At 37.9% G+C, this 72,089-nt stretch overlaps 3 protein-coding genes across 3 annotated transcripts; 2 read left to right on the plus strand and 1 right to left on the minus strand.

The window, feature by feature from the left end:
• Positions 1-649: 649 nt before the first annotated feature.
• LOC103719650 (uncharacterized) lies at positions 650-3,916 on the plus strand. Its single transcript, XM_008808991.6, has 6 exons — positions 650-1,119; positions 1,268-1,359; positions 1,458-1,600; positions 1,723-1,772; positions 2,657-2,731; positions 2,852-3,916. The coding sequence occupies exons 1-6, from the start codon at positions 875-877 to the stop codon at positions 3,279-3,281; spliced, it is 1,035 nt and encodes a 344-aa protein (XP_008807213.3). The 5' UTR covers positions 650-874; the 3' UTR covers positions 3,282-3,916.
• Positions 3,917-14,387: 10,471 nt separating this feature from the next.
• On the plus strand, positions 14,388-24,829 carry LOC103719642 (multidrug resistance protein). The gene is made up of 6 exons (XM_008808981.6): positions 14,388-14,896; positions 17,249-17,386; positions 20,010-20,096; positions 20,224-20,271; positions 24,124-24,266; positions 24,615-24,829. The coding sequence occupies exons 1-6, from the start codon at positions 14,618-14,620 to the stop codon at positions 24,625-24,627; spliced, it is 708 nt and encodes a 235-aa protein (XP_008807203.3). The 5' UTR covers positions 14,388-14,617; the 3' UTR covers positions 24,628-24,829.
• Positions 24,830-26,595: 1,766 nt separating this feature from the next.
• Positions 26,596-44,273, minus strand: LOC103719641 (tryptamine 5-hydroxylase-like). The gene is made up of 3 exons (XM_008808980.5): positions 43,520-44,273; positions 42,266-42,526; positions 26,596-27,328 (listed from the first exon to the last, which is right to left on the minus strand). Exons 1-3 carry the CDS (start codon positions 44,270-44,272, stop codon positions 26,681-26,683), a joined length of 1,662 nt encoding a protein of 553 aa, XP_008807202.4. The 5' UTR covers position 44,273; the 3' UTR covers positions 26,596-26,680.
• Between the last annotated feature and the right edge of the window lie 27,816 nt (positions 44,274-72,089).

The following is a 72,089-nucleotide window of genomic DNA, read 5'->3' on the forward strand; positions in this document are numbered from 1 at the left end:
CAAATATATATTTGTAGCTGCGAGCCAACTTTATTAATTGCCCACCATTTTGCTGGGCAAAAAAGTAAACCAAGTTCCTGCAAATATGCAATTAGAAAAAAAGGTGATCCAATTAATTAGCCACTAAGTTGCAAGATGGGAAATATAAATATCAGTATATGTATATATATTTAAAATTGAGTTAATTTGATTGAATCCTAAATATTTTTATACTTGGGATTATTTTGTTCTGAATAAAAAATTTAATCAATATTGAAATATGAACTAATTTATTTTTCAATTTGAATTATCCAACTCTTATGATACTCATTGTGAAAAGAGAAATCAAATTTTTTTGAACTTTTCTCATGATATATCATATAGAATAAAATAAAAGACTTTAATTTTTATTTTAATCAAATGGAAGTGGATTTATTTTTACAAAAATAATGATGGAAATGTAAAGTATCCTAGCATAAATCTAACTGTTATTAATTACTTGAACGCATATGAATAAAAAAAATAAACTATTAATATAAAAGTAAAAAATGTCGAAGATCACTGTCTTAGATTTCAGATTTCGAATCCAATCAGATTTGAAAATGGATGCGGTTGGATTATATCTTACCTCGCTGACTTCGCCTGTATTTGACTGTAACTTTTGCCATCCATCCCAACTCAAATGAATTATTTTACTCTTTTTTTATGACTTTCCAATCTCGCAATCATGGCAGATACAGCTTCCAGTCCAAATTTATCAGGTCCCAAATTATAGCCGTTGGAGGCAAATTGATGCCCATTTCAAAATTTCGACCGTTGCTCTTCCTCGAGTTACAGAGAGAGGGGAGGGTTTTCGTGTACTCCCACTAAGCCCTGGGCAAGAAGAAGAGCAAGAATGGCGGCTGAAGAAGACAACAGCCCAAACAATCCACAAAACCCACCCAGAAGATCTCCCCGGGCGACGATGAAAGAGAGCATTCTTAGCCCTGGCTTCCGGTCGGCCGCCGCCATGGCCGGCTGGGACGAGGAAGCCCTCCTGCTCGCCAGTCTCGTCGTCGAAGACACACCCGTGAGAGAATCCAGACGCAGGAAGCGCCCCAGTCCGCAGTACAAGACCCCTCCACCCACCAACTCCAACAGGTAGTAGAACAAGGAGGACGAATACCCATCCCGATCACACGTCCTCTGTCCTTTTCCATTTCTTTCCATCTTTCTTCTTGATTCTTTTGTTCACTTCTGACTTCTTTAAGGTGATAGAAGTCCTAATAAGTCCCTTTTAATGTTGCAGGAAGCGAAGATCTCGTAGGCAATCTCCCAATGCAATCCCCCCTGTTGTTCTTTGTCTCGATGATGATGAAGAACAGACTGTTGCAAAAAAAGGTATTCTTTCTTCAATTCCATCATTTTCCTTTTGTTTCATGCGATTTGAGTCTTCTTCATATTGGGTTTTTGATTCATGTTTGGTGTTTCATCTGCAGATCCTGGCGCTAAAAGGAAAGATCCGGAGATTGTTGTTGCTGCCGAAGAGAAGAAGACAGAGGGAGAAGGAGCTCCGGCTGAAAAGGCCTCGAGCAAAGGCCTTCCCTGCATGGATCGGCTGAGGGAAGAGCTCTCTTGTGCTGTGAGGAGCTATTCCACTACCTATTCTCTTGATTTGGTTTCTGGAATGATCTTTGTTAGAGTTTCCTTAGATTTTTTTTAAATATATATATATATACAAACGTGGTCTCTGTACATTTGCAGATTTGTTTGGACATTTGCTTTGAACCGAGTACAACTCCTTGTGGGCACAGGTAACACCCAAGCTCTAAATTTTTGTTGTTTTCCATTATCTTAATGAATTAGATTAGACTTTTGTCTAATCTCTCTATTTTTTTAAAAAAAAAACTACAAGCTGTAAAATAACTAGTTAATCCAACATTTTTGCTCTAAGGTATACATATATCAGCTTTCAATTGGATTTTATGTAACAACCCAGGACCTCACCCAAAATGGCTAGCCGAAAGGTATTATTTGGGTTCCTTGATCCTGTATAAGTACCCAAGATCTACCCAGCGAATAACCGATGTGGGACTAAACACACGCCCGCACGGATCCTCACATACTCCCCCCGTTCAAGCCCTGACGTCCTCGTCAGGCTAAGGGTTCAAATCCATTCAAATCTAATCATTAACACCACGATCGGTCCGTGGTCAACCCCAATGGATCCGTGCTGCAGTGTCCCCTAGTCCACATAAGTTATGGGCCGGGTCCACTCTGATACCATTAGTAACAACCCAGGACCTCACCCAAAATGGCTAGCCGGAAGGTATTATTTGGGTTCCTTGATCCTGTATAAGTACCCAAGATCTACCCAGCGAATAACCGATGTGGGACTAAACACACGCCCGCACGGATCCTCACATTTTAGGAGGAAAGAAACTGGTGAATTACTGTTACTATTCTCTAAAGTTGCATATCAATAAGGATACATTACCTTTTTTCCTTGACTGGTTCTATAAATCCTGAAAGAGCCTCTAGAATTGTGATTTTAGGAGCCATAAAAGCGTTAAAAGGCCCTCTTAAGGTGTTACCTTATGAAGAGCTTTAACATGGCTTAAAGCATTAGTTTTAATTCCTTGATTTTCCAATCATTGCTCCATCATATTAGTTCTTATATAGTTTTTATGTTTTGCAGCTTTTGTATAAAATGTTTGAAATGTGCTGCTGCTAAATGCGGAAAACGCTGTCCAAAATGCAGACAACTGATCAGGTGATCTTCACCTTCAGTAATAAGTTCTTACAGTTGACATACTATATTTGAGTAACTTTTATTTGCTAGAAAGAGAGGAAGGTCATGGGATCAAATGCAAACTTTTGATTTTGATTGCAGCAATGGGAGATCTTGCACGGTGAATACGGTACTTTGGAACACCATCCAACTCCTATTTCCTGAGGAAGTTGAGGCAAGGAAGAACTCAATTTCTGCGACCTCACGCAGCAGTACTGTCCAAAGTCCTGAAAAAAGCAGCAGTAGTAATATTAGAAATAGCCATGCAAGTAGTAACACTAGAAGCAGTCATCCAAGAAGCTCAACCCGGGTTTCTCAAGTGATGGATAGGGAAAGAATCATCAGACGAAGAGCCATCCCGAGCCAGTCTGAAGATGCTGCATTGGCTCTTAGACTGCAGAGGGAAGAATTTATGGTAGCCTTTCATGACAACCGTGAGCAGCAGAGGAGTACACTTCATTCTGCTCGAGCAAATTTGAGAGCTATGGCCTCCAGAGCTGTTCATTTTCGCACTAGGGGCTCGTCCACATAGCTTCACCAATATTTCTGTTCTTAATTTCCAAATTAAGGATGGACTAGGTCGCTGCACTACGATCTGAACAATGTTATTATCAGCACAATGCTTAAACCGTGGTTTGCTGCAATATATAGAGCAGTCCATTTGGTCTTCTTTCTTATATGTTACTAACATCAGTACCATGCTCTGTGGTCTGTGCTAATTAAAAAATGTTAGTTAAGTTGTTAAGGTGTTTGAGAAATTCATTATATTCTTGTCACTGCCTTATTATGAAATGTATCATGGAAAGGAATGAGTGTTTGTAACTGTTATATCTTTCTGTATATCAAGGTTTTGCAGCCTTGTTTCTCCACTTCTTGTAGAAGACTGCTTCATTTACAATAGAAGATCTTGCTTGCCAAAACTCTCTCCCTGGTATATCTATCAATTATCATGGAATTACAGTAGAAGGTACTGTGAGTATGTTACACCATTTCAACTGGAATCTTTTTCTTCTTTTTTTGAGTAAAATTTCGACTGGAAACTGCTTTAATGGTGCACAAGAGTTCTGCTCTTCACCTTGTGGCCTACTCGCATTATAAAATAGACTGCCTTCATCTTTTTTTTTTTCTTTCAAAGGGAAATAGACAAACTCCATAGTAGTTATAGAACCAGGGGAACAGTAGGGGTATAATATCTATGTTTTGTAGATATGATGACTAGAATTATAATGCTCTCTCCAAATAGACAAGAGCTTCTCTGCTTGGAATATGCATGTGCTGAGTTTTCAGCTATAAAATTTGAGAGGATGTTGTTTGAACTGACAAATTCTCCAGAGTGATTTGCTGATAGACACTAACATGCTTTATGTTGAAAGATCAACCATTGTGCAATAATGATGACCATATAATTTCCATACATGACTTTGTGTCTGTAGCCTTCTTCATAATATTCATTAGGTGGTTAAAAGCATGCATTTTAATTTTATATGTACCGCATGTTAGAATAATTTCAAAATATGAGCTTACACTGATTGCGTATTTTTGTTTTATAAAACGGGTTAGACGTATGGCTCAGAATGGTACTATGGTTAAGCCCAATATGATATGTGATCATTTTCGTTTATGGGTTTTGTGCACCTTGGATGTATAGGATTGAGTCCTATTTAATGTGGTAATTTTGGTATGTAGGCCAGGAAACCCAATTAGGGTTTTGGAGCCTTTAATGGGAAGGCTCCTCTATGTTTCCTATATATAGGCTAGGTCCCCCTCTCCTCTCCATATGGTTGATAGCTTGCCCCATTGACGGCTATCTTTTGTGAGGAGCAAGGAAGGGAAGATCCAGCCGCTATTATTCCAGGTGATTAAAGAACGTATTCAATATGTCTTCCGCAGGTATATTTCTCAAACTTGAATACAGTAATTATGTGATTGTAAATCTTAGCATGTTATTATTTTTACAATTAACAATTGGTATCAGAGCCTCCATGCTAGGATTAGAATCCTTCATATACAATTATTTTTTTTTTATCTGGATTTATGGATTTTATACATTGGTGAATGGATCTTCTGCATAAATCGGTCTTCCATTGATAATCAAATATCTGGTTTGATTTTATTTTAGTTTTGAATGAAATATGATTGTATATGATTTTCGGATTAAAAAAAAAAAAGGTTTTCACTGTTCATCTTCTTCCTTTTCTTTCCCGTGAGCTCTTCTTCCATGAAACAAAAAAAAAAAAAAAAGGAAGGGGAACACCGAACAGCGGCGGCCAGAGGAAAAAAAAAAAAGTGATTTAGGGTTTTTCCTTTTGATTGGGCTTGGTCCTACTAAGCCTAACCTGAATAGGTCCATAATTGCAAGTTGGGCCCTTTTATTTAGTCAGCCCATGTTTATTTCATTTTGCATTTTAATGGACCAGAATGGGCCCATGGTTGCAGGTTGGGCTCTTTTATAAACCAGCCCAATTTTATTTAATGGACCATAATGGGTTTTGGGCCCGGCCTAAGAGTTAGTAACCCATTTAATTATTGTTTTAAATACTGAATAATTTGAATTCAGCCCTCATGCATATTAATTATTAACTTCTTAAATTTTGGACATTTCTTGCTGTCATATATGCCTTGAATTTTGTGATTAACATTTTTTATTTAAATCACATGTGATTTTGATTATGATTATAGCATGTTTAATGGTTATGATTTTGTCACATAACTATTATTTTGTGATTAAAATTTTTTGGGCATAAAAACAATCCTTATTTTCCCATTAAGAGAATATTTTGAAATTGAAGTGGGTGGTAGCCACCAAAGTAGCACATTCACTGATATTTATCTGATTTTCTCAAAAAAAAAAAAGAGGGTAGCATTGCATTTTTCTAGATTATTGCATGCAATATCTTGCCCGAAGGTGTTATTGTGTATGATGATTTAGAAAAATGACATGAAGTGATTAACGGGATTGCATTAGCCTAGAATCATTCTTCTGCCCAAAGGCGATGGTGTTTCGAAAGCTGATGTGACTTTGTTAATTGGCTTCATGATATGTCTTAAGAGTACCTTATAGTGTGTTGTATTGTTAGCCCAAAGGTGACTTTACAATGATGCACCAAGGCTCTTACCGTAATTAGACTTATATGTTTTTCAAGTTGATTACGGACTATCTAATTAATAGCCCAAGTTGATTAGATAGATATGTTATCATCCATTGATTGCATGCATCATATTTGGATGATATTAAATAAAATATGTTGTTTTCGCAGTTTTGAATGCCTCTTCCTATCAAGCCAAATGTTTGCCGTTGAAACCTTGACTGGAAATAATTATGTGAGATGGAAACGAAGCATAGAAATAGCACTGGGTTTTCTTGGGTTTAGATTTTGCTTTAGAGAAGCAGCACCGAGCTACGACCTCTCTGATGCACTAGTAATTTCAGCACCTCTTCACTAATCTGCAGATCCTCTCAAGTCATGAGCTAGGCTTCGGTTTCAATTTTGATAGTCAAGTAATGGTTTAAGTTTTATGTAGGCAAACAGATAGATCCCAAGCTCATCTACTAGGTTTTATTGGGGAATTCTGAAAGTGTCGATAAGCATTAGGCTTTTCTAGGCAGAAGTTAATGAGGGTTTTCAAGTTAAAAAAAAAAAAACAAACAAATGATGATGGGTTTCTGGAATCAAACAACAGTTGAACTAATATGGAAAACAAACCGCCCGCTGATCACAGATCCATACTTAGCAGCAATGGATGGAGTGATGTGAGCAACAGACCAACTTGCTGATAAAAAATCTGCACTTAGTAGTAGACTGGTAACGGTTAGTAAGCTGAGGACTCTATAAGAGCTGAGTATTGAGACAGCATGTTTATAGACAATTAAGAGATTGATTTGAGCATCGGAAAGGGACTATAGGGGCTGCTTTAAAAGCAGACCGAGCCAGTATAATCAAATCTGAGCTAAGTTGGACCAGAAACCCTTATTCAGGCTGGTGGCTACTTCTGATAGTTGAGGCTATATGCATGTAGAACTTGAAGCAGATTTAGACTGGTTGGGTGCAGAAAAAGGGAAAAGAATAGAAAATATTTTGAAGAAAGAAGACTTGCTCCAGACTCCCCATCTTGGTCAAGCCTTTTACTGAAACAATAAAGCCCCTAAGTTGGTTCAAACTTGAAATTAATTTTAAGGAATCAAAACATTAGAGAAAGTAATATATGCATGTAGAACTTGAAGCAGATTTAGGCTGGTTGGGTGCAGAAAAAGGGAAAAGAATAGAAAATATTTTGAAGAAAGAAGACTTGCTCCAGACTCCCCATCTTGGTCAAGCCTTTTACTGAAACAATAAAGCCCCTAAGTTGGTTCAAACTTGAAATTAATTTTAAGGAATCAAAACATTAGAGAAAGTAATATGTGACCTTTCATAACCAATACAAAGGTCAACTCATCTCAATATTTTTGTCAAGATTCATCCAACATCTTTAATATGTCCTGAAATCATGGCAGACTCCATGAGGACTACTACAGCTAATTGATATGTCCTAAATATGTGGCGGACTCCACAGGTCTTACTACAGTTTATTGGCATGCCCTATCTCCTTTGGCAACCATGACATTCAATATGAACCTGCTAGCATGGTCGTTTTATGGTCCAATTTCATGATATAGTCACCTGCAATAAGGCCTGTACTATACCTACTATTAATGGCAAAATGCAATTTCCCCAATTGCTTGGAACGAAAGATCTGGTCATCGAGCCTTTGTTGGTTTTGATGCAACTGACATATTTTAAGCCATCAATAAACATCCATTTTCTGTGTTGTGGCATAAGCATTTATAGCACATTTCAAAGGAGCGAATGGAAAGATTGATGAAAGCTGACATTCTGCCCTCTCTGAATTTTTCAGATATTTACACTTACGTAGATTGTATTAGAAAAAAAAAACTGACTGAAACTATAAGGAAGATATACACTAGGAGCGATGGTTCTTTTGGATCTTTTCATATCGATATTAGTGGACCGTTACTTTCTACTATATGTGGGAACAAATATTTCAAAATCTTCATTGATGATTTCTCGCATTATAGTTATGTTTACTTGAGTAATGATAAATCTCTCGCTCTTGAGAAATTTAAAATATTTAAAATGGAAATAGAAAAGCAATGTGGGAAGAGTATTAAAATTGTAAAATCTGACCGTTGTGGTGAATACTATGGTAAGTATGATGAGTCCGGTCAGAACATGGGTGATTTTGCGAGATTTTTACAAGAATGTGGGATAGTTCCTTAATACATAATGCCAGAAATGGCTGAGCAAAATGGCATTTCTGAAAAGCATGATCAGACTCTGAAGGATAAGGTTAGCAGTATGATTAGTAAAACAAATTTGCCAGAATTCTTATGGGGTGAAGCATTAAAATCTGTCATATACATTTTGAAAAAGGTTCCTGGTAAAGCTGTTGAGAAAACTTCTTTTGAATTGTAGACAAGACGTGAACCCAATTTAGCCCATTTTAGAGTTTGAGGCTGCCCAGTTGAGGTTAGGATTTATAATCCTACTGAAAAAAAATTAGACTCCAAATCTACACCAGAATTTATAGATCAAAGGGCTATAAGTTCTATAGTCCTAATCATGGCACCAGAATTATTGAGTCCATTATGGAAAAATTTCTTTCTTGTACTTGGTACTAGTGGGAGTTCTGTATTAAGGAAAACTTTTACAGAACCGAGTCAAGTTGTGGTTTCAATTTTTTTTGTACAAGAAAGAGTTATTTTTCAACTGATTGCCACAGTTCATGAAGAACGTGGGCATCAAGAAGAGCCTCACGTTCCTCCTTCAACAGTGGTTGAGTTAGTTTTTTGAACCACAGGTTAGGAGACCACAAAAAGAAAGAATGTCTGCCCTGCCTAATGACTATATTGTCTATTTACTAGCGAGTGATTTTAATATTAGGCATAACATTGATTCCGTCCCTTTTAAAGAAGCATTAACAAGACCTGACTCAGATAAATAACTGAATGCCATAGAAGATAAAATGTTTTCTATGAAGAGAAATAGAGTTTGAAAACTTGTTGAGCTTCTACCATATGTTAACACCATAGGTTGCAAATGGGTTTACAAATCCAAGTTAGACTTAAAAGGAAAATTTGGTGTGTAAGTTGAACAAATCTATATATGGGCTCAAGCAAACATCCCGACAATGATATTTGAAATTTGATTAAGTTGTGACTTCTCTTGGTTTTGTTGAAAATACAGTGGACCAATGCATTTATCTCAAGATCAGTGGGAGAAAATTTATTTTTCTTGTTTTGTATGTGGATGATATTTTACTTGCTAGTAGTGACTTAGGGTTACTTCATGAGACAAGGAAAATATCATTGCTAATTTTAAAATGAAAGATCTTGGGGAAGCTTCTTTTATACTGTAAATTGAGATATAGCGTGATAGAGATCATGGCTTGTTGGGACTTTCGCAAAAGACATACATACGACGCATCCTAGAGAGGTTCAAAATGCAAAACTGTGCACCTGGTGATGTACCTATAGTAAAAGGGGATAAGTTTAGCAAAGCCCAGTGTCCAAGAAATGAACTTGAAAGAGAATCTTTGAAAAACATACCCTATGCAAGAGCTGTAAGGAGCCTGATGTATGCTAAGTTTGCACTAGAGCAGACATAGCCTATGCAGTGAGTGTCCTTAGTAGATTTTAATCGAATCTAGGATAAGAGCATTAGAAAGCAGCTAAGAAAGTTTTGAGATTATTGAAAACGACTGAAGGTTATATGCTTACCTTTCAGCATATAGATCATCTTGAGATGGTAGGCTACTCAGATTCTGATTTTGTCGGATGTCAAGATAATCTGAAGTCAACTTCAGGTTATATTTTTATGATGGCTGGTGGTGCTATTTCTTGGAAAAGTATTAAGCAAACTCTAGTGGCTTCTTCTACCATGCAGGCTGAATTTGTGGCATGTTATGGAGCTACAGTTCAAGCCATTTGGTTGAGCAATTTTATTTCAGGACTGAAAGTTATTGATTCCATCTCGAGACCAATTACTATCTATTGTGATAATAGTGTAGCAGTATTCTTTTCAAAGAATAACAAGAGTTCATGTGGCTCTAAGCATATAGATATCAAGTACTTGGTGGTCAGAGATAAAGTTAAAGAAGGGCAGACGAAAAAAAAATAGAGCATATAAATACAAAAACAATGATTGCAGACCCATTGATTAAGGGACTCGCAACGAAAGTCTTTAAGACAAATATTGCTAATATGGACATTGTGGAAACCTTTGATGTTTTTGGTTAGTGGGAGTTATTTATGTAAAAGAACTATATTTTGGCTTGATCCTTTTTACAGGGTATGTAGGCAACCCATATGCTTCGGGTACAACCTCTTTCAATTATAAAAATATTTATCTTCCTATTTATAATTCTGTATTTTGTGCACAGAAATTATAATTATGTTTGAGCATGCATTGCACATATGTCTTTTATTATGATATCATTTTGATCTCGAGATATAATGCATAAAGACATGATGTGAGTCTCTTTTGAGACATGTGACTTCTTTTGAAGTATTTATGAGGACCAATATGAATTAGCACACCTTTGATCACATTTTGGTGCTAAGTTCATACTACATACTACCACATTGGTTGGAGGATGGGGATCCATGTCGATAAGGATGTTAGCATTTGTAGCTGTGGAGTGGTCTTACATCGATTAAATGGTGTAACGACTTCCATGTTCAATATTGATGTTCTTGTTGGACCGGATCATGTATCCAAGGTGATTATCATTTGAGCTATATATGTGGCCACTTTTGTAGTCTAACCTGAGAGTCGTTTTCAAAACAAAGTTTTTTAAATTAATATGACAATCCGTGTTCGCCCAAGTGGGAGAATGTTAGAATAATTTCAAAATATGAGCTTACACTGATTGCGTATTTTTGTTTTATAAAACGGGTTAGACGTATGGCTCAGAATGGTACTATGGTTAAGCCCAATATGATATGTGATCATTTTCGTTTATGGGCTTTGTGCACCTTGGATGTATAGGATTGAGTCCTATTTAATGTGGTAATTTTGGTATGTAGGCCAGAAAACCCAATTAGGGTTTTGGAGCGTTTAATGGGAAGGCTCCTCTATGTTTCCTATATATAGGCTAGGTCCCCCTCTCCTCTCCATATGGTTGATAGCTTGCCCCATTGACGGCTATCTTTTGTGAGGAGCAAGGAAGGAAGATCCAGCCGCTATTATTCCAGGTGATTAAAGAACGTATTCAATATGTCTTCCGCATGTATATCTCTCAAACTTGAATACAGTAATTATGTGATTCTAAATCTTAGCATGTTATTATTTTTACAATTAACACCGCAAGCAAATGATGTCCACAGTGCTCTCAAACATCCTGGGCTCCTACATTCTATTGAAAGGCCGCATTTGACATTAACATGGAAGAATCTTTCTGCCATACATTGTGCTATTTTCAGACATCATCTATATTAAGTAAGCTGGTTTCACTTGATAATTCATCCACTGCTTGTTTTCTAGATAGCCCACCCTCCTCTTCCTCATGGTCTATGCTATTCTTATGTTATACATTGGCTGCTGGACATACATGAATAAATCTCAAGATAGTGTCTCAAGCTTTATTCAACTATGTCTAATAGGCAGGGACACATACTTGGATGATGTACCCTCAAAGGTGCATTATATCACCCTCTTGTGAATCTTTGATTGCACATGTGAATAATGATAATGGATAATTTATCTGAATTCATTGTGGAATGAAATCATTAAATTGAAAATATGATACACACACATACATGCATATATATCCATTGGAACTACTAATACATGACACAAAAGTAGAGTTGCTATATATACATGTACATGTATATTGGTCTGTAATCAATATTTAATTGTTGGCATATGTATTTCACAATAGCAGTAATTTAGCTTTACTTGAGCAAGTTATATATGTTCGTTAAGAACTTTTAATCTATCTTTTTTGTTGGTGTGTGTGTGGGGAGGGGGGTGGGGGAAGAGAAACCCTCTCTCTTCTCTCTTCACGAATGGGGAAGTCCATCTTCCTTGTCTCCTTTCTCCATTCTCTCTCATCGGTAGCAGGTGGCAGTCGCGGTGGCCCAGCCTCTCACTCGACAAAGGCCATAGGCGGCTGAAACTCCAGCCAAAATTAGTGGTCGACAGTGGAAAAGCTCGATGGAAGAAGATTAAAATAGGGGTGCCCTATTTTGGATGAATTTCGGTAGTTGCCAGCTCAAATCAAAGTGAACGAAGGTCAAAACACCAGAGAAGAAAGGGAAGAAGATGAAGGAATCTTAACTCGGTCCTGCGAGGCGTTCCAACAACTCTTCCTGGCGGAAATTGGAGGAAGAACTTGGAAAGAAGAACTTGAAATTGCGGTGATTTCTTGCCTATTCTTTGATGGATCTCAAAGGAAGAGGATGAGTGGTCTTAAATAGGCGAGATTTGGTCTTTGGATCGCCTTAAAACTTCAGATATTTTGGCGTGACCGTGATCGGGGTGTTTGGAGTCCTCTTTTCCAATCGAATGCTAATGGCCTGGCAAATTTAGGCTGGCCCATTAGCCCCAAAAAGTAGGCTATTGCAACTTTATTACTAGCTTTTAATAGAATATTTTGGCAATCGTAATTTCTCATCTCCTATTATTAAGTAGTTTGATTCATATCATTAGGTCTTGTATACTCTCTTGGGATTACCACAAAGAGCATGTGATTGTGCCATGAACCCAACCAGAGTAGTGGGTTTAGGACGTTATAATAAGTAAAGCAAAGGGCCAACTTGGAATATCCAAGTGCCCAATCTATTCTTCAAACCGTCAATTTCTCCACTTCCATTGCAATTCGGTTTAGTTATTTATATGCTAATAGCTCTCTTTTTTTTTTTTTTTTTTTTGCTAAAGAAAAAGGGGTAGGGGGGAGGAAGGGACAAGTCCACCCCCGCGTAGCAGCCCCACTGGGCCCCCGCCCCACCAGGAGAATGTTCGATGCGGGCAGAAATGACTGTGTGTTGGGCACGCCGACCGGTTTTACTCATACCCTCCCCACCCGTAGGCCCGGCTCAGCTACTCCTCTGAGCTCTGGCTCGAGTCCCACGTGTAAGTACGTCACACCCGGCACCACCCTGGCTACTAGCGTTTCAAGAGCGGTCCTACACCACAAGTCCAAGCAGTGGCCAAAGTAGTGAGCTCCGGTCCACAATTTAATCGTCGCCGCAGCGATTCGAATTTGGAACCTTGTGGTTAGAATTGCTGCCCAGTACCACTAGGCTACCACCTTGTGGCATGCTAATAGCTCTCTTCAGATTGGGCGGTGGTCCACCTACTCTTACTCACCTTCAGAAATTATATCCTATGTTTGGTGTACCAGCTTAGGAACATCGAGCCAATCCATTTCTACCATGTGGCCATTCTGGCCACCTCAGCATGAGGGAAGAAAACCCCTCTCGTGAGCAAATGGAACCCTAGCTACCCCCCTCTTCCAAGAGGATGAAAACACGCCGCCTGCATCCTGATCTTGACCCTACCCTCCCACTCGACTTGATTCATGAGCTTGGCGGTGAGGGAGACGCAACGAGCATCGTCCTTGGTGATGGAGCTAGGCCAAGAGGAGTTGCGGTTGGAGAGGAAACCACGAAGGTCGGTGGGTGAGGAGCTATTTGTTGGAGTTGTGAGAGCTGGCGATATTGGTTTTGGAGGAGGAGGAGGTGGAGGTAAAGGCGAGGAGGAGAGTCCTTACCATTGACAACCCCAACGAGAGGTGGGCTGGAAAGAGTTGCCCCTTGTACAATAGCTGCATCAGTGCGTTGGTGCTTCTTTCTTTTTTATTCCTAACAATAAGGTGGCCATAATGGCTACATAGCAAAAATGGATTGGTCCAATGTACCGTTGAACTAGTACTCCAGATGTAGGATATAATTTCTCTACTCGTCCATCCCAAAATCACACGTTAGGAGAGTGCCAGTCTCAAGTGCAGAGGGCTAAAGCCAGGAGGGCTCTGGGGAGGTCACCAATGGTGACGAGGTGACTTGGGGTGGGAGGCTAGTGGCCGATGGCGAGAGTCTGAAAGGACATGGCTGGTGGAGAAACCACATAAAAGGAAGAATAGGAGGGTGGGGAGGGATAGAAAGGAAGAAAGTAGTGCATAACTAAATGATAAGAACGAGCTGTAGCAGCCTTGCTGTGATTTAAACTTTTCTATCCTAGCTCTCTCTATAGTATTCTTTTAACTTTCTTATCTTATCCTCGAGAGAGTGAGAGTGAGAGGGAGGGATTGAAAAAAAAAAAGTAAAAAAAAAAACTCTTTTAAATTTTTGAAAGTAGAAAAACTTCTTTAAAATTAAATTCTATATTTGAATAAAATTACAAGCATGCTATCGAGTGACCTTTGACAGCTAAAATATTTTTTTCTTACTTTATTATTTATTAGCTGGTTAAAAATTTTTAGGTATCAAATCAGTCCTCAAAATTTACGGTCATGCTCTTTTTTTTTTTTTTTTTTGAGTGAAGCTGTTAAAATCTCTTGCAGCTATGGCACGTGGCAAGAGATAAATGGTCTATCTGTGAGAAACAAAAATATATTTTTTTCATATCCACAAACAAAAAATGTCCACATTTTATTTCCTCGCCCAGGTATAAACACGTCCGTGAGTACTCCCTCGCAGCTGATCTGTAGAGAATCCAAATTTGCTATCGAGGCCCAGCGATTGGATCAGAGAGAGAGAGCTGAAAAAAGATAAACAACAGAGGGCTGAGAGCGTGACCGGTCTCCAGACTGTAAGCTTTATCTTCTCCAACGAGCCGAGCTCTCTCTCCTTGTAGAGAGAGAGAGAGAGAGATGGAAGTGGCCATGTCCGTCCGAGGTCTGGCTCGCCTTCCGCTGTCCAATTCCAAAGTAATAGCCCACGAAAATGGCGTCTTTCTGGGGTCGCCTCTCCCTTTGCGAAATCCTACCAGCCGAAGGCAGTCCGAGAAGAAGCGGCAGCTGATGGTGGTGGAGGCCAAGGGGAAGAAAGGGATGATGGGCCGCCAGTTCCAGCGACCTCCCCCTCCGGCTCTCCCCAAGATCGAGGACGACGGCAACCCCCGATTCGTCATCTTCATCCGAACCACAAACGTCTCTCTCTCAATCCCTTCTCTTTTTCTTCATTCTCTCCTTTTATGGGCCCTTTTTTTTTTTTTTTTTATGATAAATTCACCTTGTTTTGGTCATTAGTTTCTTCTTTGGGGATTTTTCATGCTTAAACAGTCGTTTTGCGGTTCTTGGTGCCATCTTGAATGATTAAAAATGCGTTGTTATTTATGAATTCTTTGTTTCTTTGTGCCGTTATTTACTTATAAAAATTGTACTCATGGTTGTTTGTGATAATTACTTGATATGATTGCGATAGAATGGTTGGTTCAGTTATAGAAGACAGGGAACTAAATGTGGAGAATGTTGTCCCTGTATCTGGGCGAGTTTGTGATGAGTAAATAGAATGCCATTTTCATGATGATAGTTTTGTGGGATATGTGAAATAAGGGTGGTTCTAAAATGGTTTAGTAACTCATAAACATGTCAGTAAAAAAAAAATGATCAGCTGATGCGGAACTTTTCTCTTATTTCTTTGTTGTTCGGTCCATACGATGCCAGTCTGAGGGGAGGATTAAGGGGACTCACTGGTTGAGTATTTGAGTGACATTTTTGAGTGATATTTCTGAACTATGCTAGCGTTTTTGATGGTGAGGCTTTTTTTATGGGTGATGCTTGTTCAAGGTTGTTTGATGACTATGCATCATAAGAGGACCAATGGTTTTGTTATATATACAACTTGGCAGGAAACAGTGGCATTAGTATAAGCGGTTTGTTAATGAAAAGCCACGTTTTCTTGGACTTGATCAGCTAGCTAAGCATTGGAAGTACAGGATACGGACGAGTGAATGAGATGTCGCGTTTGGAGCTACAATAGCAATGGAAGGCCTCAGAGTGTGAGCCTGCTTGCTGCACTCCTCATGTGCCTTCTAAATGGCCTAGGCATTTGAAAAATAATTACACCACTAATGCAGTGTTGGAAGGATCAAAACATGGTAAAGAAGTGACTATAATCACAACCTCAATAATAGTAGTAGCAATAGACTTTGAACAAGAGATTGGTTGTAGACAAAACAGTTGTTATTTATGTGGCTCAAACTTGGCTGCAGGCACATTTACAACCAATGCATTTGTTGGTGATCCTCAAAGTATGGTCACTAATCAAGGTAGGATGGAGTGACATACAAGCCCATCTATATAACATAGTTCCCATCTATATAAAGTTGCTCACAAATATACTTTAGTTTGTAGAACTCCCTGATTGACTGGACATTCTGTTAAGAGGGCTGAAGATTATGCTTGGGGGCACAAAACCACTCCATTTAAATGTCAGAGAGACATGCCTATTGTTAAGAAGTTGGCAATGTGAGGAATGACAGCTGGAAATGGTTTTGTCAGGTGATCTGATCTCATCTTAAGTTGCACAAAGATGAGGCAAAAATGGAGCTCAATGACTTGGAGGTCAAAGATGAGTTGGCAGATGATGTGGGCTGCAACTCAAAGCCATCAAGTCAATCCCACATGATTTGTTTGTGAAATGTGCACAAGCAATGATGGATCATACCAAGGTACGCCATACTGTACCGAAGCGATATGGAGTGTACCGTACTAGTTCGGTAGTAGTATGTGGTACGGAAGGCGTACCAGCACTCAGTATGCCAAACTGGCTCCTATACCAAGCATACCGACATAGGGTGACGCCAGTACAGGACTCGGTACTGAAATGGCGTACTTGGATATACCATACAATTGTCTGCGCCAATGAGATTGAGATTCATGTTCTAAATTAAACATGCCTTCATGATTGTGGTAAGTAACCATGTATGCAAGAAGCTTCTAATTATATAAAAGGGCTAACCTTGGAAAGAATATGCTCAAAGACATCAACTGTTGAAGTGATAGTTCATGAAGGGGTCTCTCATGGAAGGAAAACTCTTAAAAGAAATGATGACATTTTAAAAAAGTGGAAGGCAAGGTTGCAACAAGCACCCCGTACACGATGAAGTTTCAAAGAGAAAACAAAACAGATTGATGACAAAAAGACTAACAAAATGGGCCAAAAATTTAAGAAATCATATCAAAAGTTACAGAATATCCAGATATTTCAAATGAAGGGTTGAATAGTTCTTGAGGAGGAAAATACAAGATTACTTGAGTATTAGTTAGCAGGTTGTAAATTTAGCAATGGATTTTTGTATGTAATATGCATGCATGGTAGAACTTTAATTAGATGCCTTATCCAGTTACTCTTATTGATTCCCTTCCCCCTTTCTACAGTCATTATGCACTTATATGACATTGTAAAATAAAGTCTGAATGTTTTCTATAAATTAACTATAACATCACACAGTTTTGATGTTCTATTATAAATTATGTATGAATTTGGTGATTTTGCAGGTGTATCTTTGGTACCCTCTTAGTCTAATAACAGGTGGCACAACTGCAAAGATTATGGTTGCTGCTAAAGATAACTTTCTTGGAAAATATATCTATAAAGATACTATTGCCAGAAACCTGGCAGCTGTGATTTACAGAGTAATGCTTTCTCTCGGTACTTTTAAAAGGTTTTGGCTTTTTTTGCTCCTCTATGGTTAGAAGCATGCTTTTATTGATTTTAGTCCATTTAATATATCTAGCATCTCTAGGGCTTGCAAAATTTGTTTGTAATTTTGTAGCAACTCCTAATTAGTCTGAGTAGGTTAGCAGGATTTTATTTACTTAAAGGGTAAAAGTTTGTTTTCTGTTGTAAGGACAACTTCTTATATGTTACCTTGAACTTTTTCTTAACATATATTTGTTTTAATGTTGGGATATTGATGTTGATCTTGCATACTTATTTGTTTATGTTTGTTACATCCATATTTGTATGTTTCTTCACATAAAAAAGTTAAACATGTTCTGAAGAAAAATTTATGATGACTAATGCACTGGAATCAAATCAGCAATGCCAAAAATGTTATGCATGGCATAATCTGCAGTAATGCTAGTGCCTTATTGCACAAGTCTCCGATGCAATGCTGCTGCACACTAATGCTAGACATGCCACTATGCCAGTGCAAGCCAAGAACTGGCACAGCAAGGCAAATTGCTTCTTGTGCTAGTGCTAAGCCGATATCTTACCGACATGAAAATATTTTAATCCTTGTTATCACCAATCTCCAGTAATCTTAGGACAAAAAGGAAAAATTAAAGCAATAATATTTAGAAAAAAGTCAAAAAATTTGAACCTTCATGACAACCCTTGTTTTTTTGTGTGGTGATTTATGGAACGAGCAAGGTTTTAATCTACTAGTTTTTTTAATCAAATATGGCAATTGAAACTGGCTATCATGAATATGATTTGTTACAACAGTAACCATCTAAAAGAAAGATTGCATGGTCATCTCATATCAGCATATGGGCATTTTCTTAAATGTCAATGGCATTATTAGAATTCTTGCCAAATCTTTTCTTCATCATTGCTTTGATTATTTTACCTTGCAAGAAGTTTTTATGAAATTTTCACTTCCACCCTTTCAGAAATCTACCTTAGAGTCAAACATAGTATGACTAATTTACTTCAAGAAGTTTATTACCATCAAAGATAAGCTTTTTCCATTTGTCTTAAAGCCAACCTACTCATATGACCTGTACAGCTGTTAGAGTGGGCGGAACTGTTCAGTTCTTAAAGAAGAGGAGAGATGCAGTAATATTCATTAAATGATGAGTGAATCAAACATTGACTGCAATGGATGAGGACTCTTAAAGTAGCCATTTGATCACAAAAGCTTAATCTGACATAGAATAGGTCAACAATGTATATCAGGCTCCACAACCCCTCCTTCTGGATCATGTATATAGAGGATAAAATAGTCAAGAAACAAGTAAAATGAATCAAGGCGACAACCATGTAAATTAGATAAATAGCTGACCTAGAGGGAATTGGATTTATGATCTCCAACAACATAAAATCTGATACTATGTTAACTAACCGCTTGATGCCAAAAGCTTAATTAGGGAATGAGTTCGATGATGTATATCAAAGTCAACACCACTCCTCTCATATGGTGCAGACAACAAATGTGGAGGGATAAACAAATCAAGACAACAACTCAAGCAATTTAAGGTGACAACTGGGCTATGTTACATGAACTTAGGTTTGTGTGCTGGGTGCAGGTGTGCATCAAAGTATTGGATCCTTTCAATGTCTAAGAATTTCTTTTACTGATCTGTGTCCATGTATCATGACAATTTCCATGCTTAAGTACCAGTTGCAGGTAGTTCGGGCTAAATTGAAGGGTCTGGGTAACGTAGCAACCAGGTTAATTAAATAAATAATTGCTCGATACAATCACAAATTATCTGAATGCGCAGAAAATCCTCACCTGTGCTGTCTTTTTTCCAATTAGGTTTTGTTTCTAGTTTTAGTGGGGAATGGAGGGAGATTTGATTGTTGTCCAAGCACAGAACAGCTAGTGCTTTGAACAATGAATTACTATCATTATCCAAGAGTGCTATGGATGATGATATTGTTGCAAGGTTCACAACATGAGTGGAAAGTCTTGAAGTTATTTGTGACCCTTCTGTCTGAAGTACTTTTTCTTACCTGGACAACACAAACATAATTTTGTAGCTATTCTGAATGCTGTGAGAGTTGCAAATCTGATTCCCATGATATTATTATGTATTTTTCTTCTTGAATTTAACGCTTCAATGATCTGTCTTACTTTTCTCCTGAAAAAATGTATAAGTACAAATATTGACCTATCTCAGTGGATCCTTATTTGTATTTATAAAGGTAAAGCTATCTTACTAGTTAAGCAACTGGTATTTTACATACAAAGATAGTGAGGACTAAAATACTCTGTCGTCTGATAAATAGGACTGGAGAAGATGTACGTACGGTAAAAAATTATCTGATACGGTGATGCTATATTGAAAATTTGGTGTGCCATGATTCATACATGATGATCAGAATGCCATGTCTCGTGAAATTATGCTATGATTATCCGCAAGAAAGACTGTTATAGAAAAAGAATTTCTTTTGCCGTTATTATTTATTATCCCATCTGGATGTGGAATGTTTCATTATTTTGTGCAGTAATTTGTAGAATTATTTTGTGTGCAGCCTCTTTTTTTCAAGTGCAACTAACTTTATCATCCATTGCAAATAAAACAGGATGAGAAGGAGATACAAAAGACAGCATTCAAGCAATATCGTGTGTTGCGCTCTGCTACTGCATTTAGATATGGCTACAAACTTGTTGTAATGTCTCCTTATTCCGACTAGATGAAATTTTGGTGTTGGTGGCCTCAGAGTGAACAGGACATTGTTACCCTTACTTTTACTATTACTATTCTACATTCTTCAGCTTATTTCTTGTCACATGCAGGAAAATAACAATTTGAGAGCTGCCCTTTCTACGAATGATGTTATTGAAGTATGTTTGTCATTTTTATTTTGTCTTAGTTCCTGCACTTTTTTATAAGAATTGTATATATATATATATATATATATATATATATATATATATATATATATATATATATATTTATATTTATATTAACTATATGCATTACAAATTTACTTTTGGTCTGTATGATAATCTGTGAACTGCAAATCCAATTTGCTCTCCCCTCCACAGAGAGTAAATGATGGAGCAAGTGTTCCTTCTATTCTCTATCAGGGCTAAGCTGGGTACACATTTATAAAGGTTATGATAAACAGATGGTGAGCATGCCATCCAAAGGGAATAATCCATAATTACAAAATACAATATATAGGTACATCTTACACTGTTACTCAAGCTCAAGGTCAGTCCTACATGTTGAGTCTGGAAAGTTGGGAAGAATGCTGAGCTTTGAACTTTAGTAAGAAGATCAACAGATTGAACCGCAGATGGAATATAGTGAAGAGGTGCTCGGTAAGCTGATGATGTTGAGCAAAGAAAGCATCTATTCAAAAGTGCTTGGTCACTCATGCTTAGTAGGATTGGAGGCAATTTGAAGAGCAATTATATGCTTAAGACACAGAGCTACAATTCTATTAAGAAGCTCAAATAAAGCTGAAACTAAGGTGAAAATAGAATTGTAAAAGTTTAATCTAGCGGCCTAAACCTAGCTCCTTAGAATCAAGGGATGAGAGCAGGAGCAAAATTTCATGTGAAAACTGATATGTTTTATGTTGCTCATGGCCAATGTTACTTGGACATGTGACATGGGTGTCAAGTGCCCAAGTGTTAAAAAGAATCAGACACAGGAATCTTCTAAAAATCAGACATGAGGATATGTCTGCATCTTATATACATATATCTTTATATGTATTGATGTATCATGTAGGCATATAATGAATAAAGAACCAGGTCCATGTTCCTTAAGTTCCAAAAATTTGATAGAATCGTTGGTAAGTATTATCTTAGAAATAAAAACTTTCTTTTTGAAGTGCCACAAGTGGACATATAATGATGATGGCTAAGGAGTGTCATGAAGTGTCCCAAGTGTCCGAGTGTCAGACATGTCAAAACACCCAACGTTTGAAGCGTCCAGATAACACTACTCATGTCTCAAAGTGGCATAAGGAGTAGAAATTAAAGTACAAGAGGTATATGGTTCTTGAAGGCATACTTTCAGTAATTCCTACTGCAATGTTCTGGTAAGGATGTCATGAAGATTAGTACATATGCCAATGATTCCCAAAGCCACTCAACGGAAATGCAAGCACATGCTATCAGTAATGAAGTAAGATGATATTTCTGAATTGTTTGTTTGTCATCATGTGTAGAAAGGTTTCTTTGGATTGGATAGTGCTTTCATGATGAATTAACTGAACATTTTATTAGTCTAGTCTTCTACCAAGGTAACAAAAAATATCCTCTTATTCTTGAAGTAGAAGACATGTGAGATTCAACATGTCAGACTGTATGAGCATTGGCTGAACTCAAGTGAAAAGTGGGATGGTTTGGACTATTTGATGGTCAAGAATTTGAAGAAAGAAAAACTTGTACATTTAAGGATAATGTCACCTTAATATACTTGTCAAATAGGGAGTTTGGTTGCTTATACATATTGATTCTTTAAACACTCCCCTACCTGCCAGTTGGATGTTTTTTGCTTTTATCATACTTGAATATGATACTAAATTGTCATACGATGCGTTCAGCTTTTGCCATATCAGTTTACCATCTGTTCTAAAAGATCCTTTTCCCTCATCACAACTCTACATATTGCATTGTAAATATTGCATCATGCAACTACAATTTCAAAGATTTAAAATGGTCTCATCAAGTTTGATGACAATATCAACTAGAACATTTGAGGTCATTGAGAGAGGGAAGAAAAAAGGTAAGAATTACTCCTTGGATCGGTATAGGAAAAGTGAGATATGGTAGCAAGAACAAAGGAGCAGCCAATGAAGCTTCGCAAATACAAAGAGGATGAATCTTGAAAGGTGGATGAACCTAGAAAAAATTGGTGGCTATTGCCTTGCATAGAAAAGGAGAAAGAAAAAGAGCCTGTTCTTTCATTCAATCATTTACAAGCAAGGAGAATCTGGAAACTCTGGGTGATTTAGCTCAAATAGGTTTGTTAGCTAGTTTTGACCTTTTAATGAGCTCAATTCGCTAGCATAAAATGATATATTTGACATAATTATTGTATTGGTAGGGATGCTAATGAGTGGTGAACGTATGCATAAATTGGCTCTGGCTCTTTACTTTTGGAGCTAGGTCAGCCTTGGTTGGTCAAATTGTATAAGCATAAATTGTATATGCATACGTTGGCCCCAGACGAGGCTTTATTAGATATATGTATAAGCATTATGGTTTGTCAAATTGCCCCGATCTATCTAGACTAGTGTGTACCTTATCGTCCTAGAATGGTTCCTAGGTTTGATTTGGTACATGAACCAAATCGGTCTATACCGGTCTGAATTGAGTAGAATTGCCCTACACTGCTAGGTACCAACACATACTGCTAGTTTTGGGCGGTACTATGGCTGGTGGTGAGAAAAGTGTTGGAAGCCGACATCCTTGCAAGGTGTATATTGTATTGTGTCAACCAAATCGTACCGAACTACTAATATACAAATAAGATTTCTGGTACTGGTTTTCCGAACCTTGATGAGCACAATGTCAATATTACGAAAATAAAACAATATTAAAGTTTTTAAATTCTGAAGTAAATCTATCATTTTAATTTATAAGCTTTTTGAGTATTTTTTTTACTATGATAAAACAGGCTTACTAATGTATGTAGCTTACTAATAGACATTCAACAAATATATGCTACTTAGCAATATGAGACACTATCGGGGACCCTATGTAGTTCACTTGTGCTAATCTATTAATGGAGCCATATTTGATCTCAATTAACAAGCCTTGCTAATTCAGCTGTTCAACGCCCCTAACTATGCATGAAGTATCCCTTCAAGTGGATATCTGGACACAGAATTCCAGCAGCAAAGTGGCCAAGACATAATTTGACAGTAGTCAGGAAAGTTATTTCTACCAGTAACCCAGCCTTTAAGTAACGATCAGTGAACAATGGGAAGCCCTGGTCGTTGAAGCCTGCCAACACTGCTAAAATTGGCTGTGCTACATCAGCCTAACAAGGCCTCTTTAATGACACCAATAAAGGCAATTGTGCAGGAGAATTCATGATTTGGGACAGTGAAATATTCGGGTAGTGGTACCATATTAAAGAAACAAAATGGAAGAAATGAATGCTCCGTTAATTTAGGACTATACCAAGATACATAAGGTATGATACTGTAAGTAGTAAGGAATAATATGTGAAAGTATAGAATTAGTCAGGCAGTGTATTTGGTTGCTTGATATAACCATCAATTCCTAAATGTATTTGTATTCGTATTGTTTGGGGATGTAGTTAAAGTACAATCATGTGGAGTATCTTCAGCTGTAAACTCACGACTGCCTTCTTTTTTCCATTGGACGAGTTTAGGCATAAAAAATTTGCCTTTTAGGAACACTCTTGAAAATTTATATGCAACCACTTTTTTCATTATTTACTGAAAAATGCAGAATTTAGCTCTGTGACAATGAAATTTAAGTTACATGCCGCATGTGCTGAATTGTAGTTTACCATTCTCTGAATATTTGTTCTAATAGAGTCAACATGTGGGTGCATTGATTGTGTGACTACACAGTTTGCTTATACATCAATTTTTCTTGGATTAAATTTGTATTTTCAATTTAATTTGCATTTTATGCTTTTCATTTCCCCAGATATTATTAAGATATGTAGGACGATTTCCAATAAAGCTATTTCCTTTTCAGCTTCCAACACAGGAAGAGCTTAAAACTGTTCTTGATAAGGTGAAGGACTTTTTTGGCGATGCTGCCAGTGGTGCCAAAGAATCATTTGGGAAGCTTACTACATTGAATTCACTGACAAATGAAGAAAAGGAGTCGAGATCTGAGTGAGTTTCAGTGCAAATTGAAAGAAATGCTCTCTTTTTTCTTGAAAAGACAAGCAAATTAGTTTGATTACTTTTTTTCTGTTGGAAAACCTAGTAACTGCCAGCATATAGTGCATGGTACTCTTGCCTATGGGTAGACTGCTACCATGCTGAGAATTGAGAAACCATAGTATTCTTACAATATTTTTTTACTACATTTAGCATTGTAAAAATGCTGATCATAAGCTCTTTCCAGTATGATCCTTTTGTAACCATGAGCAGTTTCATCCATCAGGCTTGCCATTTGCTTGGAGCATTAGAAGTATGTATAGAATGATCAGTAACATTCTTACTTTTGTGCTGTTGCAGGGTAAAGAGCTGATGTTATGGTCTTCTCAGTAGCAGGAATGCAGGAGAACCAAGGTCTCTGATTAAGTAGCTGTTTTAGATTTGTTAAGACTTACAAAATTGTCTGTATAGTACTTGCAGTAAGGAGGGGGGGGGGGGGGGGGGGGGGGACCGGAGAACTGTGTAAGCTTTTGTCTATTTCTTGATCTTCAAATGGAATTTGCAGATCTTTTCCATCTTTTGCTTTCTCATCAGAATGTTTATGGTGTGGCTTGTGTGGTTATGCTGCTAGAGAATTCAAAAAAATCTAGGTCTGATGGAAGTATAGCTGAGGAGTCATATGTTGATTCGTTGTATCATTTCTATTGAGCAGTTTGCTTGTATTTGTGACAAACACTGAATACCATAATATGATGGCTTGGGAATTACTGCCTTTCCTAGAAACTGAAAAAAAAAAACCCCTAGAGGACTATAATAGGAGTAGGAGCATTACGGCAAGCAAAATATATTGGAGAGTAGAATGGAGTCTTCATTATTCTTCAATTTCATGTCAACTATTCTATTTTTTCAAGCAGAAAAACTTTCTGAACATATGGTGGTTATTAATTGCCACTTATCTTCAAACCTGCAACATCTTAATTGGAGAGATGGATGCCAATCAGCTGACCTACCAGTTGGTGGTCTTTAAGGTAGAAAAATAAGTTTGTACTTTCTGTTGAAAGGAATCTTTTCATTCATAGCCGCAATAAGATGACTTAGATAGGGAAAATGGAGTAAAGTCTTTGAAACAATCATCTTTGCTAGCCGATAAGCTCAATAACCTTGAGTGCCAGGTATGCTCTTAAAATAAGGTGAGATTACTAACATTACAATCATTGTAGTCGGGGCTCATCCAATATAGAAAATCTGTCACTTCTAGTGGCACTTTTAGGTTAAGGTCCAATGGAAATCTTAGCAGTTTTAAAGGTTTAACTATATTTGAGTAGATATTTTATTGAGATTAGCTATTCAATTCATGCAACATGGCTATGATCTAAGTATATTTTGATAAACATGGCTTTGTTATAGACTTATAGTGCATACTTTAATAAATATAACTATGTTAAAATGGTGAAATCCAGTTGAGCAATGCATTGAGGTTCCTGGGTAAGGAAATTGATTAGGAGGCCGGGCAAGCAGCAGTTCTTTGGTTTGTGTGACTTTTTAGATAGTTGAATTATTTCTTTGGAAGGTTTATTAACTATTCTTAAAGCTTTACAAACTAATTAATACCCAGATTCTAATAAGCTGATATTTGCAATGACTGAACCAGACTTTGCAAGAAAGCAGGCAAAGTAAACCTGTCAGACTTCGCTTTTACAGAGACACAATAGCTGTGGAGGCTGTTCTGGTGGAGAGGCTTTCTTTGTTCTAAGACATAGCTGAATGAACTACATTGTAGGTTTTCTTCAAGTCTTCTCGCCGATGACAAGATTATATCCGGCGAAGCAAATTTTGCACAATAAAAGGAAAAGAATAAAACCAGTGATGTAAATTGTATTATTGATCATATGCATGAACATGCAAATATCCAGGGAACAATTTGCTTTCAAGTTAGAGGGTTGCAAAATTGCGATCTGGGCAAAAGCAGAGAAGACTGTTGTCCACCTCTCATCAGATGTAAGTTGCATGTATTATAACTGAGATAAGTTTTTTTTATTTTAAGGGAAACAGGAAGTAAATCAAAATTAAGAACATAAAAAGAATCATCATACAAAAGATCCTCTGAATTGCACCATAAAATATACTTTGAACTTCTATCCTTGAACACCCCTGTTTTGGTGCTAGAGTACCTGCTGGTCCTCTTTTATCAATTCGGTGTGATTAGTACCTTAAACTAATTATTGAAATATTCTGAAATTATAGTAGAAAACAATACCAGAGCTTCAAAGATTCTTAGATCCATGGAAAGAAAAATTTTCATAAACCAAAAAAGTATGCCTGAAGAATCTCGAACAACACATTTCCACAATAATCAAAGCAAAATCAAGATGCATTTAATAGTTAAAGTTTGAAGTATCCAAATGAAAGTAATTGAAATTTTACTATCAAGCTTCACTTTGTTCATCCTCCTTGAACTCATAACCTTGACTAGTTCTTGCAATTAGGATCAATGGTTCTCGCTTCCTCGTAGCAAGTCCAAAAATCTCACTCATGTCAACATCTTCAGCACCAACACCAGGTGGCAACTCCCAATCAAAATGATACAGAAGCTTAGAGAGTGCAGTTTCTATAGTGGCCAACCCAAAAGAATAACCAGGACAGCCTCTCCTCCCTCCTCCAAATGGCAACAGCTTGAAATCCTGCTGCCCCTTAAAGTCGATATCGATGTCGTCAAACCTTTCTGGGTTGAACCCCAGAGGATTCTGCCATGTCCGAGTGTCCCTCCCAATTGCATAAGTATTAATCAATACTCTTGTTTTGGCAGGGATTTCATAGCCATCAATGACACATGCCTTGATGGATTCTCGCGGAACTAGAAGAGGAGCTGGCGGGTGCAATCGCAGGGTCTCCTTTATTACAGCCCTCATGCAGTGAAATTGATCAATGTCACTCTCCTCTACAATTCCTTTGCTTCCTACAATCCCTCTCACCTCCTCTTGTGCTTTCTTCATTACTTGAGGGTGCCTGGCTAGCTCTGTCATCACCCATTCAAGAGTTGCTGAGGTTGTATCAGTTCCAGCAACAAACATATCCTGATTTGAAAGTTCAAGAGTGAAATAAGCTGCAGCTTTAAATTTGGATATTTGCCATTGTCACAAAATGAAATAAAGGAACTAGTTGATGGGAAGTGGCATCAATCTTATGATGGTAAATATAGACATCAAGTATTTTGCAAATTCTGCAGAAGAGAATGACTACTTGCTGTAAATACGATGTCTTACTGTTAGAGGTGAGCTTTTGATGCATATGAGTGAGCACACAAGAACTACATGAAGACTGGGGCATTGCAGATGCAACAAGCTTAAGCCAAGTCACAAAATCAGCATCATAATCCTAAATCAAGGTGGAAGAACACCTAGAACTGCTTATATGAAAGGCATCAGCTAATCACTTGGTCAAAGCTCTAGTCTTCATTTAATAGAAAATTAGTGAACTAAATTATTATAAAACTAGAATAGCATAATTCGGTTTAAGGTTCTTGAGGTCCAATTTCTCTAGATCACAGTAATTCATGTACGGTGCAATTATCATAACAGAATAAGACAATATTAAATCTTGATCTGAAACAATACCAAATCTTGGTTTGTTTTTGTGTATGTATGTATAAGACAAGTTTCTACAAGTTTTTCCTTCTACCACGTGGCATAAGAATATCGGGCAATTCACATGTGTGATTCATGATAAAAGCACCAATCTTTTTGGACTCCCCTGGTTCATGGAGAAAGAAAGAGAGAAAATATGGTCAACAAAAAAATAAATAAATATCTCATGTTTGGTTAGAGTTTTTAAAAGAGAGATATTAGACTTTGCACTATCTCGGGGTACTGATTACTAGGCGGCAGCTACACAGGGGGGGAGCATGTCCATGGAGATGAGCACCAGGCGGAGGCTGGAGGGTTGGCAGACGGGTGCCGTGTCTATAATGGGCAGGGTCACACTTGTTCGGTCAGTCCTGAGCTCCATCCCTCTTTATCTATTGTCCAACACCCTGGTGCCTATTGCAGCGTTACGTTGTATGAAGTGATTGTTCGGAAGCTGTGGAGTGATTGATTAAAACCCCATTTGATTTTGATGAGCTCAAAGCAATTGAGTATATCTTGTGATTACTAATGAATTCAATTGAGTGTTTCAGTGAAAATCCTGTCCAAGTGTTTCTAGACTTGGTTCATAGTATTTTGGATAAGTTAAGAAGTCTGCATGAACCAATGTCTGAGACTCGAGTCGACTCCCGAGTATCACGAGTCGACTCCAAGCGTATCAAGTTCACTGGCACGAGCTCGAGTCGACTCCAGATTAGTACGAGTCGACTCCGACTGAGAACAGAAAGAAGAACAGAAAGCTTCATCTCAGAACCTGTCAACGAGTCGACTTCTGAAGTGCGTGAGTCGACTCCAATGTTCACCGAGTCAACTCCAGGGAAGTAAGAGTCGACTCCAAGCAGTCACAGGCAGAAAAGTCAGAGAGCAGTTTTCGGGTCTGAGATTCGAGTCGACTCCAGTGGAACGCGAGTCGACTCCGATGGTTGGCAGGTCGACTCCAAAGAAGGTAAGAGTCGACTCTCAGAGGAACACAAGGAAAAAGTCAGAGAACGATTTTCGGACTCTGAGATTCGAGTCGACTCCCGCAGTACACGAGTCGACTCCGAGACTGAGTGACCATCAACAGACAGAAGACCATGTTACTGCCTCTGAGATTCGAGTCGACTCACAGACAGCTCGAGTCGACTCCAAGACAAGCTACACGTCAAAAGGCAGAAGACCAACTTTCGGAAACTGAGAGCCGAGTCGACTCCAAGGAGGTTCGAGTCGACTCCAAGACTGGATGAGCCAAACGACAGAGAATCGAGAGTTCGGGCTCTGAGATTCGAGTCGACTCCCAGGACAGTCGAGTCGACTCGAGTGGACAAAATTCAAATTTGGATCCACGGACTTCAGTGGATGAGCCGACTCCAAAAATTGCCAGGTCAACTCCAGAAGTTGGCGAGTCGACTCCAGGTCAAGACGAGTCGACTCCCAGTCAAGACGGCAACTTTAATTCAAATTTGGAACAGTTGCCGAGTCGACTCCGGAAAAGCGTGAGTCGACTCCTGCTACAGCCGAGTCGACTCCTGATCGCGCGAGTCGACTCCAACCCACCAACGGTCATATTGTCAGGCTGCGCAGAGTATGCAGAACGGCCAGAAAAAGCAGAGTAACGGCTAGTTTCCGTGGGGATTGGCTTAAATAGCCACAGAGGACTGTAGCAAAGCAGAGAACAGACATTCCACTCCAAGCATTCAAGTTTTCAAGCTCTCCAAGTGCTCTTAAACGAAAAAGGGGAGATCTGCATTTACTGCTCCAACAACTTCTTTCCAACAATCAAAGCTTCCTCCTCCTGCATTCAAGTGGACCACTCTTTCAAGAGGAGACCGGAGTTCCAGAAGCCATACCTCTTCACCAGCTTAAAAGCGTTTGAGGGCTTCTAACTCCTTTACGATTATATTGTCTTAAATCTGCTTTTTGAGAAGCTATTTTCTGTTTTCTTCTATCTCTTGTATTTACTTGATTCAATCGGGGGATTGAATCAAGGGGTTTAAGATTGGTTGGTGAGCCAAGTTAAAACCAACGTGTGTAAGGGTTTGATTGTGAGCCCGGGAAAACAATCGGGGTTGGTTCTAGTCGGTGAGCCTGGAAAAACCGACCGAGTTCGTTGTGAGCTCGTAAAACAACAAGTTTGGTTGTGAGCTTGCAAAACAACCGGCTGTAATCCAAGGGGGTTATAGTGAAATTCCCAAGTGAGACTTGGGGAGTGGACGTAGGAGCAAGGGTTAGCTTCGAACCACTATAAAACTTTGTGTTTGTAGTGCATTGTCTCTCATCTTCTTCCCCGCACATTACTCACAGCACTAGGCGTTAATTAAATAACTTGCTATAGTTTTTAATTAATCATCCACAAAGTTTTAATTAGCCAAATTATATTAAAAACCCAATTCACCCCCCCTCTTGGGTTGTCTATCTGGGCAACAAGTGGTATCAGAGCCAAAAACTCTTCCACTCAAGAGTTAAAAGATCAAAATGACAACCCCATTTGGATCTTCTCACATTGAGGGTCAGTCCACCCAAAGACCCCCTTTCTTCAATGGATCTGACTACTCATACTGGAAGGCTAGGATGAGAATATTCATCCAAGCCCAAGACTATGAGATGTGGTCCATTGTAGTAAATGGGCCATACATCCCATCCATATACGTAGATGGTGTTAAGGTACCTAAACTAGAAATGGACTGGGATGAACATGACATGAGGAAGGCACAATTAAACTCTAAAGCTATGAATGTGTTTGATTGTGCCTTAGACCGTAATGAATTCAATAGGGTCTCTACTTGCAATTCTGCAAAAGAGATTTGGGACAGACTTGAAGTGACCCATGAGGGCACGAATCAAGTGAAAGAGTCCAAAATAAATATTTTGGTTCATAAATATGAACTATTTAAAATGGACTCTAACGAAACAATTACATGCATGTTCACTAGGTTTACTGATATTGTCAATGGCCTAAAAAGCCTTGGCAAGAACTATACTAACAGTGAACTTGTCAGGAAAATCCTTCGGTGTCTACCAAGGTCGTGGGAAGCTAAAGTGACGGCAATCCAAGAAGCTAAAGACTTGAACAAGCTTCCACTTGAAGAGCTCCTTGGATCCCTTATGACGCATGAGCTTACCATGAAACAACACAACGAGGAAGAGTCCTCCCATAAGAAAAAGGTAATAGCTTTAAAATCTACTTCTTCTAACAAGGACTTGTCTTGCAGCAGCAGCAGTGAAGAAGAAGAAGATGAGGAAGATGGTGGTGAGGCTCTTCTTGTGCGCAAGTTCAAGAAATTCATCAACCACAAGAAGTCCTATCATCAAAGGAGAGGCCCCTCAAATTCCTACCGCAAGGACAAAGGTAAGGGAAGGGAAAGTGAGGGGATCGGCTGCTATGAGTGCAAAAAGCTGGGACACATCCGAGCTGAGTGTCCCTTACTAAAGAAGAGCAGCAAGTACAAGAAGAAGAAGAAAGCCCTTGTCACCACCCTATCGGACTCCGACGCATCATCTTCATCATCGGATGAAGAACAAGAAGAGAAGGCCAATTTTTGTTTCATGGCCAACGAAAATGAGGTAACTTCCGATACGCACTATGATTTTTCATTTGATGAACTTTATGATGCATTTAATGAATTAATGGTAGAATATAAGGCTATAAATCTTAAGAATAAAGAACTGAAAATAACCAATCAATCATACCTACATAAATACGATAAATTAGTTAAGGATAAGGATTTAATCACCAAAGAAAATATAGAACTTAAAACAAGCAACCAACTTTTAACTCAAAAGACCAACACCTTAACTAAAGAAAATGAAAAACTAACTAAGGAATTTTCAGAACTTAAAAAATATAAACAAACCTTAGATAAGGATCTTACTAAAGAACTTAATGATCTAAAAGCCGAAAATCAGACACTAACTAAAGAACTTAACAAATACAAACCCTTAGTTGAAAGATTTACCTATAGTTCTGAAAAATTAAACATGATACTAAATAGTCAACGTGCAGTGTTTAATAAAGCCGGTTTAGGATATAAACCAAGGAATAAGCAAAAACTTCTTAGTAACTTCTTTGTTAAAGCTGGGGAAACAAAAACTAAGAAAATAACCTGCTTTTGTTGTGGTACAGTAGGCCATAAAGCAAATGTATGTAATTTTAGGAAAAGTAAAACTAAAAGAAAAATTAAAAGGGTATGGGTTCCAAAAGGAACCAACTTGACTAACCATGAAGGACCCAAGAAAACTTGGGTACCTAAGATGACATGATTTGCTTGTGTAGGAGTGTCTTGCAGCCAAGGTCAACAAAAATTGCTGGTATTTGGATAGTGGCTGCTCAAGGCACATGACGGGTGATAAAGACCAATTTTTCACCCTTGAAGCTAAGAAGGGAGGTGCTGTGACGTTTGGAGACAACAACCAAGGTCACATCATTGGTATTGGTAAAGTTCAAATCACCCCTTCTACTTTTATAGATAATGTTAGATATGTTGATGGTCTTAAGCATAACTTGTTAAGCATTAGTCAATTATGTGACAAAGGATATGATGTTATGTTTAAACCATCACTGTGCATTATAACAAATACTAATGATAATAGTTTAGTTTTTAAAGGGATTAGACGTGGAAATGTATATGTGGTAGACCTAGAAGACCTTGCAAAATATAACCAATGTTTAGTTGTTAATGAAACTAAAGATAATAATGCTAGTTGGTTATGGCACCGTAAGTTAGGTCATGCAAGCATGGACACAATAACTAAATTAGTTAAAAGAGATTCCGTGATAGGTTTGCCAAAGTTAAAATTTGAAAAGAACAAAATCTGTGAAGCATGTCAATTTGGCAAATAATCTAGGAATTCTTTTAAACTCATAAAATGTGTCTCTACCTCTAGGCCTCTAGAATTATTACACATGGACCTATTTGGTCCAACTAGAACAACAAGCCTAGGTGGAAATAAATATGGTCTAGTCATAGTAGATGATTACTCTAGGTACACATGGGTCATGTTTCTAGCACATAAGGACCAAGCATTTTCCATGTTTAAAAAGTTCCATAAGGAAGTAACAAATGCTAGAGAGTCTTCAGTCATAGCCATTAGAAGTGACCATGGTACCGAATTCGAAAATCAATTATTTGATGAATTTTGTAGTAAAAAGGGGATAACCCATAATTTTTCTGCACCTAGGACACCACAACAAAATGGAGTTGTGGAAAGGAAAAATAGAACACTAGAGGAAATGGCTAGAACGATGTTATGTGAAAGTAACCTCCCTAAGTACTTTTGGGGAGAAGCCATTAATACTTCTTGCCATATATTAAATAGAGTTCTATTAAGACCCATCATAAAGAAAACACCTTATGAACTGTGGAAAAACAGAAAACCAAAGGTTAACTATTTTCATGTTTTTGGATGTAGGTGTTTTGTACATAATAATGGGAAAGATAATCTAGGAAAATTTGACCCTAAATCTGATGAAGGAATATTCTTAGGTTATTCTACAACTAGTAAAGCCTATAGAGTCTTTAATAAAAGAACACTAGTTATAGAAGAATCTATACATGTTGTATTTGATGACTCTAGTGACATCTCCTCTAGTAAGAAAGCCAATCTTGATGATGATATTGAAATACTTGAAGAAAAGATAGATGAGGTGGGATTACAAGATGATAATCAAAAGTTGATTGAAGGAGAATCATCAAACCAAGAGCCTATAGTGGATCATGGGCTAACTAAAGCTTGGAGGTATGCTCACGGGCATCCTAAGGAACTAATTCTAGATGATCCATCACAACCGGTTAGGACTAGAGCATCTCTTAGAAATTTGAACAACCATCTAGCTTTTGTTTCACACTTTGAGCCCAAACATATAGAAGAAGCCGAAAATGATGTAAATTGGATAAATGCAATGCAAGAGGAACTAAACCAATTTACTAGAAACAAAGTGTGGGATCTAGTAGAGAGACCTTCTGAATATCCAATAATAGGTACAAAATGGATATATAAAAATAAACTAGATGAAAATGGAATTGTTATAAGGAATAAGGCTAGACTAGTAGCAAAGGGTTATAATCAAGAAGAAGGCATAGATTTTGATGAAACCTTTGCTCCCGTAGCTAGACTTGAGGCGATTAGACTTCTATTAGCATATGCATGCTCTAAGGACTTCAAGCTATATCAAATGGATGTAAAAAGTGCTTTTCTAAATGGGTTTATTAATGAGGAGGTGTATGTAGAACAACCTCCTGGTTTTGAAAATCATCAATACCCTAATCATGTGTATAAACTGAACAAAGCGCTTTATGGACTAAAACAAGCACCTAGAGCATGGTATGAGAGACTTAGTAAATTCCTATTAGAACATGAATTCTCTAGGGGAAATGTAGATACAACATTATTTCTGAAAAAGAAAAATAAGGATATGTTATTAGTACAGATCTATATTGATGATATCATTTTCGGTGCTACTAACAATCGCCTCTGCGAGGAATTTGCTGATTTGATGCAGAGTGAGTTTGAGATGAGCATGATGGGAGAGCTGAACTATTTCCTCGGGCTTCAAATCAAACAATCTGAAGGAGGCATCTTCATCAATCAAGCAAAATATATCAAGGAGATGCTCAAGAAGTTTGATATGGAGGGAAACAAGTCAATCAGCACCCCCATGAGCTCATCATGCAAATTAGACCAAGATGAATCAGGTAAATCTGTAGATCAAAAACTTTATAGAGGTATGATAGGTTCTTTACTGTATCTTACTGCAAGTAGGCCTGATATTATGTTTAGTGTGTGCATGTGTGCTAGATATCAGGCTAATCCTAAAGAATCACACCTAGCTGCAGTTAAGAGAATCTTTAAATACTTAATTGGAACTAAGAACATAGGGCTGTGGTACTCTAAAGAATCTAGCCTAAACTTAATAGGGTACACAGATTCAGACTTCGCTGGATGTAAGCTTGATAGAAAAAGTACCAGCGGGTCTTGTCAATTTCTAGGAGAAAATCTAATCTCATGGTTTAGCAAGAAACAAAACTCGGTTGCATTATCCACTGCAGAAGCTGAATATGTTGCAGCCGGGAGTTGTTGTGCTCAAATCTTATGGATTAAACAACAATTAGAAGATTATGGCATTAAACAAGATAAAATTCCCATTAATTGTGATAACACAAGTGCCATAAATCTAACTAAAAATCCAATTCAACACTCAAGAACTAAACACATTGAGATAAGACATCACTTCATAAGAGATCATGTATTGAATGGTGATGTGTCACTCCAATTTGTGTGTACTGATAATCAATTAGCAGACATTTTTACAAAACCCCTAAGTGAAGAGAGGTTTAGTGTGCTTAGAAGGGGATTAGGAGTGATTGATCCATCCTAGTGGGAGTTTTTCACTAGATTAATTGATTTTGATGATTAGAATGAGGTTAAAATAGAGTTTCTATGCAGTGATCATCAAATCAGTCCTTAATTAGGTGATTTTCCCTCATTTGGCACGATTATGGCATGGTTTTTAGGTGCGTGCCAAGGTTAGAGACGACTCGAGTAAGTTTCAGAGCCGGCTCCTAAGGGGGAGTCGACTCGCGCATTAGCGGGAGTCGACTCGCAAAGTTGGCAGCTGAGGGGGAGTCGACTCGCACACTGTCGGGAGTCGACTCGAAGTCTACATGCGCTAACAGAGAGTCGACTCGCGCATATTCTGGAGTCGACTCGAGGTCGAGTCGACTCGCGACTCAGGGGAGTCGACTCGCAGTCGGGATCCGACTTTTTAACCCTAGGTTTGTCATTTCGCAAACACTTTTCCTCAAGCCGCCACTGTTCACAAAGCCCTAGAGCCGACTCCTAGGTCATCCCCGATCGTCTCCAAGACCTTTTCCCGTCGATTCTTCGCCGGACATTGAGTTTCCGTCCGTTCCTAGGTCATTTCCGGTCCGTCCCGAGCTTCCTCTGTCGGTTCTTCACCGTCCTCTAGGTATTTTTCTTCCCGTTTAAGTCAAGATGCCTCGTAAGACCGTCGTTAGGAAGAGGTCCCGTCCCGAGGCCGGTCCCGAGCGACGCTCCAAGGCGCGGCACGATCCCGCGAGACAACCACCTCCGGATCGGTCCCCGCCTAGGGTGGTTCTCGTTAGGCCGTTGGCCGGGAAGGCCGTCACCTCCGGGAGGTTTGTCGATTTCGACTATCTCTCCCGGGAGGGGTTCACCATAGGCGATAGGCTTAGAGCCCAGGGCCTAGAGTACTTCCTCACCTTGGACCTTCCCACCTATCCTGGCCTAGTTCAAGAGTTTTACAGTACCGTCCATCGGGGAGATGGAGGTATCGAGGGTACGGTAGTAGGTGTCCCGTTGCGTGTCACAGAGGACCTCATTGCCCATATCCTTCATCTTCCATTAGTAGGGGTGGCTCCCGCACACCCTGAGGATAGAGTTGCGGCCCTTACGGTCGTCTTAGGGCATCCACCTCAGTCCCCCCTAGATGAGGTATCTGCTAGCTCACTTCCTATTGAAGTAAGAATCCTGTTGAGCATTCTGTCCAGGTCCATCTTCCCTAAGACAGGGAGATTTGATTTTGTGAATGAGAGGGACTTAGCTATTATGTCTTATATCCTTCAGGACACCCCGATCAACTTCCCAAAGCTAATTTATAGGTATATGTGTGAGCCCCTAGATAGACCTAGGCTCTCACTCCCATACGGGATGTTATTCACTCTTCTTTTTAGGCAGTACGAGATTTCCATTCCTGAGAGGGAACCCTCTCGTGCCTTGCGATGGACTGATCGCTTGTGTACGGGGACTATGCACAGGATGGGATTTCGGAAGAGAGAAGGGATCTGGGTTAGGAAGTCTACTCTCACTGCTCAGACCACCAGACCATCACCCAGTCCTGAGCCAGATTCAGACTACCCAGACCTTCCAGACCATCCAGACCTCCCATCCACTCCTCCTGCTCCTACCACCTTTGCCGGACCTTCCTCCTCAGCTACACCATCTATGGAGGTTCGGATTGATCCAGAGCAACTCCGGGAGCTGCGGCAGGAGATCGTCCGAGATCTGAGGGACGAGCTGCTTCGGGAGCTCCGAGGTGCGGTGCCTGCTCCCACTCCTGCACCCGTATCTTCTCAGTTGGTCCCTTCCTTGACAGCCGTGACTGACATGACGGCTCATGTACGGGAAGAGATCTACAATATCCGGAGTTTGGTCCAGGCCCAGTTCCACAGCATGAGTGAGGTCACGAGCTCCACTCGACAGATGCGAGAGGAGATAGGTCGTGACATGCACACCACCACCGAGGGGGCCGAGCGCTTGTCGAATGTACTCATCGACAAGCTGGACGCACTTCAGACATCGGTGACTGGGCTTCAGGCGTCGGTGACAGAGCTCTCCACTACACATAGCAGAGCCACCACGTCTATCATCGCACAGCTTGGCCATGTGATAGATGCAGTCACCCTCCTCATGGAGCAGAGCCGATTGAGAGGAGGAGCCACATCCTCGAGAGGAGGAGCCACATCCTCCAGAGGAGGAGATGCATCCTCGAGAGGGGGAGCCTCATCCTCGAGGAGGCCATAGATGTTTTTGTGTTTTGTCTTGTTTTGCTTTACTTATTGTATTCTCAAATGTATTCACATTCATATCAATACAATGAGTAGACATTTTATCTTCAATTATGTGCCATTTGATGTGCCATTTGTTGATTGTGCCATTGATTGTGTGTGATTACCTCCTTTTTGGTATGATGACAAAAAGGGGGAGAGATATGTATAAAATATGGTAAAATATGTAAAAGGGGAGAAATATTAAAAAAAATATGTAAAAAAAATCAATGTAACGATAAACTCTTAAAAACACACACAAATTTGTTCTAAGTGGATTCGGTACCTCGAGGCTCATTATCTCTCTTTTGGGGCTCCTAATGGAGTAATCTCCAGAATCTATTCAAGGGATATTCGGAGATTAGCTGAATCCTACTCAAGAACAAATTGACAGATTTTCCCTCTAAAAAGATAAAATTCAGTTCAAAAACTTCAAAGCATTAAAAGAAAATTCAGAGAATCGAAACATAGTTGAATGCATATGTTGAGGGGGAGAATCTGAATTTTAATCAAGCTAAATCATTAATGACATATAAGCCAAACAATTGATTGCATAATATGTAGGCTTATATAATTCCAAATGAAAGGGGGAGCTTTAACTCCGAAATTTAATGTTTCACTCCTTTCAAACTTGGATAAATTAAATTATCAGACATTTGAATTCATTTATGGTTTTTACTTCATTATTTTATGAGCAATTCATTTTACATATACTCAAAGTTTTGTCATCATCAAAAGGGGGGAGATTGTGGAGCGATTGATTAAAACCCCATTTGATTTTGATGAGCTCAAAGCAATTGAGTATATCTTGTGATTACTAATGAATTCAATTGAGTGTTTCAGTGAAAATCCTGTCCAAGTGTTTCTAGACTTGGTTCATAGTATTTTGGATAAGTTAAGAAGTCTGCATGAACCAATGTCTGAGACTCGAGTCGACTCCCGAGTATCACGAGTCGACTCCAAGCGTATCAAGTTCACTGGCACGAGCTCGAGTCGACTCCAGATTAGTACGAGTCGACTCCGACTGAGAACAGAAAGAAGAACAGAAAGCTTCATCTCAGAACCTGTCAACGAGTCGACTCCTGAAGTGCGCGAGTCGACTCCAATGTTCACCGAGTCGACTCCAGAGAAGTAAGAGTCGACTCCAAGCAGTCACAGGCAGAAAAGTCAGAGAGCAGTTTTCGGGTCTGAGATTCGAGTCGACTCCAGTGGAACGCGAGTCGACTCCGATGGTTGGCAGGTCGACTCCAAAGAAGGTAAGAGTCGACTCTCAGAGGAACACAAGGAAAAAGTCAGAGAACGATTTTCGGACTCTGAGATTCGAGTCGACTCCCGCAGTACACGAGTCGACTCCGAGACTGAGTGACCATCAACAGACAGAAGACCATGTTACTGCCTCTGAGATTCGAGTCGACTCACAGACAGCTCGAGTCGACTCCAAGACAAGCTACACGTCAAAAGGCAGAAGACCAACTTTCGGAAACTGAGAGCCGAGTCGACTCCAAGGAGGTTCGAGTCGACTCCAAGACTGGATGAGCCAAACGACAGAGAATCGAGAGTTCGGGCTCTGAGATTCGAGTCGACTCCCAGGACAGTCGAGTCGACTCGAGTGGACAAAATTCAAATTTGGATCCACGGACTTCAGTGGATGAGCCGACTCCAAAAATTGCCAGGTCAACTCCAGAAGTTGGCGAGTCGACTCCAGGTCAAGACGAGTCGACTCCCAGTCAAGACGGCAACTTTAATTCAAATTTGGAACAGTTGCCGAGTCGACTCCGGAAAAGCATGAGTCGACTCCTGCTACAGCCGAGTCGACTCCTGATCGCGCGAGTCGACTCCAACCCACCAACGGTCATATTGTCAGGCTGCGCAGAGTATGCAGAACGGCCAGAAAAAGCAGAGTAACGGCTAGTTTCCGTGGGGATTGGCTTAAATAGCCACAGAGGACTGTAGCAAAGCAGAGAACAGACATTCCACTCCAAGCATTCAAGTTTTCAAGCTCTCCAAGTGCTCTTAAACGAAAAGGGGAGATCTGCATTTACTGCTCCAACAACTTCTTCCCAACAATCAAAGCTTCCTCCTCCTGCATTCAAGTCGACCACTCTTTCAAGAGGAGACCGGAGTTCCAGAAGCCATACCTCTTCACCAGCTTAAAAGCGTTTGAGGGCTTCTAACTCCTTTACGATTATATTGTCTTAAATCTGCTTTTTGAGAAGCTATTTTCTGTTTTCTTCTATCTCTTGTATTTACTTGATTCAATCGGGGGATTGAATCAAGGGGTTTAAGGTTGGTTGGTGAGCCAAGTTAAAACCAACGTGTGTAAGGGTTTGATTGTGAGTCCGGGAAAACAATCGGGGTTGGTTCTAGTCGGTGAGCCTGGGAAAACCGACCGAGTTCGTTGTGAGCTCGTAAAACAACAAGTTTGGTTGTGAGCTTGCAAAACAACCGGCTGTAATCCAAGGGGGTTATAGTGAAATTCCCAAGTGAGACTTGGGGAGTGGACGTAGGAGCAAGGGTTAGCTCCGAACCACTATAAAACTTTGTGTTTGTAGTGCATTGTCTCTCATCTTCTTCCCCGCACATTACTCACAGCACTAGGCGTTAATTAAATAACTTGCTATAGTTTTTAATTAATCATCCACAAAGTTTTAATTAGCCAAATTATATTAAAAACCCAATTCACCCCCCCCTCTTGGGTTGTCTATCTGGGCAACAGAAGCTTTATTTGGGGACGACGGGGTAGCAGAGGGGGTGTCCACCTTTTGGCCTAGGAGACTATATGCCAACTGACCAGCAGAGGCGGATTGTTGGTCCATTTATTAGTAAAGCGCCGGGAGATACTAGCGACTATACTAGCTGCTAGGTTCCTCCTAGAGTCGGAGAGTTTATGAGGGGCGCTACTGAGGGCAAAGTATGGAGCTCCGACGTGTCCGGTTGCAGTCCGAGTTGGGCGTGGGTGCTCTTTCATATGGCGAGAGATTTGTGTCCATGCCCTGGCGATGCTACTGGCGATCAGATGGGAGATCGAGGACGGACGAGCGGTCAGTGTCTTGGAGGATAAGTGTCTTTATGAGATCCCATTGCAGGGCTGGCCCACTATGATCGACCACAGAGGGCAAGAGGGATGCAGAATCTATGATCTCTTCATTTTGGAGGAACGGAGATGGGACGAGGCCTCGTCAGGTTGTTGTTTGGGGAGCAGCTTGCTGAGTGGGTCCTGTCGGTACCGATCCCATCAGGAGAGATAGCGAACAAAAGGGTCTGAAGCTTGACCGGGAGGTCAGTGGTGTGAGCCTGGATGTCTCCAGGCAAGTTGGGAGGCCTTTGGCGTGGTAGATTGATGGTGGATGAATCTGAAGGATGCGCATCCACCCCCATGTTGCTTTGTTTCTTTAGAAAGTGGCATGGGGGTGCTTGCCCATCAGAGGCGTGCTGGTCAAATGAGGAGTGTGAATCCCTAAAGCTTGTGTGGACTTTCCGAAGGTGGAGGAGTTCATCTACCATGCACTCATTGAGTGTTCGTGTGCCAGTCAGATTTGGAAGTGTGCTGCAACCCACATTAACCATCAACAGGTGTGGTCGTCCATTGAGGACTTCCTGGACTTCTTGGAGGCTTTGGTGGGGGGACCTGGACTCAAGGAGAGGGGGTCATGGGTTGCCTATCTAGCTTACCATTGCTGACTGGATAGGAACGCCTCAATCTTCGAGGATGATGTTTCTCACCCGAGGTCAGTGGCAGACATAGCACTATTGCATGCAGCAAAGTTCGTCGGCATCACTGAGGTTTCATCTGTAGGGTTACTTAGGAAAACCTGGGGCTCCAACTCAGCTACTACAACCCTCAGGACTGTGTTTATTTTCTGGGTGCCCCCACCTCCTAGCTTCCTCAAGGTAAACTTTGACGACAGTATGGTCGAGAGAGGAAGATGCGGAGGCATGAAATTTGTCATCCAAGATCATGACGTCAGTGTGGTCTATGTCGGAGCCTCTTTGTAGCCACTTGTTCTCTAATTTTGTTGGCCGTATTCATACCCGATCGATGTGAACCACCGTTTTACCAAAAAAAAAAGAAAGAGAGAGAGAGATGAGAAAATAGTTTTTCTATAGAAATAAAATTTTTTCATTTTTTGGAATAAAAATTATGTGAAACATGAGAAAGTTCAATTTCCATCCGTTGAAAATTGAAGTATTTTTTTTTAAAAAATGCCTTTAAGTTTTTAGATAGCATCGGATAACTGGTATGTTACATAATTTTTTTAAAAAAAGTACATGGTCAACCAAATATAAATCATTCTAAAATATACCACTTTTTATAGTTAATCAAATATATAAAAATTATGTTCTAAAAAATATTATATATTCAGCAAACAAAAATTATTTCCGTCAACCCTCTTTGTGCTCGGGAGTTGCTTTCTCCAAGGAAAACCCGCCAAAACGACATTATCACTGTAAATAAAAACATGAAACACGGCCATACGTCGCTACGTGCCAAACATCTACCAATCAACACCCGCTTTCGTGTTCCGCATGACACGGACCAGCGACCACAGCACGACTCCAAATCTGTGACTTTAAGCCACTGTAGACCCCACCAAGTAGTTACGTCGACGCAATGGCATTCAGATGAACGACAAATCCCAGACCATAACAAACAAACGGTCTAGATTGTTCGAGATCAACATGTGAACGCTGGATGCAGCTACCGCATATAAATTAGATAAGGATAGACGTACCTAATTTTTTCGATGGGTCTCAATAAATTATCTGGTATTCTTACCGCCTACTTGAAATGAGAGAGGGGACGAACCAGGACGAGGGCTTTGAGATTATCGTCAGTGATGGGAACCTCCAGATCTGGGGACTTCTGGATCCGGAGCAGGACATCCAAGAAGTCCTCCTCCTCGCGATCCGGCCCGCCGATTCGACGTTGGTGGTCGGCGATTATTTCGTCGCAGACGGCGCTCAAGTCGTCGCGGTTCTTCTCCAGCCGCCGCCGCAGCCCCGTCACCGAGTTCACCCACTCCAACCCGGGGAAGAAATCGCCCAACGTGAACCCCGCGAACAGCGCCTGCCACCAAAGTAACGGCCGTTATAACGACGTCCGCGGGCTCTACCTTTTTTTTTTTAAATAAAAGGTTTTTTTTGGCACAAATACCCTTCAAAAAAATTTAAATTTATGTAAATACTCTTTTAAAATTTATTTTTATTTCTATACCCTCATAAAGTATTATTTTTGCACAAATGCTCATAATATAATGGTTCTTCTAACGCGATTGAAAAACCATATTTATTTTAATTAAAAATCAAATAGAATTTTGAAATTACTTTTTTGTCCTTCATCGTAATCTATTAAAGATATTTTAGTCATTTTAATTTGAAACCGTTAATTTTGTAATGACGTTAGGGGACATAGGTGCATATACAAAAATAAGAATAAAAAAAAATAGAATAGCAAATCAAGTATTTTATATTTATGAGAATATTCATGCAAATTTTTTTTAAAATAAATATAGATAATGGCCATTTGAATAGCAGCCGTTATTTTACCGTTTGCCCGTTATAATGGTTTATGTCCTCTTTGTTTATACTCGTAGACTACTTGTTATTAATTTAAACATGCATCCTAGCCTAAAAGTAATACATTATTTAGTAAACAGCGGTCTAAGTCAAATAATGTTCCTTTAATACACTAACAATCGTTATTTTGACCATAAATTTCTTTTGTAAACATCTAATGTTGAACATTACGATATTTTTATTAACAATCATTATTCTTAATTTGGCAATTAGTTATTGTATAATTGACATAACACGGTTACTGAATATTTCAGGAGTTATGAAAATAACATAATTTTTACATAAGAAACATTTCACACAAGCTGCAAAATATAATTTTTAATCGAATAAAGAGTTTTTGGAAACAAAATCCAATAAAGAGTTGAAAAAACATGCACTTCAAAGTCTAGGCATTCTAGCCGTTGCAACGGGCCGGATAAATAACGGCCGGTATGTCCGTTACAACGGAAAAATACTGTTTCGGAAGGGGTTATATGGGCCTTGCCTGCGATTCCGCAAGCACCTCCGGCAGCCGGAACCCGGCGGCGGAGAAGCGCCGACCAAAGGCGACGCGGCAGAGCACGTCGTTAGCGAGGTTGAAGAACCGGGCGCTGAGATCGACGGCGCAACCCCCACTGCCGCCGGCGGTGGCGGAGGAAGCGACGGAGCGGAGGAGGCGATGGACCTCCTGTCGGCGGACGAGGCCGTAGGCGGCGACGCGGCGGGGAGAGAGGAGCTCGGAGACGCAGAGGCGGCGGGCCTGGCGCCAGTAGGGACCGGCGGGCGAGAAGGTGACGTCGGAGCAGCCGAAGGAGAGGTATCGGGCGGAGAGGAGGGCGGGGCGGGAGGCGAGGGCGGCGTCGTGGGTCTTGAGGACCTCGCGGGCGAGCCGCGGAGAGGCGACGACGACGAACGGGACGCGGCCGAGGCGGAGGGAGAGGATGGGGCCCAGGTGGCTGGAGAGGCGAGCGAGGGCGTGGTGGGGCATGGAGGTCAGGAGGTGGAGGTGGCCGATGAGGGGAAGGGCCGGCGGCGATGGCGGAAGGCGGTCGCGCCGGCGGCGGTGGTGGAGGTGGTAGGAGAGATAGAGGGTGGCGAGCAGGAGGAGGAGAAGGGAGAGGAAGGTGACGGGATCCACTTCCATTCTATCTTTGATTATTCTTTGATTTGTTTTGGAGAGGGAGGGTGATAAAATAAGAGACAGCGTCACAGAGCTGAAGTCTCGTAGTGCGCTCTCAAATGCACCCTCACGAATCATATCAGCGTCGTTGAATTATTCCAATCCCCTCGTAACGTGCTAGATTGGTACATAACTCGTAATTTACGTAGTAGCAGTAGAAATAAAAACGGCAGCAGTACTGATAATACTACTACTAATAATAATGATAATAATAATAATAATAATAATAATAATTCGAGTTTGAAATATCAAAAAGAGTTATGAATGTTTAGGCGCATACAAGCTTGATATATATAACATATTGATCTTTATTTCTTCAAACTTCTAATACCAGAGGGAACTCCATAGGTATCTACTAATGCAAGCCCTTTAAAATGGAACAAATAATAAAATGGTGAAGTCATTTAAACATGGAACAACAAGAAGCAAAATAAAAAAGAAAATGAAAGAGTTTGCTTCCCCCTTAAGTCTCACTATAAAAAATCACTCTGACCAAAATCACGAACATGCTACGTATCCACAAACATGCCCTTTTTTGGAGACTACAAAATATCTCAAAAACAAAAAAATCATTTAGCTCAACCCTCTTGATAACATCCAGCCCCTTATTTGCTATAAACTATCTAAACGTTTCCAAGGAGAGTAAGATATGAGATCATGCAGGCGCTTTAGATCCCTTAGGCCAATTTCTTGGAGATTAATTTCTTTGATGAAGATAACACATAGCTGGTTTTACTTGATAAGTTAGGTAGGGATAAGAAGAGAGCATCTACTAAGATTTGAAGGGTCTTTATCAATCTTTTTTCAATAAACTGGATTCTTGTTAGAGAGTCTTAAGGGAGTGAAACTACTCTCTCAAAATTAGAATCTAGCCACTAAGATCAATAGGAGGGGCACTTGGATAGCAACAATGGAAGAGGATCCTCCCCTCCCTCTCTTGTATTATATTTTATTCGCTAAATGAATTGTTGATGCTTTCAATTCTCAAAAGAGAGCCTTTCTACCTTCTATGGAATGCATATCTTTAGAGAAGGGAATGAGCCAACTAGTTGATTGGCTGGCTAAGGTACAACCAAAAATAATGCTACATATTATAACAATCATATCCTAGCTAAGCTTGCTTATCTTGTAAACACAAGCACCTTTGGTTGTACCTTTATTAGAAATAAATAAATTCGAGGCTTGCCTTCAACAAAAAAAGGTAATCTAAATTCAACTATCTTACAAGTTTTGAAATTATAGCTCTATAGGTTGTATCAACCTAGGTCCTCATCCAAAAAGATTAGCCAGGAGATCTAATTCGGATTCTTTAACTTTGTATATGTATTAAAGATATATTCTGTACATAATCGTTGTGGTACTAAATGTATGCTTAAACAGGTCCCTACATACTCCCTTCTTTTAGATCTTAACGTCCTTGCTAGACTAAAGGTCCAAATCCAATCAAATTCAATTACAAACACTATGGTCAATCTATGGTTATTCTCAAATAGACCCATGCTGCGGTATTCTCTAATCCGCATATACCATAAATTACAGACACTATGGTTTACCCGTAGTTGTCCTCAAATGGACCTATATGGTAATATCCCCTAATCTATATGGGCCATGGGCTAGCTTCATTCTGATACTATTTGTAACAACCTATGATCTCATCTAAAGATTAATCAAAAGTTATTCTTTAGGTTCCTTAAAGCTTTATATATATATATATGGGTTTTTTGAATGAATATCCTCTTAAATATTGGATTTTGCATGAATACCCTTTTCAAATTGATATTTGTACGTATACCCTCGTAAAATACTTGTTTTACTATTTTACCCTTTTTTATCAGTATTTTTACATATGTACCCATACCATCTAACGCCATTAAAAAATTAACGGCTTTAAATTAAAATGATTAAAATACCCTTTATGGGTAGATGTGCAAAAACATATAAGACGATCGCGATGGAAAAAAGGTAATTTCAAAATTTTATTTTTTAATTAAAATAAATATGGTTTTTGTTAACAGTGTTAGAAGAACCATTATATTAGGAGTATTTGTGCAAAAACAATGTTTTATGAGGATACAGAAATAAATATAAATTTTAAGAAGTATTCATGCAAATTTGAATTTTTAGAAGAGTATTCATGTAAAAAATCCTACATATAATCTACTTAGTGTATAATTGATATGGAACTAAAACCACGCCTACACGAGTCCTCAATTAGGTTAGACAAAAGAAATTATCAACCAACTTGCTTGTAACTCCAATTACATGTAACTCCATCCACACCGCTAATCTCCACATACTTCCTACAAACTCTTACTCAAAATAAAACTTGTTGAAGATCCTCCCTTTTCTTCTAGCTTAAACCAACAAAACCTCTCCTCTCTCCTCCATCTCTATGGGATTGACATCCCATCATTAAATATCCCGACAAGAGAAACAAGTGAGTGATTCTCTCTCTCTCTCTCTCTGTCATGACCCCCGCCCCGATCCGGCGGGCCGCCGCGACGGTCCTAGGGTGCGGGTAGGCATAAAGCCACCAGCCACCATGTAAAACCCTACTAACCTAACACAAACATTCTTAAACCTCCGAAACATTTTGGCATGATATATGCACAAAATGAGCACTTTTGATCTATGTTAACCTATCAGGATATATCAAAACATACAACCACTCTACCTGTCAGAGCAGCAATCACATAACCTGTCACATAATAAACCTAGACAATATATAGCAATACATTATCACAGGCACACAACTGATCTGTATAAAACCTAGTTCCCAATCCATTCATGGCCGACCCATATCCACAACAGGATCTATGTCTATAACTATACACTATATACAACTGAAAGGTTTATAATACACCAAAAATATATAAACCTCTATTCTATAATATACTATGGAGCAGCACAGCTAGCAGGCAACCTTTAGTCCTGCACCTCTCTATACGGCACCTGCCCTGCAATAAGGATATCAACTAGGGAGTGAGTATATGAATACTCAGTGAGTAGAGTAGAGAGTACTATGCACATGAGACAAGATATAATCATGGCTCGAGGTGAAATCTCAAGAGCATATGAGCATTCATCGATAACAGGGTGCACAAAACTCAACATAAGAAATATTAAGTAAATCATCACAGTATCACCGCAATCACAATCAACTCATCTGGAGCATATATAGAATAATCAAATAAACATGAATGATACATCATGAATATGCTCAACAGATTATAACACTGAAATATGCAAATCAGGGTGTCAATATGCAAGGTCATCACTAGACAGCTGTCGGAAGATGGGTCTTACGCCCCAGGCGAACCATAACAACTTCTTACTGTCACATGCATATGCAGGATAAGCACCATACTGATAATGTAAATGCTGGCTAATATCCAGAACAGAAATCTATAGAAATATCTCACATCTGCATACTAAACGGCACCTCGCGGGGTCTTACTTTGCCCGGCGGCAAGCCATACTATACCTCGCGGGGTCTTACTATGCCCGGCGGCAAGCAGATATATGTCGCAGGACTGGCCGATCCTATGCCTAAGGCCGTGTCCCTCCTAGGAAGGGACTGGGTTCCGCCCACCCAGAAGGCTACTATGTGCACACAGGCCGATGTCTAACCCCACCGACTATGGGTGCCCTGTAGATACTGCCAAGCCATGCATGAATACCATAATGCATCCTACTAATACTCTACTGAAAAGGAGTATAATTAAGACTACCACTTACTCGACCACGACCCAATCATAACTAGACATCAGGGTTGGGAGTGAGGAGTCAGGGAATGCAATGTAACTCAACATATTACTCTTTTCCCTCCTGTAATTCCTCTCAATTTTTTCAAATGCATGTACAGAATAATCAAGCATGGAGAACAAAACATAGAGAAATCTACCACAACAATCAATCAATAAGCTCAAGTGGAATCAAGTCACACTTGGCAACATTCATGAAAATGAATAAGGAATGTGCTCATGGTGCAAAGTACAAACTCCCACTTACCTGCCAATCCGGCACGGTCTCGATACACTTCTGAAACTCTATAGAAGGCAGTAGGGGACTTCTTCCTCTTGATCCTTAGTTCCTTGCCTAACTGAAACATGCATTAATAACACATATATTCTTGTATCAAGGCCCAATAACCTACGTATCAATTGTAAGCATAAAAGTTTCAGTTGACACAACTTCCCCCCTTAATTAACATTTTTTCTTTTTTCCTTATTCTTATTAATTAATCCTCAATTTACATGAATCATGATGCAAGAGTATCCCACACACACCTTGGACCAATGCTATAGGGTCAAGGTGTGCGAAAGGATCGAATCCTTTCTAATCCAAAATTTTACTGAATCTTGGGTCGACCCTGCTTGGGTCGACCCCTGCTTTCCTTTAGTCGACCCAACATCATCTTTTTTCATCTTCTTCATCCGGATGAACAGTAACCCGGATTGACATCCGGTTACTTCATCTCGGATTCGATCCTCATATCAAACTCCAAACTCTATAAAATTTTTACCCACTGTTCTACACTCATAGGGGTTTCCAAAATGGTAATATACATCATCATCGGAGGCCGATTGACCTCCGAAATAATTCACCGAAGTTGGAACTTCGACACAGTTTTTTTGCAATCTCGAAAAAACTTTGTTGAAGCCCAACCTCCTCACTTTGGATCCCTATCAAAGACCCTATTTACCCCTTTTTTATCTTCAGATCTCTAAACATTAGATAGAATGAGTTACTTACCTCTTTTCCTCAGAAAAATTGAAGTTCTTGCACCGAGGAAAAGAGATCACACTCCTTCCTTCTTCTTTCTTTCAGCCGACAGCACAACCGGCTCCTTTGTACCTTCGAATTCTCCTCTATGCTTTCTCCTCCTCCTTCTTCTCCTTCTCCTTCTCTTCTTCTCTCTTTCCCTTCTCTTCTTCTATTTTCGGTGTTCTTTCCTCCTCGTCACTGAAGGCTAAGTTCTTTGGTTTTTCTTCCCTACTACGTATCTCCCCCTGATCAATCCCCAACATACGTGTCTTCCTCAAACCAATTCTCACTGCCAGCAATTCATTTCATCTTTTATATATATTTTTTTATTTAAACTTATCAGATTCCCATTTTGCCCTTATCATATCAATGCATCTTCAATCATGCCATTAGATTCTGATTTCCAATATTACCCCTCTCTAATTACTTAATGATTATTCTATTCTTTTTATATAAATTTTTTTTTTCGAGGTTATTACACACTCTCTCTCTCTGTTGTTTTACTATTTCAGAGACTTCACTATTGGTTCCAAATGATAATTTTTTGCTTTTGTTGCTTCAACTCCTTGTTGTAATGTTTCTATTAGAATTATGGTTATTTTAGAAATATTCTTGATCAAGATTTGTATACTACATAGCCTACTTATATCAAGGATAATAGTGTCCTCATTTGTCAACTATTTGATGACTTTCATTCTTCTGGAATTAGTTTGCAAGAGATTTGTTACTGATGACCCAAAGATTGATTTAAAGATTGATTTTGATGATCACAAAACCTTGAAGTATAAATACTAATGTTTGTGTTGCAAGAAGAAAGATTATTTATTTTGCAAGGAACATAGCAAGTTGGAAGAATTCAAGAAGGCCTCCAAAGCTCTCAAGAAAAGTTAGAAGAAAGCCACACCTCATTGGCCCAAGATTCAAGTTCAAAGGCTTCAATTTAGAAGAGCAAGTTTTAAGAAAAATTCAAAGGAAAGGCACTCGAGTCGACTCCTACAGTTCCGAGTCGACTCCAAGCAGCAACAGACAGCCGGACAGAAAGATTCATCTTAGAACCTGTCAACGAGTCGACTCCTGAAGAGCGCGAGTCGACTCCGATGTTCACCGAGTCGACTCCAGGGTAGTATGAGTCGACTCCTAGGAGTCACAGGCAGAAAAGTCTGAGAGCAGTTTTCGGGTCTGAGAGCCGAGTCGACTCCAGTAGAACGCGAGTCGACTCCGATGGTTGGCAAGTCGACTCCAAAGAAAGTGAGAGTCGACTCTCAGAGGAACACAAGAAAAAAGTCAGAGAACGTTTTTCGGACTCTGAGATTCGAGTCGACTCCCGCAATACGCGAGTCGACTCCTAGACACCGCGACCCCAAAGAAGACAGAAGACCAATCTGCTGTGTCTGAGAGCCGAGTCGACTCCCGCAAAATCCGAGTCGACTCCTAGACACCGCAACCCCAAAGACAGAAGACGGTATTTTCGTCTCTGAGAGGCGAGTCGACTCCAAGACAGTTCGAGTCGACTCCAAGGCAGCGCGACCCCAAAATACAGAGGATCAGTTTTCGGGCTCTGAGAGCCGAGTCGACTCCAAGAGACTCCGAGTCGACTCGAGGAAGAAAATCAGAAAATATGTCCTCTGGATTCCTGAGAATGAGCCGACCCCTAAGTGCCCGAGTCGTCTCCAGCTATTGGCGAGTCGACTCCAGTTTGGTCCGAGTCGACTCTAGGACAAAGCAAGCACATTAATTCAAATTTGGAACAGTGGCCGAGTCGTCTCCAGTAAAACACGAGTCGACTCCTGCAACAGGCGAGTCGACTCCTGATCGCGCGAGTCGACTCCGATCCCAACGGTAATATTGTCAGGAAGTGCAGACTGTGTCCAACAGCTCTATTTTTGTCTCTAACGGCTATATTCTTGTTTCCACGCCATCTAAAGCTATAAAAACAAGAAGAGAGCTAGGAGAGAACTGATGGAAGTGGGAGAAAACATTTAGAAAAGAGATTACAAGGGAAATCTCCCATAAGCACAAAAAGGGCCATTCAAAGTGAAATAGAGAGAAGAAGAGCATCCAAGTGAATCCCAAAGCTTCCTCTTCATCCGTGTGCTGCCTCGGAAATCCTCTACTTCGTGCCAAATCAGAAGAGGGTCAAGTAAAGAAGAAGCCGAGCTCCTTCATCTTCAAAACTCGGTTGAGGGCTTCTCTTTACACTATTTTGTTTATATTGTTATATTTGCTTGTTTAAGAAGCTTTGATTTGTTTTAAACTTTGTTTTTAATATCTTGTAACTTGATTCAATCAAGGGATTGAATCAAGGGGTTAAGGTTTGTTGGTGAGCCAAATGAAAAACCAACGGTGAGAGGTTTGTTGGTGAGCCTAGGTTGAAACCAACGGTGTAAGGGTTTGATTGTGATCCCGAAAAAACAATCGGGGTGGTTCTAGTCGGTGAGCCTGGAAAAACCGACCGAGTTCGTTGTGCGCTCGTAAAACAACAAGTTGGGTTGTGAGCTTGTAAAACAACCGGCTGTAATCTGTAGGATTATAGTGAAATTCCCAAGAGGTCTTGGGGAGTGGATGTAGGTGCTGGGATGCACCGAACCACTATATGTTTGTTGTGTTTGTAATGCCTCTTGTCATTGTCTAACTAGCACACTTACTTACTTAGATAGATTGCTTGCTTAACTGTTATCCGCGCATCCTTTAGTTGCAAGCATATTCAATCAAGTCACATTCTATACATCAAACTGTTGCAAAGTTTGACTTTCACTGTGCATCCATACAACTTAGCATAATTAATCAAAAACTTTCAGAAGTAGGTTAAAAGTTTTAAAAGACCCAATTCACCCCCCCTCTTGGGTTGTATCTACTGGGCAACAAGTGGTATCAGAGCAGGTGCTCAAATATTATTTGTAGTCTTAACCGACTAGAGCCAAAGATCATGACAACCCCACATAACGTATTACTTGCTGAGGGACTTTCTACAAACAGACCTCCACTGTTTGATGGATCTAACTATATTCAATGGAAAGCTAGAATGAAAATCTTTACTCAATCACAAAACTATGAGTTATGGAATGTCATAACAAATGGCCTACACACACCCACGAAATTAATTGAAAGTATGTTCGATAAAAATTTGGCTGAACTAAATGCTAAGGCCATGAACCTTCTCTACTGTGCATTTAATAAAAATATTTTCAACCAAATTTGTATATGTTCATCTGCCAAACAAATATGGGATACTCTTGAAGCAACTTATGATATTTTCGAAGAACCCCATATTAGTTTACTTGAGGATAATTGCAAGACTAACATTGAGCATGCAGGAAACACTCTAAATCAGGAAGAAAGATTCAAAAGCTTCCTAAAGACAAAGAAGAAGAGGAAGGTAGAAGAAAGGAAGAAAGAGATAAAAAGGAAGAAAGCCTTGACCAAGAAAGAGTCAAGCAAGAAATTAAAAGTTAGGAGCAACAATGATGATATTAGCTCCAAGGAACTACAAGAGGTAACTAACTCGTGCTTTATGGCACAAGAAGACAAGGTAAAATCTGAATCTACTCTTACCTCAAATGATTTTCAAGAAGAATTCTCTTATGATGAATTATTAAATGCTTTTCATGATTTGTATGGTGAATGTAGAAAATTAGCTGTGAAGAATAAAAATCTTAAGAAACTAAATCTGAAAATTTCAAAAGAAAGAAATTCTAATGATGAAATACAAGATAAACTAAATTCTGAAAATGAAATTTTAAGGTTAAATTCAGAACAATTAATTCAGAAAAATCAGAATTTAATTAAAGAAAATCAAAACTTAAGTAAAGAAATTAACCAATTGAAGTCTTTTATTAACAAATTTACTGTAAGTTCAGAAAGATTAAAAATGATGTTTGAAAGCCAACATGCAGATTTTGATAAATCAAAATTTGGCTTAACTCCTTCACTTAGCAATGAATCCCTAAAGAAAAAGGTTATCAATTCACCAAGCAATCCATTAAATAAGATAACTTATTTCAAACATGAAAAGAATGGGCATAACAACTTTACCTATCGTTCTAACATAATTAAATCAAGTAGTAAAGTTATTACAATTAAACAAATTTGGGTTCCAAAAGGAACTATATGTCCTAACTCTCAAGAACCCAAGCAAGCTTGGGTACCCAAAATGAAAATATGAGGATGTAGATTAAGGTGTGCCAAGATACCCATGAAACAAATAGAACTTTCATACAAATGGGTGCTCTAGACACACATTAAAGAGTGAAACTTAAAATACACTTATGAAAAGTAATAAAAAAATTAATAATAATGAAATCAGTAACCCTTGCATCTCATCATTACTTTTGCTTTAGTATTTGATTAAAATATGAATTGCAAGTATTGATCAATTTTGTGATATAGAAAATACTTTTGAAAATATTATCAAATCACTTTATTTTATAGTATGATTTACTCACTATTGGATAAGTTGCTAAGAATAACTCTATGAATTCTCTATATGCTTGATTGAGAGTTTTTATCCATGGCATTATTGTTTATCGATCATAGATATGAAAATGTGCACTTGGTATACCTTTGAATATATGCACTATGAATACCAAGATTAAAGAAACCATTTTGGATATAAAATCAACTCATGCTAGTATGTACTTAATCTCAAAAGACCTTGCCTTTGGCTTACTTAGAGTATCTTCTGAAAGGTCAAAGTTTACTATGCATGTTAACTAAGGAAACAAACAAAAATCAATTTTTAAATCTAAAAATATTGTTTCCAACACTAAGTTTTCAAAAGCTTACATTGGTTTTGTTCTTGGCACTTAAATTGAAATATTTTCTGCATTGGCACAAACTCACAAAAAGGAATCAAATGAAAAAGGTTTGCAAACTATGAATCATGGCATAGTGTTGAAAACCAATTTTGTATTAAGTTGTGCACAGAAGATAATATTGAATGCAATTGCTTCTGCACCAAGAACACCATAAGTTAAAATAGGATCAATAGAATCCTTGAAGAAATGAAGAAGGCAATGTTGTATGATAGTCTGATTAAAAGCTATCATCATTGCTTGTCATATATATGGTATCTATTAGGTCTATTATTGATGAAAACTCCATTTGATCTTCTGAAAAATAGAAAATGATCTATTGCATATCTTTCATATTTTTCAGTAACTTATGATATGCTTGATATGGTCTTTTGAAAATAATGCCAAATCTGATACAGATATTTTTATCTTTGGATATCATTCATCAAGCAATGCATATAGAACATTCATGAAAAGATTCTAGTTGTAGAAATATGAATTCATTTTATACTCTATGAGACTAATGATTTATTATCAAGATACTAAAATTAGATTATATATGTATATGGTTAATCTTTTACATATAACAATCTGAAAACTTGTTAATAATTAGAACCAAATTGAGTTTTTCAGAAATGCACTCAATAAAGAAAAATTGATAACTACTAAAAGACTAAATCAAGAAAAGATGAAATAGATCTTGATGAAATTCTTGCATGATTAGAAGTAAAGATCACCATTATCATTTGTTTGCTTTATGAGCTTTATATTCTGTCAAATGAATGTGTAGAATGCACTCCTATGTGGTTATTTCATTAAAAAGGAGATCTATGTTAAATAACCACCATATTTGAAAACACTCATTACAAATATGTTAAAGCAATATATAATTTGGAACAAGCATCAACAGCATGATACAAAAGCTTAAGCAACCTTTTTGATAGAAAGTAATAGTGATAAATCTTTGCATCAAAAAGAAGAATTTGTGATATCTTACTTGCTCAAAGTTTACATTGATGACATCATTTTTGGTTCTACTAATGAAGAGTTATATGAAGACTTTACTTAGCTCATGCAAGGAGAGTTTGAAATACGTATGATGAATGAGTTAACATCTTCTCTCAAACTCCAAATTAAGACAAACAGGAAAGGGGATCTTCATTGACCAACGTTAGTCCACAAGAAAACCCGTATAGAAGATTGGCATGAAGAAGGTATATCTATGACCCCATCTTGTAGAATTTGAAAAGGATGAGCAAAGTAGATCTATTGTTTAAAGCTGTATTGAAGCATGATAGAATAATTATTTTATCATACAGCTAGTAGACCTGAATGTATGCTTATTATGTGACCTTATGCAAGACTTCAATCCAACTTTAATGAATCATATTTTGAAAGAAACAACCGTTTAAGATAAGTTGATTAGAACCTAGCTAACATATCCTTTTGATAATTATCTTAAATAAATAGAATCTAAACTAAATTGATTTTGGAAATAAGAAATTGATTTGACCTTGATAAATCTTTCCATTGCCTCACATGCTTGTCCTTGAACTATCTTGGTTAATGAAACTATTTCTTTAGTTCAAGTGATATGTGCTTGCTTATATTTAGGCAATCTCTTGAGTAAAGTGACTCAATATTCAACTATTATCTTATCTTAAATTGAGTCATCTAGTTAGAAATATGTTGGATGAATGGGTTGTATCTTAAAGAAACTAAAGACTTTCTTTCAAGAAAGAAAAGGAGTTTGGTAATAATGCAGAATCCTTGAGCAAGAAAATGAGTGATTTCAGCTTGAAGGACACCTCCACATAAGATACAATAAACATTCACATGCAAACAAGAGAGAGGATCTTCTTCAGCCAAAAGTTCACACATAAGAAATCTAGTTTGGCTTGAAGAACATATAATGAACAAGTAATTCTAGATATCTCTCTCATAAATTAGCTGAGCAAAGTCAATAACTTTAAATCTTATTATGACATGATTAAAATCATTAATTGTTAATCTTTTGATATCATGTCCATATATGTATTAATTGACTTATGCTTTTGGAAATTGTTTCATGGTTTGCTCAAACTAAAATATTTCTATGGATATATCATAACCATGAAATACACAAGTATATGATTAAAACTTTGATTTAGAATGACTTGTGAGAAGCTACGAATTCTTGGGCATAATGAAAATGTTGTTTGCATGATATACCTCTATATGATACATTTGATTATTTCTTTATTCTGCTCTTTCATGTAAATTACTTGAGAATAACAAAATGAAAGAGAGATAAAGAAAAGAAAATGAACATTATTCAAGAGAAGTAAAGATCTAAGTAAAAGGCAAATACTTCAATCTTAAGGAAAAGCAAAACAAGCATAATATATTCGGCACATTTGGAAGGAATAAAATCCATAATTAATTACACTTAAACAGGGAGAGTTTGAAGTAAACATTTTAACCTTTCTATATTGCTCATCATAGGGATGGTGCCAATGGGGAGGCTAGTGATAGTACCCGGCACTATTTGACCCAACTATTCGGTGTAGGGCATATTAGGGACGGCACAAGAGGGAGGCTAGTGGTAGTACCTCGTGCCCCTTCCCAACTCCACCGGATAGGGAGCAAATAGAGTATAGAGCATAAGAAAGTTATAAATGAAAGACAAAGTAAATGAAAGTATATAAGAAGAATCAAGTCAAATTTTTTAATCACTTGAAAACACACTTTAAGGATGAAATCAGTGCAAAATTATATTTAAATAGGGGGAGTTTATTTGAAAAGAATTGATTTTGATCCTTGACATTCTTTTTCTTAATGCATGACTTAACACATGATATATTTTGCATATGGCATGATGTTCTGAATTGTGGATTCTCAATATTTTGTAATATTCCATGATTGGATAATCTGATTGAATGTTTGAAATACTATATGAAGTTATTTTATTTTATTATTGAAAAGAAATTTCAGATTTGTCGTTCACAATCATCTCTAAAATCTGAAAGTTGAATAAATTTGTAAAAAGGAGAAGAGAAGGATATCTCTATTTAGGGAAAATAAATTGATTTTGTTCTATCCTTCAACTTACCTAAATTTGGTATATAATGTTCTAATTCGTACCAAAACTCAACATTAAATACAAAGATTCTGAAAGTGCTCTAATGTTATTGAAATATGTGTCTTCAATTGTTGCCCAAGGTGACAACCCAAGAGGGGGGGTGAATTGGGTCTTTTAAAACTTTTAAACTACTTCTAATCTTTTAGATTAATTATGCTAAGTTGTATGGATGCTTAGTGAAGCTTAACCTTAGCAAGAGTATGATTCTAATCTAATCAACTATTAAGCAGTGGGTTCAATAAAAGATTAGTCTAATTTTGCCCTAGTATGCTATTCAATTTAATGATTGAGTAAATTGATTATGCTTGCAACTAAAGGATGCACGAAGAAGAGTTAAGCAAGCTTAATATCTAAGTAAGTGAGTGAGGAGGTCAGTCAACAAAGAGCATCACAAACACAACAAAAATATAGTGGTTCGGTGCATCCCAGCACCTACATCCACTCCCCAAGACCTCTTGGGAATTCCACTATAATCCTACAGATTACAGCCGGTTGTTTTACAAGCTCACAACCCAACTTGTTGTTTTACGAGCGCACAACGAACTCGGTCGGTTTTCCCAGGCTCACCGACTAGAACCACTCCGATTGTTTTTCCGGGCTCACAATCAAACCCTTACACGTTGGTTTTACCCTCGGCTCACCAACAAACCTAAACCCCGTTGGTTTTCCCCTTGGCTCACCAACAAACCTTAAACCCCGTTGGTTTTCCCTTTGGCTTACCAACAAACCTTTAACCCCTTGATTCAATCCCTTGATTGAATCAAGTTACAAGATATTAAAACAAAGAATAAAAACAAATCAAAGCTTCTTAAACAAGCAAATATAACAATGTAAACAAATAAAGTAAAGAGAAGCCCTCAAACGAGTTTTGAAGATGGAGGAGCTCGACTTCTTCTTTACTTGACCCTCTTCTGATTTGGCACGAAATAGAGGATCACCGCGGCAGCACACGGATGGTGAGGAAGCTTTGGAATACACTTGGAAGCTCTTCTTCTCTCTATTTCACTTTGAATGGCCCTTATTGTGCTTATGGAAGATTTCCCTTGGAATCTCTTCCCTAAATGTGTTCTCCTACTTCCATCCGTTCTCTCCTAGCTCTCTTCTTGTTTTTATAGCTTTTGATAACGTGGAAACAAGAATATAGCCGTTAGAGCCAAAAATAGAGCCGTTGGAACCAGTCTGCAGCTCCTGACAATATGACCGTTGGGTTTGGAGTCGACTCGCGCGATCAGGAGTCGGCTCGGCTGTAGCAGGAGTCGACTCGAGCTTTTCCGGAGTCGACTCGGCAACTGTTCCAAGTTTGAATTAAAGTTGCCGTCTTGACTGGGAGTCGACTCGACTTAACCCGGAGTCGACTCGCCAACTTCTGGCGCTGACCTGGCAATTTTGGAGTCGGCTCATCCTCTGTAGTCCGTGGATCCAAATTTGAATTTTGTCCACTCGAGTCGACTCGACTGTCCTGGGAGTCGACTCGAATCTCAGAGCCCGAACTCCCGATTCTCTGTCTTTTGGCTCATCCAGTCTTGGAGTCGACTCGAACTTCCTTGGAGTCGACTCGGCTCTCAGTTTCCGAAAGTTGGTCTTCTGCCATCTTAGTGTAGCGCTGCCTTGGAGTCGACTCGAGCTGTCTGGGAGTCGACTCGAATCTCAGAGTCGGAAAACTGATCCTCTGTATTTTGGAGCCGCGCTGCCTTGGAGTCGACTCGACTTGTCTTGGAGTCGACTCCCCTCTCAGAGACGAAAATACCGTCTTCTGTCTTGGGGTTGTTCTGTCTTTGGAGTCGACTCGGACTTTGTGGGAGTCGACTCGAATCTCAGTGTCCAAAAAACTGCTTCTCTGAGTTTTCCCTTGTGTACCACTGAGAGTCGACTCTCGCTTTCTTTGGAGTCGACTCGGCAACCATTGGAGTCGACTCGAATTCCTTAGGAGTCGACTCGAAGACTATTCTTTTGAATTTTCCTTTGAATTTGCTCCTCCAATTTGAATCTTTTGAACTTTAAAGTTGGGCCAATGAATTGTAGCTTTCTTCTAACTTTTCTTGAGTGCTTTTGGAGGCCTTCTTGTGTTCTTCCAACTTGCTATGTTCCTTGCAAAATAAATATCTTTCTCCTTGCAACATAAACATTAGTATCTATACTTCAAGGTGTTGTGATCATCAAAATCAATCTATGAATCAATCTTTGGGTCATCAATCTCCCCCTTTTTGATGATGACAAAACTTGGAGTATATGCAATATAAAAGATATTGTTTTCTAGAAGTAATACATAGCAAAGTTGCATGAAGTAGACAACATGTATATTTAAAACAAAACATACTTCATGATAATGCTTTAGATTTAATCAGCTTAACACAATCAATATATTTCAGTTCAAGCTGATTATCACAAAGCATTATAAGCATATACTGAGATATTTCTCCCCCTTTTTGACAACATCAAAAAGATAGTGAAACATTAAGTACAAAGATCAGAGCAGAACACATCGAGTGTGAATTCAAGAGATTTTCTAATTTGATACCACAGATAGTTTTCTAATCAAGTGTAGGTGGAATCTTCCTTAGGTTAATTCAAGAAGTACCACAATTAATAACCAAAAACATGAGTGGAAATCTAACCTCTCTTTAATAATAAGTATGAAAGCTTGTTCATTGAAGAACTTTTGCCCAATCTATTAAGTATTTTTATCAACATGAGAGCAATTTAATTGATTTTCAGAGTAAAAGATCAAAACTTATATACTTGAAAAACATATCATCATGTTGGATCATGACTTCAAAGTTCTTTTTATGATAATAAGAGCATTGGGGCACAAATACCAAAATATGAATTCATGCAATTTATGATATATCTTAGAGCTCTTTTAAGGACTTTCTTTTATTCCTTTAGAAAATAAGCACGATTTGATACATATATAAAAATATGAATTGGCACAATATTGAAGTTCTAAAGAGCAAGCCAATTAGGACTCATTAGTGAATTCCAAAATAGATTTTCTACGAGATACTCAAGAAAATTTAACACGTTATTCTCCCCTTTTTTCATTAAATTAGAGGCTCTTAAGATCAACTATTTGAATTGCAATTTGGTTCATGATTTGTGCAGAAGATATATTAACCAAATAACATGCCTCAAGGTGTATCATAAAGATTTTCATATTTAAATTTCAGATGATACATATTGGAGAGTATTAGGATCACTTTTCATTTAGTATTCTTTCCCTCTCCTATAGATTTATGTAATTAAGTTCCGTGAGACCTCTCCTTCTGAAATTTTCTTTCTCCCCCTCTATTGATCATTCCATTTAAGAGTTTAGAATTTGAAGATAATGTTCAATAAAATTGTCAATCTCAAAAATATATTTTCTATAAGTTTCAGCTCATTTTCATAAGACTCAAGGTTTGAGATAAGACAGCCTTTATAGAATAAAGCATGTCTTGCAATATAAGGAGGTTCATCAAAATCAATCCATAAAATTAAAGTTTCTTTAGGATAAGATACTGAATATCTAAAGCTCCCCCTCAAAAGATGCATTCTTCTTTAATCATTCTTTTCTTTGGTTGAATTTCAGAATTTAATAATAAACATGAATAAAACTGAAATTCTATGTTATCGAGAATGTAGAGTGATCTAGAATTATTCAAAATTTATAGTATTCACTCTATATATATATATTCTGATAATAGTTTCTAAGAATGTAGGAGAGAAAAACATATAGATGATCATTGAGGTATGTGTATTTATAGAACTCAATTTCTTAATCACAGTTCTTCAGCAATGTATACATGAAGCTCAATAAATTTTTTAAATATTAAAATAAAGTCATATATTTTAAAAATATTTACTTGCAATCAAGATCATCGTAAGACACATCATTTGAATCAAAATTATTATACTTTGAAGGTAAGAAATGATATGTTTCGGATGCGTATCGGAGCAATCAAAATAAATTCTGTTTTCTTACATTAACATTTTATTTAGTAATCATATGGAGTTTAAACTTTTATACAAAATCGGATTCTGAATTACATAGGATTTTCAATAGAAGCTTTCTAAGTCATAATATGAGATATGTATCTTTCACAATGTGGCTCATCTTAAATTGTTACGATTGAAAAATACATATTTCAATAACATTAAATCACTTTCAGAATCTTTGTGTTTAATTTTGAGTTTCGATACAAAATAAAGGATATTTTAACAAGTATTAGGACATTATGTATCAAAGTTAGGCAAGTAGAAAGATAGATCAATATCAATTTATTTTTCCTAAATAGAGATGTTCTTCTCTTCTCCTTTCTACAATTTTATTTAGCTTTCAGATTTTAACAATGATTGTGAATGACAAATCTGAAATTTCTTTTCAATAAAACTAAACAAAAGATGTTATGTAGCAATTCAAACATTCAATCAAATTGTCCAAGTATGAAACATTACAAAATATTGAGAATCCATAAATCAAGACATTATACCATATGCAAAATATACCATGTGTTAAGTCATGCATTAAAATACTAAGTACAAGAATGTCAAGGATCAAAATCAATTCTTTTCAAATAAACTCCCCCTATTTAAATATAATCTTGCAATGATTTCATCCTTAAAGTGTGTTTTCAAGTGATTAAAAATTTGACTTAATTCTACTTTCATTTACTTTGTTTTTCATTTATAACTTTCTTATGCTCTATACTCTATTTGCTCCCTATCCGGTGGAGTTGGGAAGGGGCACGAGGTACTACCACTAGCCTCCCTCTTGTGCCGTCCCTAATATGCCCTACACCGAATAGTTGGGTCAAATAGTGCCGGGTACTACCACTAGCCTCCCCATTGGCACCATCCCTATGATGAGCAATATAGAAAGGTTAAAATGTTTACTTCAAAACCTCCCTGTTTAAGTGTAATTAATTATGGATTTTATCCCTTCCAAAAGAATGCTCACACAAGTCTCACAAATGTGTCGAATATATTAAGTTTGTTTTGCTTTTCCTTAAGGTTGAAGTGTTTGCCTCTACTTGGATTTTACTTCTCTTGAATAATATCCATTTTCTTTTCTTTATCTCTCTCTCTTTTTGTTATTCTCAAGTAATTTTCATGAGAGAGCAGAATAGAGAATTAATCTTACGTATCATATATATGTATATCATGCAAATAATATTTTCATTATGCTCAAGGTTTCATAACTTCTCACAAGTTATTTTACATCAACATTTTAAGCATATACTTGTGTATTTCATGGTTATGACATAGGCAAAGATATATTTTAGTTTGGGCAAACCATGAAATAATTTCTAAAAGTATAAGTCAGTCAATACACATATAGACATGATATCAAAAATTAATAATTAAAGAATTTAATCATGCCATAATAAGATTTAAGTTACTGACTTTACTCAACTAATTTGTGAGAAAGGTATCTAAATTACCTATTCATTATATGTTCTTCAAGCCAAACTAGATTTCTTATGTGTGAACTTTTGGCTGAAGAAGATCCTCTCTCTTGGTTGCATGTGAATGTTTAGTGTATCTTACATGAAGATATCCTTCAAGTTGAAATTTCTCATTTTTCTTTCTTGAAGGAAGGTCATTAGTTTCTTTAAGATACAAAGCATTCATCCAACATATATATTTTTTTTAACTAGATGACTCAATATAAGATATGACAATAGTTGCATGTTGAGTCACTTTACTCAAGAGATTGCCTAAATATAAGCAAGCACATATCATTTGAACTAAAGAGATAGATTCATTAACCAAGATAGTTTAAGTCAATTTAGTTTAGATTCTATTTGCTTAAGATAATTATCAATAAGATATGTTAACTATGTTTTAATCAATTTATCTTAAACATTTGTTTCTATCAAAATTCAGATTATGATTTATTTGTTATCAATAAAATATGATTAATTAAAGTTAGATTGAAGTCTTGCACAAGGTCACATAATGAGCATACAATCTGGTCTACTAGCTGTAAAATAATTATTCTATCATGCTTCAATACAGCTTTAACACAATAGATCTACTTTGCTCATCCTTTTCAAATTCTACAAGATGGGGTCATAGATATACCTTCTTCATGCCAATCTTCTATAAGAGTTTTCTTGTGGACTAACGTTGGTCAATGAAGATCCCCTTTCCTGTTTGTCTTAATTTGGAGTTTGAGAGAAGATGTTAATTCATTCATCATATTTCAAACTCACCTTACATGAGCTCAGTAAAATCTTCATATAACTCTTCATTAGTAGAACCAAAAATGATGTCATCAATGCATATTTTGAGCAAATAAGATATCACAAATTCTTCTTTTTGATGTGTAGATTTATCACTATTACTTTCTATCAAAAAGGTTACTTAAGCTTTTATATTATGCTTTTGATGCTTGTTCCAAATTATATATTGCTTTATCATATTTGTAATGAGTGTTTTCAAATATGGTGGTTATTTAACATATATCTTCTTTAATAAAGTAAGCATATAGGAGTCCATTCTACACACTCATTTGATAGAATATAAAGCTCATAAAGCAAGCAAATAATAATGGTGATCTTTACTTCTAATCATGCAAGAATCAAGATCTATTTCATCTTCTAAGCAAACAATTTTTCTTCATTAAATGTATTTCTGAAAAACTCAATTTGGTTATAATTATTAACAAGTTTTTAGATTGTTATATGTAAAAGATTAACCATATACATATATAATTTAATTTTAGTATTTTGATAATAAATCAGTAGTCTCATAAAGAATAAGATACCTTGATATTTTTGCACCTAAAAACTTTTTATTGAATACTCTATATGCATTGCTTGATGAATGATATCCAAGGGTAGACATATCTCTATCAGATTTGGCATTATTTTCATAAGAGCATATTAAGCATAACATGTACGACTGAAAAATGTGAAAGATATGCAATGGTTCATTTTCCATTTTTTCAGAAGATCAAAAGGAGTTTTCATCAAAAAATAGATCTAATAGAAATCATATGTATGACAAGCAGTGATGAAAGCTTTTTTTTTTTAAAAAAAATTATCTAAGTAGATGACTATCATACACAATTGTCTTTTTCATTTCTTCAAGAATTCTATTAACCCTATTTTACTTAAGGTGTCCTTGGTGCTGAAATAATTAATTTCTGTATAAACTTTATCAGAATTTTGGTTTTCAACATTGTGCCATGATACTCTTTATCTTCACAGTTTGGAAACCTTTATCATTTGAAACATTTTTACATGATTTAGCAAATACAGAAAATATTTTAATTTTATTTGCCAAGAACAAATCCAATGTAAGCTTTTGAAAACTTAGTGATGGAAACAACAATTTAGAAATTGATTTTTGTTTGTTTCCTTAGTTAGCATGCATAGCAAAACTTTGACCTTTAAGTAGATAATCTAAGTAAGCCTATGGCAAGGTCTTTTGAGATTAAGTACATACTAGCATTAGTTGATTTTATATGCCAAGGATGGTTTCTTGGTATTCATAGTGCATATATTCAAAAGCATACCAAGTACACATTATCATATCTATGATCAATAAACAATAATGCCATGGATAATAACTCTCAATCAAGCATATAGAGAATTCATAGAGTTATTCTTAATAAATTGATTAATCATTTAGCATCTTATCCAATAGTGAGTAAAGTATACTAAAAAATGAAGAGATTTGATTATATTTCCAAAAGTATTTTCTATATCACAAAATTGATCACTACTAGCAAATCATATCAAATACTAAAGCACAAATAATGATGAGATGCAAGAATTACTGATTTCATTATTATTTTTTTGTTAATAACTTTTTAAGTTTCTTTATGTTCCATAGGTACCTTGGTACACCTATGTGTACATCCTCATTTTCTCATTTTGGGTACCCAAGCTTGCTTGAGTCCTTGAGAGTTAGGACATATGGTTCCTTTTGGAACCCATATCTGTTTAATAGTAATAACTTTACCATTTGATTTAATTATACTAGAACGATAGGTAAAGTTGTTATTCCCATCCTTTTCATTTTTGAAATAAGTTATCTTATTTAATGGTTTGCTTGGTAAATTGATAACCTTTTTCTCTAGAGATTTATGGCTAAGTGAAGGAGTCAAGCTAAATTTTGATTTATCAAAATCAGCATGTTGGCTTTCAAACATCATTTTTAATCTTTCTGAACTCACAGTGAATTTGTTAATAAAACATCTTAATTGGTTAATTTCTTTACTTAAGTTTTGATTTTCTTTAATTAAGCTATGATTTTTCTGAATCAATTCTTCTGAAAATGACCTTAAGCTTTTATTTTCAGAATTTAGTTTCTTAAGATTTTTATTCTTTACAGATAATTTTCTACAATCACTATACAACTCATGAAAAGCATTTAATAATTCATCATAAGAGAATTCTTCTTGAAAATCATTTGAGGTAAGAGTAGATTCAGATTTTACCTTTTCTTCTTGTGCCATAAAGCACAAGTCAGTTACCTCTTGTAGTTTCTTGGAGCTAATATCATCATTGTTGCTCCTAACCTTTATTTTTTGGCTTGACTCTTTCTTGGTCAAGGCTTTCTTCCTTTTTATCTCTTTCTTCCTTTCTTCTTGCTTCCTCTTTTTCTTTGTCTTTAGGAAGTTGATTTGCCTCGGAGTCGACTCGGACCTTATTGGAGTCGACTCGACTAACTTGGGAGTCGACTCTGAGCTACTTGGAGTCGACTCGATTGAGGAAGATTCATCACCCTTTTCTGCAGTCTCATTGTTAGTATATAATTGAAGCATATGAGAGCTAATCTGAGATTTATCATAAATATTTTCTAAAGTATCCCAGATCTCCTTAGCAGATAAGCATGCAGAAATTTCATTAAACTTTGTTTCTTGAATAGCACAATATAATATGTTCATAGCATTAGCATTTAATTGTGCTAAGTCCTTCTCATTAATATGAGAGAGTGTGTGAAGGTCATTTATTATGATTTTCCATAGATAGTAGTTTTGTGATTGAATGAAAATGCGCATGCGTATTTTCCAATGTGGGTAGTTTATACCATTAAATAGTGGAGGTGTATCAATTGATTGTCCTTCTCCTAGAAAACTATCTATTTGAGTTGTCATGATCTTTGGCTCTAGTCGGTTAAGACTACAAATAATATTTGAGCACCTGCTCTGATACCACTTGTTGCCCAAGGTGACAACCCAAGAGGGGGGGTGAATTGGGTCTTTTAAAACTTTTAAACTACTTCTAATCTTTTAGATTAATTATGCTAAGTTGTATGGATGCTTAGTGAAGCTTAACCTTAGCAAGAGTATGATTCTAATCTAATCAACTATTAAGCAGTGGGTTCAATAAAAGATTAGTCTAATTTTGCCCTAGTATGCTATTCAATTTAATGATTGAGTAAATTGATTATGCTTGCAACTAAAGGATGCACGAAGAAGAGTTAAGCAAGCTTAATATCTAAGTAAGTGAGTGAGGAGGTCAGTCAACAAAGAGCATCACAAACACAACAAAAATATAGTGGTTCGGTGCATCCCAGCACCTACATCCACTCCCCAAGACCTCTTGGGAATTCCACTATAATCCTACAGATTACAGCCGGTTGTTTTACAAGCTCACAACCCAACTTGTTGTTTTACGAGCGCACAACGAACTCGGTCGGTTTTCCCAGGCTCACCGACTAGAACCACTCCGATTGTTTTTCCGGGCTCACAATCAAACCCTTACACGTTGGTTTTACCCTCGGCTCACCAACAAACCTAAACCCCGTTGGTTTTCCCCTTGGCTCACCAACAAACCTTAAACCCCGTTGGTTTTCCCTTTGGCTTACCAACAAACCTTTAACCCCTTGATTCAATCCCTTGATTGAATCAAGTTACAAGATATTAAAACAAAGAATAAAAACAAATCAAAGCTTCTTAAACAAGCAAATATAACAATGTAAACAAATAAAGTAAAGAGAAGCCCTCAAACGAGTTTTGAAGATGGAGGAGCTCGACTTCTTCTTTACTTGACCCTCTTCTGATTTGGCACGAAATAGAGGATCACCGCGGCAGCACACGGATGGTGAGGAAGCTTTGGAATACACTTGGAAGCTCTTCTTCTCTCTATTTCACTTTGAATGGCCCTTATTGTGCTTATGGAAGATTTCCCTTGGAATCTCTTCCCTAAATGTGTTCTCCTACTTCCATCCGTTCTCTCCTAGCTCTCTTCTTGTTTTTATAGCTTTTGATAACGTGGAAACAAGAATATAGCTGTTAGAGCCAAAAATAGAGCCGTTGGAACCAGTCTGCAGCTCCTGACAATATGACCGTTGGGTTTGGAGTCGACTCGCGCGATCAGGAGTCGGCTCGGCTGTAGCAGGAGTCGACTCGAGCTTTTCCGGAGTCGACTCGGCAACTGTTCCAAGTTTGAATTAAAGTTGCCGTCTTGACTGGGAGTCGACTCGACTTAACCCGGAGTCGACTCGCCAACTTCTGGCGCTGACCTGGCAATTTTGGAGTCGGCTCATCCTCTGTAGTCCGTGGATCCAAATTTGAATTTTGTCCACTCGAGTCGACTCGACTGTCCTGGGAGTCGACTCGAATCTCAGAGCCCGAACTCCCGATTCTCTGTCTTTTGGCTCATCCAGTCTTGGAGTCGACTCGAACTTCCTTGGAGTCGACTCGGCTCTCAGTTTCCGAAAGTTGGTCTTCTGCCATCTTAGTGTAGCGCTGCCTTGGAGTCGACTCGAGCTGTCTGGGAGTCGACTCGAATCTCAGAGTCGGAAAACTGATCCTCTGTATTTTGGAGCCGCGCTGCCTTGGAGTCGACTCGACTTGTCTTGGAGTCGACTCCCCTCTCAGAGACGAAAATACCGTCTTCTGTCTTGGGGTTGTTCTGTCTTTGGAGTCGACTCGGACTTTGTGGGAGTCGACTCGAATCTCAGTGTCCAAAAAACTGCTTCTCTGAGTTTTCCCTTGTGTACCACTGAGAGTCGACTCTCGCTTTCTTTGGAGTCGACTCGGCAACCATTGGAGTCGACTCGAATTCCTTAGGAGTCGACTCGAAGACTATTCTTTTGAATTTTCCTTTGAATTTGCTCCTCCAATTTGAATCTTTTGAACTTTAAAGTTGGGCCAATGAATTGTAGCTTTCTTCTAACTTTTCTTGAGTGCTTTTGGAGGCCTTCTTGTGTTCTTCCAACTTGCTATGTTCCTTGCAAAATAAATATCTTTCTCCTTGCAACATAAACATTAGTATCTATACTTCAAGGTGTTGTGATCATCAAAATCAATCTATGAATCAATCTTTGGGTCATCATCAATCATAATGATTTAAGATGAGCTACAATGTGGAAGATACATATCTCAAATTATGACTTTGAAAGTCTCTATTGAAAATCTTTTGAATCTGATTTTATATAAAAGCTTAAACTCAATATGATTGCTAAATAAAATCTTAATGTAAGAAAAACAGAATTAATTTACTTAAAATCTTGATGCCTTGGTTGATTGCTCCGATACGCATCCGAAACATATCATTACTTATCTTTAGAGTGTACCAATATTGGTCCAAATGATGTGTCTTTCGATGATCTTGATTGCAAACAAAAATTTCTAAATATATGATTTTATTTTGATACTAAAAAGATTTATTGTGTTTCATGTATACATTGCTGAAAAACTATGATTAAGAAATAGATATCTATAAATATATATACCTCAATGATCATCTATATATTTTTCTCTCCTACATTCTTAAAGACTTCCATCAGAATATATATAGAGTGAATGATTTTAAAGCTAGAAATATTTCAGCTCACTCAAATGATTCTAAAAGAAAGAAAATGTGAATGCGTTTGAAAGAAACTGAGCTTCAAATGAATCATTTTCTGATTAATATTTCTATACATTTTCTCTAAGATTAAGAGAAAGTATAACTTGTTCTTGAAGGATTAGAAAGAGTAATTGCCACAAATTTTGAATAATGCTATATTACTCTACATTCTCGATATCATAGAATTTCAGTTTTATTCACGATTATCATTAAAATCTGAAATTCAACAATAGAAAAGAATGATTAAAGAAGAATGCATCTTTTGAGGGGGAGCTTTAGATATTCAGTATCTCATACCTTGATTTTTATGGATTGATTTTGATGAACCTCCTTATATTGCAAGACTTGCTTTAAAAGTTGTCTATAAAGGTTGTCTTATCTCAAACATTGAGTCTTATGAAAATAAGCTGATACTTATAGAAAATATATTTGTTTTGAGATTGACAATTTTATTGAACATTATCTTCAAATTCTAAACTCTTAAATGGAATGATCAATTAAGGGGGAGAAAGAAAATTTCAGAAGGAAAGATCATATGAAGCTAAATCGCATAAATCCATAACTAAAGGAGAGAGAAAGAATACTAAATGAAAAGTGATCCTAATGCTCTCCAATATTTATCATCTGAAATTTAAATCTGAAAATTTTTACGATACACCTTGAGGCTTGTTATTTGGTTAGTATATCTTATGCATCAATCATGAACCAAATTGCAATTCAAATAGTTGATCTTAAGAGCCTCTAATTTAATGAAAAAGGGGGAGAATAACGTGTTGAATTTTCTTGAGTATCTCTCAGAAAATCTATTTTGGAATTCACTAATGAGATCTAATTGGCTTGCTCTTTAGAACTTCAATTTTGTGCCAATTCATATTTTTTATGTATCAAATTGTGCTTATTTTTTTGGGGAATAAAAGAAAATCTTTAAAAGAACTCTAAATGATCTTTCAAAGCTTTGCATTTTATGTATGCTCTAAGATATATCATAAATTTCATGAATTCATATTTTGGTATTTATGCCATAATATTTTTACATCATAAAAGAACTTTGCAATCATACTTAATATATTGCTCTTATACTCTGAAAATTAATTAAATTGCTCTCATGTTGATAAAATACTTAATATTTTGGGCAAAAGTTCTTAAATGAACAAGCTTTCATACTTATTATTGAAGAGAGGTTAGATTTCCATTCGTGCTTTCTTTGAATATCATTCGTGGTACTTCTTGAATTAACTTAAGAAAGATTCCACCTACACTTGATTAGAAAACTATTTGTGGTATCAAATTAGAAAACTTCTTAAAATCACATTCGATGTGTTCTGCTCTGAAATTATCTTAATTGTCTCTGATCTATGCTCATTAATCTGATTCTAATATTATTGCCTTGAGTTATATGATTCATATCCTTGCAATAATTTGACATGCAAATCAGAGTACAATAAGAAAAAGAAATATTTGAGTATTCTAATCTTTGTGCTTAATGTTTCACTATCTTTTTGATGTTGTCAAAAAGGGGGAGAAATATCTAAGTATATGCTCATAATGCTTTGTGTTTTGCATTGAACACCAACTCAGCTTAAATTGAAATATGTTGATTGTGTTAAGCTGATTAAATCTAAAGCATTATCATGAAGTATGTTTTTAAATATATATGTTTTCTACTTCATGCAACTTAGCTATGTATTACTTCTAGAACACAATATATTTTATATTGCATATACTCCAAGTTTTTGTCATCATCAAAAAGGGGGAGACTGATGACCCAAAGATTGATTTAAAGATTGATTTTGATGATCACAAAACCTTAAAGTATAAATACTAATGTTTGTGTTGCAAGAAGAAAGATTATTTATTTTGCAAGGAACATAGCAAGTTGGAAGAATTCAAGAAGGCCTCCAAAGCTCTCAAGAAAAGTTAGAAGAAAGCCACACCTCATTGGCCCAAGATTCAAGTTCAAAGGCTTCAATTTAGAAGAGCAAGTTTTAAGAAAAATTCAAAGGAAAGGCACTCGAGTCGACTCCTACAGTTCCGAGTCGACTCCAAGGAGCAACAGACAGCCGGACAGAAAGATTCATCTCAGAACCTGTCAACGAGTCGACTCCTGAAGAGCGCGAGTCGACTCCGATATTCACCGAGTCGACTCCAGGGTAGTATGAGTCGACTCCTAGGAGTCACAGGCAGAAAAGTCTGAGAGCAGTTTTCGGGTCTGAGAGCCGAGTCGACTCCAGTGGAACGCGAGTCGACTCCGATGGTTGGCAAGTCGACTCCAAAGAAAGTGAGAGTCGACTCTCAGAGGAACACAAGGAAAAAGTCAGAGAACGTTTTTCGGACTCTGAGATTCGAGTCGACTCCCGCAATACGCGAGTCGACTCCTAGACACCGCGACCCCAAAGAAGACAGAAGACCAATCTGCTGTGTCTGAGAGCCGAGTCGACTTCCGCAAAATCCGAGTCGACTCCTAGACACCGCAACCCCAAAGACAGAAGACGGTATTTTCGTTTCTGAGAGGCGAGTCGACTCCAAGACAGTTCGAGTCGACTCCAAGGCAGCGCGACCCCAAAATACAGAGGATCAGTTTTCGGGCTCTGAGAGCCGAGTCGACTCCAAGAGACTCCGAGTCGACTCGAGGAAGAAAATCAGAAAATATGTCCTCTGGATTCCTGAGAATGAGCCGACCCCTAAGTGCCCGAGTCGTCTCCAGCTATTGGCGAGTCGACTCCAGTTTGGTCCGAGTCGACTCTAGGACAAAGCAAGCACATTAATTCAAATTTGGAACAGTGGCCGAGTCGTCTCCAGTAAAACACGAGTCGACTCCTGCAACAGGCGAGTCGACTCCTGATCGCGCGAGTCGACTCCGATCCCAACGGTAATATTGTCAGGAAGTGCAGACTGTGTCCAACGGCTCTATTTTTGTCTCTAACGGCTATATTCTTGTTTCCACGCCATCTAAAGCTATAAAAACAAGAAGAGAGCTAGGGGAGAACTGATGGAAGTGGGAGAAAACATTTAGAAAAGAGATTACAAGGGAAATCTCCCATAAGCACAAAAAGGGCCATTCAAAGTGAAATAGAGAGAAGAAGAGCATCCAAGTGAATCCCAAAGCTTCCTCTTCATCCGTGTGCTGCCTCGGAAATCCTCTACTTCGTGCCAAATCAGAAGAGGGTCAAGTAAAGAAGAAGCCGAGCTCCTTCATCTTCAAAACTCGGTTGAGGGCTTCTCTTTACACTATTTTGTTTATATTGTTATATTTGCTTGTTTAAGAAGCTTTGATTTGTTTTAAACTTTGTTTTTAATATCTTGTAACTTGATTCAATCTTGATTGAATCAAGGGGTTAAGGTTTGTTGGTGAGCCAAAGGGAAAACCAACGGTGAGAGGTTTGTTGGTGAGCCTAGGTTGAAACCAACGGTGTAAGGATTTGATTGTG

Source organism: Phoenix dactylifera, chromosome 4 (assembly GCF_051530095.1).
Source record: "Phoenix dactylifera cultivar Ajwa chromosome 4, Ajwa_hap1_PhDact_Kaust_v1.1, whole genome shotgun sequence".
Taxonomy (NCBI): Eukaryota; Viridiplantae; Streptophyta; class Magnoliopsida; order Arecales; family Arecaceae; genus Phoenix; species Phoenix dactylifera.

Bases quoted from the DNA above. Each gene is read 5' to 3' on its own strand.
- LOC103719642 (XM_008808981.6), top strand. From the start codon at position 14,618: ATGGAAGTGGCCATGTCCGTCCGAGGTCTGGCTCGCCTTCCGCTGTCC. The intron at 17,387-20,009 runs GTAATGCTTTCT...CAAATAAAACAG, and splicing joins TGGCAGCTGTGATTTACAGA to GATGAGAAGGAGATACAAAA. The intron at 20,097-20,223 runs GTAATGTCTCCT...TGTCACATGCAG, and splicing joins GATATGGCTACAAACTTGTT to GAAAATAACAATTTGAGAGC.
- LOC103719650 (XM_008808991.6), top strand. From the start codon at position 875: ATGGCGGCTGAAGAAGACAACAGCCCAAACAATCCACAAAACCCACCC. The intron at 1,120-1,267 runs GTAGTAGAACAA...TTAATGTTGCAG, and splicing joins CCACCCACCAACTCCAACAG to GAAGCGAAGATCTCGTAGGC. The intron at 2,732-2,851 runs GTGATCTTCACC...TTTTGATTGCAG, and splicing joins AAATGCAGACAACTGATCAG to CAATGGGAGATCTTGCACGG.
- LOC103719641 (XM_008808980.5), bottom strand. From the start codon at position 44,272: ATGATTCGTGAGGGTGCATTTGAGAGCGCACTACGAGACTTCAGCTCT. The intron at 42,527-43,519 runs GCAAGGCCCATA...CTTTGGTGGCAG, and splicing joins AGGTGCTTGCGGAATCGCAG to GCGCTGTTCGCGGGGTTCAC. The intron at 27,329-42,265 runs GTTCGTCCCCTC...CTTTCAAATCAG, and splicing joins ATCTCAAAGCCCTCGTCCTG to GATATGTTTGTTGCTGGAAC.